Genomic DNA, 72,089 nt, shown 5'->3' with positions numbered 1-72,089 from the left:
ACTGCAGAAAATTTTATAAACTTCATGATCTACATCAGTCAGTCTCATAAGCTACATAATCTACAGCAGAAGGTCTCATAAGCTTTATGATCTACTGCAGAAGGTTTCAAAAACTTCATGATATACATCAGTCAGTCTCCTAAGCTACATAATCTACAGCAGAAGGTCTCATAAGCTTCATGATCTACAGCAGACTGTCTCAAAAGCTACATGATCTACAGCGGTTAATTTCATAAGCTGCATGATCTACAGCAGAAGGTCTCATAAGCTACATGATCTACAGCAGAGGGCTCATAATTTTCGTGATCTACTGCAGAATGTCACATACTAGTAAGCTGCATGATCTACAGGGGTAAGTTTCATAAGCTGCATGATTTACAGCAGAAGGTCTCATAAGCTTCATGATCTACTGCAGAAGGTTTCAAAAATTTCATGATAATTTATACAGCAGTCAGTCTCCTCAGCTACATAATCTACAGCAGAAGGTCTCATAAGCTTCATGATCTACAGCAGAATGTCTCATAAACTACATGATCTACAGCGGTTAATTTCATAAGCTGAATGATCTACAGCAAAAGGTCTCATAAGCTATATGATCTACAGCAGATGTCTCATAATTTTCGTGATCTACTGCAGAATGTCATATACTAGTAAGCTGCATAATCTATTGTGGTAAGTCTCATAAGCTGCATGATTTACAGCAGTAGGTGTCATAAGCTATAAGATCTACAGCAGTAAGTCTATTTCACCGCATGATCTACAGCAGAATGTCTCATTAGCTGCATGATCTACAGCTGTACGTCTGATAAGCTGCATGCTCTACAGCAGAAGGTCTCAAAAGCTACTTGTTGTACAGCAGTTAGTCTCATAGGCTGCATGATCTACAGCAGAAGGTCTCATAAGCTACTTGTTGTACAGCAGTTAGTCTCATAGGCTGCATGATATACAGCAGAAGGTGTCATAAGCTGTATGATCTTCAGCGTAGTGTCTCATAAGCTACATGATCTACAGCAGAAGGTCTCATTAGCTGCATGATCTAAAGCAGAAGGTCTCATAAGCTACATGATCTACAGCAGAAGGTCTCATAAGCTACTTGTTGTACAGCAGTTAGTCTCATAGGCTGCATGATATACAGCAGAAGGTGTCATAAGCTGTATGATCTTCAGCGTAGTGTCCCATAAGCTTCCTGATATACAGCGGTAAGTCTTATTAACTACATGTTATACAGCAGAAGGTCTCATAAGCTACATGATGAAAAGCAGAGGTCTCATAATTTTCGTGATCTACTGCCGAATGTCACATACTAGTAAGCTGCATGATCTACAGCAGAAGGTCTGATAAGCTACATAATCTACAGCAGTTAGTCTCATTAGCTACATGATCTACAGCAGAAAGTCTCATACTAGTAATCTGCATGATCTACAGCAGAATGCCTAATAAACTGCATGATCTACAGCAGAAGGTCTCATAAGCTGCATGATCTACAGCAGTAAGTCTCATAAGCTGCATGATCTACAGCAGAAAGTCTCATAAGCTGCATGATCTACAGCAGAAGGTCTGATAAGCTTCATACCGTGCAGCAGAAGGTCTCATAAGCTACATGATTTACAACAGTTAGTCTAATAAGCTACATGATCTACAGCAGAACGTCTCATACTAGTAATCTGCATGATCTACAGCAGATGGTCTCATAAGCTGCATAATCTACAGAAGAAGATCTCATAAGCTTCACGATCTACTGCAGAAGTTTTCATAAGTTGCATGATATACAGCAGAAGGTGTTATAAGCTTCATGATCTACAGCAGAAGGTCTCATAAGCTGCATGATCTACAACAGAAGGTCTCATAATCTGCATGATTTAACGTAGACTACAACTGATGGTCTCATAAGCTACATGATCTACAGCGGTTAATTTCATAAGCTGGATGATCTACAGCAGAAGGTGTCATAAGCTACATAATCTTCAACAGAATGTCTCATAATCTTCGTGATCTACTGCAGAATATCACATACTAGTAAGCTGCATGATCTACAGCGGTAAGTCTCATAAGCTGCATGCTTTACTGCAGAATGTGTCATAAGCTACATGATCTACAGCAGTAAGTCTATTTCGCTGCATGATCTAAAGCTGTACGTCTGTGAGCTGCATGCTCTACAGCAGAAGGTCTCATAAGCTGCATGATCTACAGCAGAAGGATCTGAGAAGCTTCATACCGTGCAGCAGAAGGTCACATAAGCTACATGATCTACAGCAGAAGGTCTCATACTAGTAAGCTGCATGCTCTACAGCAGAAGGTCTCATAAGCTGCATGCTCTACAGCAGAAGGTCTCATTAGCTGCATGCTCTACAGCAGAAGGTCTCATAAGCTGCATGCTCTACAGCAGAAGGTCTCATAAGCTGCATGATCTACAGCAGAAGGATCTGAGAAGCTTCATACCGTGCAGCAGAAGGTCACGTAAGCTACATGATCTACAGCAGAAGGTCTCATACTAGTAAGCTGCATGATCTACAGCAGAATGTCTCATAAACTGTATGATCTACAGCAGAAGGTATCATAAGCTTCATGATCTACAGCAGAAAGTCTCATACTAGTAAGCTGCATGATCTACAGCAGAAGGTCTCATAAGCTGCATGATTCTGCAGCAGAAGGACTCATAAGCTGCATGATCTGCGACAGAAGGTCTCATAAGCTGCATGATCTACAGCAGAAGGTCTCATAAGCTTCATGATCTACTGCAGAAGTTTTCATAAGCTGCAAGATCTACATCAGAAGGTGTTATAAGCTGCATACTCTACAGCAGTTAGTCTCATAAGCTGCATGATCTGCAGCAGAAGATCTCATAAGCTGCATGATCTGTAACAGAAGGTCTCATAAGCTGCATGATCTGCAACAGAAGGTCTCATAAGATGCATGATCTAAAGTAGACTACAACTGAATTATCTCATAAGCTGCATGATCTACAGCAGACTACAACAGAAGATCTCATAAGCTGTATGATCTACAACAGAAGGTCTCATAAGATTCATGATTTACAGCAGAAGGTCTCATAAGCTACATGATGTACAGAAGTATATCTCATTAGCTGCGACATCTACTGCGGTTTGTCCCATCAGCTACACGTTTTGTAACAGTAGGGCCAATGTGCTGACTGCATGATATGCTGTATGTCCCCAAAACAGCATTATATTCTGCAGTGAACATTTCACATTCCTATAAAATCAGAGCTGTCACTGCTGCTTTTATTAACATGATTTTTGATACATTTGTTTGAAATAATTTACATAATGTTAGATTATTTGCAATGTAATTCCTCTTGGTACGACATTGTTTATGAACATGGCAGAATGTTTTATTGTAGTATGGTTATGTATAATAATGTGTCTATGTAGATGTTACTTTTGCTGTTAGAAATTTATATTTAGCAAAATTACATGTAACCTTCTCCGGCTAGTTAGAACATTTGTCATTAAGCTTCGAATATTATTTGTTAATATCACTGTTCGTCATATTATTACCATGCAATGTTTTTCCTCATTGGCTTCTTAGCCTAATGGAATGAAATATAATAAAAACTCTTTAAACTCTTTATAATTTTGAGCTTTTTAACTATTTCTACACCACATTGTTACAGTGCATCTCAATTTTGAATAGTTCGAATTCTTCGTAAAAAAATCCTTTCTTCATAATTTCAGTCCGTAAATTGTAAAACCGCATAGCAGGTAGGCCTACCCATTAAATAAACCGCAATAAAATATAACTATTATGCAGGGGCATGTTTTTTCTATTAAAGCTGTAGCTGAAATTATATGTTTAGTGGTTCGAAATTGCACAAAATGCAAGATTTGAATGATGTAGTTTAAAATGAAAACATCTTAGAAATACAATAGTAGTTCCGTAGTGACAGAGCATAAATTTACTGAATGGCTTGCCGGTCAATAGTCAAAACTGTTGCCCGAGATCAAATAGTTTGGACAATTAACCGGCTAACCATTTAATAAGTGTTTTATTACATGGCGTAAGAAATAAATTTTCAAAGATTTCTTTTTTTTTTTTAATTTTTGACTCGTTATCGCATGTGTTGACTATAGACCTGTCACACAGCACAAAATATGGATCAGTGATTCATATATGGATTCATATTATAATAAATTTTGTTTTGCTCTCGGATTTCAATAATTATAGTTAAACACAATGGAAGCAGCAACTGCAGAACATAACCGGTATCTAGATCAATGTAGAGTGTTATAATAAAGTATATGTTCTGTTTTGTTATGGAAAATTAAATAAAAATATATAGTCTATTGCGATAGAATACATTTCAGTACAAAATGTATAGATTGTCATAATTATTAATTTCCGTAACACTACATCAGCTGGAGAAGTTATCCGATGACAGGGTTGGTAACGTTTTGCTTCGTTTCAGCAAATACTAGATTTACTCGGCCAGTATCAGATTTCCTTAACTTTTACCCTGCTAAACTACAATGGACTGGTCTGTAATTCAGTTTTAGCCGTATCATTTATTATTCGAAGGGGTGTTCACTGAAAACTTACTGACTGAATAGCGAACAGTGCAGGCCATGATCAGCCTGCAAGGTTGATCATGATCTACACTGGTCGCTAAAGCAGAATCAATCGTGTCCAGCATGGGGAGGGTTAATTTGATTTTCGGCTGATAGCGATACAAATCTTGACTGGTCTGTCAACTAAACTAATTGATTAATGAGTAACTATCTAATTTTAGATTTTGACAGCAATAAATATGACTTTGAGAGACGATATCCCTTTCTAAAGAAAATAGGTTTACTAAATTTTGGAATTTCCGCCGAGGTTTTGTGTCCCTTTAATTTTCCTTTGAGACGTTTAAGCTTTAGTCTTACACTGTAAACGAGTAGTTCAATGAAAACAAGATCTGTTCATTATTATCGCTCTGAATACAAACTAGATCAACTTTTCGTACAGAAATCGGTGGAGGGTGAAAATTACAATTAATTATTTTGCCATCAGAATACTAGTACATATCAAAGTGTTTTTAGTTCATAAACCATACATAATGAGAGGAGTATAACTTGATGCGTTTTATATTAAAGTGGGACATTTACGTGCATTGTGAAAGTACTTTAAGGTCTAAATTTAAATAACGACAATAAGATAAATGTGTTTCTTGCGACCACTGCCGTAAAAAAATTGTCTCTCAAAGACTTTTTGATGAAATGTAGTTTTACCAGCAACCAGTGGAATACACATACTCAATATTCAATGCAGGTAGGCAGTTTACGTTCCGTCATACAACTGGATGAATTCCTCAAATAAAAGGCTGCTACTCTATTCAAAGATTCGATGAAGAGTAAGTGGACCGCAGAAGTCGACTTCAACCTATAGGACAGGTGTTTTTAAAGCGTTGGGCTAATATCTCAGAAACCGCGCTGTTACAACCACATTTGTAATAAAAACCAGATTTGTAATAATTATAACATTTCTCGTTTTTATTACAAAAGTGGTTGCAAAGGTTCAACCACATTTGTAATAACCAGATTTGTAATAAAAATCGCAAACTTTTTTTTTTTTCGAGAGATGTGTTTTTCCACCTGATATTCAAGCTAATGCATGCGTGTTTAAGCACGTGCAGGACGAATTGAACTGTCCTGGGTCATTTAAGACTCCAAATGTTTTACCTGAAATCCTTGTTCATGGACATATTTTACTTAAGAAAATTATTACATTTCTCATTTTTATTACAAAAGTGGTTGCAAAGGTTCAACCACATTTTTAATAACCAGATTTGTAATAAAAATCGCAAACTTTTTTTTTCGGGAGGTGTGTTTTCCCACGTGATATTCAAGCTTATGCATGCGTTATTAAGCACGTGCTGGTCGAATTAAACTGTCATGGGTCATTTAAGACTCCACATGTTTTACCTGAAATCCTTGTTCATGGACATATTTTATTTCAGAAAATTATTACATTTCTCGTTTTTATTACAAAAGTAGTTGCAAAGGTTCAACCACATTTGTAATAACCAGATTTGTAATAAAAATCGCAAACTTTTCTTTTCCGGAGATGTGTTTTCCCACGGGATATTCAAGCTTATGCATGCGTTTTTAAGCACGAGCAGGTCGAATTAAACTGTCCTGAGTCATTTAAGACTCCAAATGTTTTACCTGAAATCCTTGTTCATGGACATATTTTACTTTAAAAAATTATTACATTTCTCGTTTTTATTACAAAAGTGGTTGCAAAGGTTCAACCACATTTGTAATAACCAGATTTGTAATAAAAATCGCAAACACTTTTTTTTCGAGAGATGTGTTTTCCCATGTGATATTCAAGCTTATGCATGCGTTATTAAGCACGTGCAGGTCGAATTAAACTGTCCTGGGTCATTTAAGACTCCAAATGTTTTACCTGAAATCCTTGTTCATGGACATAATTATGTTACTTTAAAAACTATTACATTTCTCGTTTTTTATTACAAAAGTGGTTGCAAAGGTTCAACCACATTTGTAATAACCAGATTTGTAATAAAAACATAAACTTTTCTTTTCGGGAGATGTGTTTTCCCACGTGATATTCAAGCTTATGCATGCGTTATTAAGCACGTCCGGTCGAATTAAACTGTCCTGGGTCATTTAAGACTCCAAATGTTTTACCTGAAATCCCTGTTAATGGACATATTTTACTTGAAAAAAAAATTATTACATTTCTCGTTTTTATTACGAAAGTGGTTGCAAAGGTTCAACCACATTTGTAATAACCAGATTTGTAATAAAAATCGCAAACACTTTTGTTTTCGAGAGATGTGTTTTCCCACGTGATATTCAAGCTTATGCATACGTTATTAAGCACGTACAGGTCGAATTAAACTGTCATGGGTCATTTAAGACTCCAAATGTTTTACCTGAAATCCTTGTTCATGGACATATTTTACTTTAAAAAATTATTACATTTCTCGTTTTTATTACAAAAGTGGTTGCAAAGGTTCAACCACATTTGTAATAACCAGATTTGTAATAAAAATCGGAAACACTTTTTTTCGAGAGCTGTGTTTTCCCATGTGATATTCAAGCTTATACATGCGTTATTAAGCACGTGCAGGTCGAATTAAACTGTCATGGGTCATTTTAGAACTCCAAATGTTTTACCTGAAATCCTTGTTCATGGACATAATTATGTTACTTTAAAAAATTATTACATTTCTCGTTTTTATTACAAAAGTGGTTGCAAAGGTTCAACCAGATTTGTAATAACCAGATTTGTAATAAAAACATAAACTTTTCTTTTCCGGAGATGTGTTTTCCCACGTGATATTCAAGCTTATGCATGCGTTATTAAGCACGTGCAGGTTGAATTGAACTCTCTTGGGTCATTTAAGAAACTCGAAATGTATTACTTGAAATCTCTGTATAAATATTTGTCCGAAGACACCGAACTGGCATTTTAAAGGTTCTAGCTTGATGGAAGATGTCGGAAAATGTTATGAATCTAATCCAGAAATTCTTACGTATATTATCTTTTCAAAAAAATTTTACTTGCCAAAAGGCCTGTAAACAAAAGCCATTTCATCTCAGCAGGTTTTAGTGGATTCTTTATGTAAGCTAATTCGTAGCTATACGAGGGGCACTTCAAAAGTAATGCAACTGATTATCGTGCGGCCTCGCCTTGCACGGGATTTTCTTGAAAATTGTACCGATATAGCGAGACATCCATTCTCTACACAGATATACTAAATTTACAGGTGTACACGCAGTATTATCGCTAATACAGTGATTAACGCAACATATAGTCATTGATACTATAGTAAAATGGCTGGCAAGAGAAGTGTAAAGGCAGCTGAAATTCGAGGTTATATAAAGACTCGATGCCAGCTTAGCGTATCAGCGAAGGAGTTTTTTGACGAATTGTGTGTTGTTCATAGACAGAATGAAGTGTCGTATGCCACCGTCACGAGGTGGATTAAGAAGTTTAAAAGCGGTTGTGACTCCATTAATGATGCACCAAAATCGGGACGTCCTTGTAGTGCTACTTCTAACGCTATGGTTAACAAAGTATGCGATGTGGTTAAGTCTGACGCCAGACTAACTGTTCATCAGATAGCTAGTAGAGTTGGTATTTCAGCCGCAAGCGTATTCCGCATTCTAAAACGTAATTTAAAAATGAGACGTATTACAGCTAGATGGATCCCTCATTTGTTGTCAGACAAGCAAAAGCATGTCCGACTTGAAACCGCCAGAAAACTGCTTAAAATGTTTCCAAAATATCAAAGAAAGCAGTTTTCTGACATTTTTACTGGAGATGAGACATGGGTTCACTTTTTCGAGCCTACCAGAAAAATAAACAACAAAATATGGGCTACCAAAAACTGTCGCCGCCCCTCAGTTGCCAAAAGATTGATTAGTGCTAAGAAAGCAATGTTTGTTATTTTCTTTGATATACGTGGCCCTATTATGCAACTGGTTGTACCAAATAGAAAATCTGTGACTGGTATACTTTATAAAGAAAAAGTGTTGAAGAAACTTAAAAACAATGTTTCAAACGTCGTCCAGACACTGGCTTTAAGCACCTATCCTTGTTGCATGACAACGCCCCTGCGCATGAGTCTGCTATTGTGACCTCGTTTTTTGAACAAGGAAAGGGTTCGAGTTCTTCCACATGCACCATATTCCCCAGACCTAGCCCTGTGTTACTATTTATTGTTCCCTAAATTGAAAAAACATTTAGCTGGTAGACGGTATAGGTCCCGACAGGCCTTGGGGTTCGCTGTTTATCAGTGCATGTTGGGTATACCTAAAAATGAGTATGAAGATGCCTTTAAGAACTGGATTAAACGTTTGAAACTTTGTGTACGTAACAAGGAGGATTACTTTGACGGTAAATAATTAAAAATTTATCAAACGTGCGCTTTTTATCACCCCAGTTGCATTACTTTTGAAATGCCCCTCGTATATCACACATGCGCAAATAATTTCTGTAGGGATTAATTCCTCAAAATTTCATAAATACCATCTACTTTTAATTCTAAATGACCATAATCCCGTTGTAAACAGTTGTCATCTTGGGGTATTCAAGATCATCTTTAGTGAAAGATCGTTTTTGCATTAAGCCTATACTCTTACAGCTTATCTGACACATGGACATAGACACGAACATCAACGACTTGACTGATACTAAAAGTTATGTTGTAACCCTGATTTTGTAGCATTGTCCCTTACTTCATGCCTGCTTACGATACTACGATACTTGTTATGTAATTTTGCGTTATTTGTGAGCATGTGTCTTTAAAGGGTCTATAGGATATAGACCTAATAAATTTAGCTAAATCTTAATAAGCTTGTTATTTGATTATTTCCTATATCAAATGATTCTGCTGAAGTCCAATATTTGCCATTGGTGTTCGTGTCTATGTCCATGTGTCAGGTAAGCTGTAAGAGTAGGCTTAATGCAAAAACGACCTTTCACTAAAGATGATCTTGAATACCCCAAGACGACAATTGTTTACAACGGGATTAGGGTCATTAAGAATTAAAAGTAGATGGTATTTGTGAAATTTTGAGGAATTAGTACCTACAGAAATTATTTTGCGCATGTGTGATATATAGGTACGAATTAGCTTACATAAAGAATCCCCTAAAACCTGCTGATATGAAATGGGTTTTGTTTACAGGCCTTTTGGCATGTAAAATTTGTTTGAAAAGATAAATATACATCAGAATTTCTGGACCAGATTCATCACTATTTTCCGACATCTTCTATCAAGCTAGAACCTTTAAAAATGCCAGTTCAGTGTCTTAGGACAAATATTTATACAGAGATTTCAGGTAATACATTTGGAGTACTTAAATGACCCAAGAGAGTTCAATTCAACCTGCACGTGCTTAATAACGCATGCATAAGCTTGAATATCACGTGGGAAAACACATCTCCGGAAAAGAAGAGTTTGCGATTTTTATTACAAATCTGGTTATTACAAATGTGGTTGAACCTTTGCAACCACTTTTGTAATAAAAACGAGAAATGTAATAATTTTCTGAAAAAAATATGTCCATGAACAAGGATTTCGGGTAAAACATTTGGAGTCTTAAATGACCCATGACAGTTTAGTTCGACCTGCACGTGCTTAATAACGTATGCATAAGCTTGAATATCACGTGGGAAAACACATCTCCCGAAAAAAAAAGTTTGCGATTTTTATTACAAATCTGGTTATTACAAATGTGGTTGAACCTTTGCAACCACTTTTGTAATAAAAACGAGAAATGTAATAATTTTGTAAAGTAAAATATGTCCATGAACAAGGATTTCAGGTAAAACATTTGAAGTCTTAAATGACCCATGACAGTTCAATTCGACCTGCACATGCTTAATAACGCATGCATAAGCTTGAATATCACATGGGAAAACACATCTCCCGAAAAAAAAAGTTTGCGATTTTTATTACAAATCTGGTTATTACAAATGTGGTTGAACCTTTGCAACCACTTTTGTAATAAAAACGAGAAATGTAATAATTTTCTGAAATAAAATATGTCCATGAACAAGGATTTCAGGTAAAACATTTGGAGTCTTAAATGACCCATGACAGTTTAGTTCGACCTGCACGTGCTAAATAAAGTATGAATAAGCTTGAATATCACGTGGGAAAACACATCTCCCGAAAAAAAAAGTTTATGTTTTTTATTACAAATCTGGTTATTACAAATGTGGTTGAACCTTTGCAACCAATTTTGTAATAAAAATGAGATATGTAATAATTTTCTGAAATAAAATATGTCCATGAACAAGGATTTCAGGTAAAACATTTGGAGTTTTAAATGACCCAGGACAGTTTAATTCGACCTGCACGTGCTTAATAACGTATGCATAAGCTTGAATATCACGTGGGAAATCACATCTCTCTCAAAAAAAAGTTTGCGTTTTTTATTATAAATCTGGTTATTACAAATGTGGTTGAACCTTTGCAACCCCTTTTGTAATAAGAACGAGAAATGTAATAATTTTTTAAAGTAAAATATGTCCCTGAACAAGGATTTCAGGTAAAACATTTGGAGTCTTAAATGACCCAGGACAGTTTAATTCGACCTGCACGTGCTTAATAACGCATGCATAAGCTTGAATGTCACGTGGGAAAACACATCTCCCGAAAAAAAAAGTTTGCGATTTTTATTACAAATCTGGTTATAACAAATGTGGTTGAACCTTTGCAACCAATTTTGTAATAAAAACAAGAAATGTAATAATTTTTAAAAGTAAAATATGTCCATGAAAAGGAATTTCAGGTAAAACATTTGGAGTCTTAAATGACTCAGGACAGTTTAATTCGACCTGCTCGTGCTTAATAACGCATGCATAAGCTTGAATATCCCGTGGGAAAACACATCTCCGGAAAAGAAAAGTTTGCGACTTTTATTACAAATCTGGTTATTACAAATGTGATTGAACCTTTGCAACCACTTTTGTAATAAAAACGAGAAATGTAATAATTTTCTAAAGTAAAATATGTCCATGAACAAGGATTTCAGGTAAAACATGTGGAGTCTTAAATGACCCATGACAGTTTAATTCGACCTTCACGTGCTTAATAACGCATGCATAAGCTTGAATATCACGTGGGAAAACACATCTCTCGAAAAAAGTGTTTGAGATTTTTATTACAAATCTGGTTATTACAAATGTGGTTGAACCTTTGCAACCACTTTTGTAATAAAAACAAGAAATGTTATAATTATTACAAATCTGGTTTTTATTACAAATGTGGTTGTAACACCGCGCATTTATAATCGTCATGTAAGATCTGAATTTCTACCATAGGAAAAGACAACGGATATCATTGTCAAAACCCTGTTGCTTTATTTGTCGGGTATATCAATTTTAATTTCAGCTGGAAGTGAACTTAAGGACTAACTGTATAAAATTATTTTTATTCGGTTACTATAGCATATAGGGGTCCGTTAAACAAAAGTTCGTATGTTCCATCCTAAATTTCCTCCTAAGTATGGACTTTTAAAACACATATTTCATATGATATAACGTTTATCTTTTTAAAAATATGCCGTTAATTAAATTTTAGCCCATATATATTTTTTCTTGTTTGGCTCATATTCTAGCAACAAAGCCATATATAGAAATGTTGTTAAAAATACCAAAATTTGACTCGTCCAAACGTGTAAATAAACGTTTCAAACATACAAAACCATACTGGAGTGATGAGTTGAATACCTTATGGAATAACATGCGCTCAAAAGAAAAATCGTTTTTGCGATGTAACAATAATAGACGAATAAGAAATATCATGCGTGCGGAATATGTAGCAGCGAGGAATTTGTTCGATAAACTTTTACACAAATCAGAACGCTTATATAGACAGTGCCAAGCTTTAGATATAGAAGAAATGACAACAAGCAACCCTACAGATTTCTGGAGAAAAATACAGAACTTAGGTCCGAGAAAGGATAAAACAATACCATGTGAGATAGTTGATGAAAACGGTGGATTAATCAGGGATGAAAGTCTTGTTTTTGAACGCTGGAAGACAGACTTTAGGAACCTCTATAATCGTGATGATGACAGTGACTTTGATGAAATGCACTATAACCGCTCGAAAATACACAAACAATTATTGGAACTTAACATTGAAGACCCGCTTTACACACCTAATTCACAGCTCAATAGAAACATATCTATTAAAGAAATATCTGACATAATTATGCACGCTAGATCCGGATCAGCCTGCGGCTATGACAAGATCCCATACGACGTCCTGAAATATCCCGCAGTTATAGCGGTATTACAACAGTTATTTCAGCTTGTATTCGACTCCAGTATAATACCGTCTGTATGGAGAAAGTCGATTATATACCCTATCCTTAAAGACCCTAGTTCAGACAAGAGAGTACCGTTACACTACAGAGGAATTAGTCTTCTCTCATGTATCAGCAAACTTTACAGTTCATTTATTAATAAAAGACTGTCATATTACTTGGAAAGTAACGGATTACTTGCCGACGAGCAAAACGGCTTTAGGAAAAACAGATCTTGTGAAGATCATATATTCACACTTGACAGCATTATAAGAAACAACAGAAATGTTTTTACAGCCTTTATAGATTTAAAAAAATGTTTTGACTTCATAGACAGAGATATGCTGTTATACAAGTTACTTCTTAATAAAGTTGACGGGAAAATATACAATTCCATTAAAAATGTTTACGCCAGCTCAAGCTCATGTATCCGAATAAACAACAAGTTGACTGACTGGTTTGACTGCCTCACAGGTGTTAAACAAGGATGTAACTTATCTCCGACACTCTTTTCTGTATTCTCCAATGACCTTGTCCAAGAGGTCAATGACCTTGAACTTGGAATAACTATTGATGAATTTAAAGTGTCAATATTGATGTATGCAGATGATATTGTGCTGATAACTGACTCGGAAATAAATTTGCAAACTATGCTTAACACTATACACGATTGGTGCAAGCGCTGGAGGGTCATCATTAACACTGAAAAATCCAAATGTATGCATTTTAGGAAAGGTAGAACTCAAAGAAGTGACGCTTGTTTTAAAATCGGGGATAATGTACTACAAACAGTCGGACAATACAAATATCTAGGAATACTTTTCCATGAAAAGAACAGCTTTACATTAAACAGTGAAGTATTGTCAAAAGGAGCTGGCCGGGCGTTGGGAAGTATCATCAGTAAAGTGCACCATCTGAAAGACTTCGGGTTTCGATCCTACGAAAAGCTGTACTACTCGTGTGTAGCCCCTATTTTAGACTATAGCGCTTCAGTGTGGGGATTTAAACAGTACCAGAGTGTAGACAATGTCCAACACCGTGCATTAAGGTTCTTCCTCGGAGTTCATCGATTCGCACCCACACTGGCCCTTAATGGTGATACGGGATGGATACCTAGCATGTATCGCAGATGGGGCATTATGTTGCGGTTTTGGAACAGACTTATCTTAATGAACGATAACAGATTGACCAAACGAGTGTTTAATTTTGACTTCAACAAGTGTACAAATAACTGGTGTAGTGAAATTAAGCAGATAATGGACTATATTGGATTATCCCGTCACTTCAACTTAAAAATTACTATTGACCTGCCGCAAGCAAAGAACTTGATTACTGCGTATTATGCAAACAAATGGTCCCAGGAAATTCAAACAGTTCCTAAACTGCGAACATATAAAACGTTTAAACATGATTTTAAATGTGAGGATTACGTTTTGATAAACCTTAAGAAATATGAACGATCGCTATTAAGTCAGTTACGATGTGGGATTTTACCCTTGAGACTAGAGACAGGTAGATATGTTGGTGAGCGACCCGAGGATAGACTATGCAGATTGTGTAATGCGCGAGCCGTGGAGGACGAAACACACTTTATTTTTAACTGTGAACTCTATAACAACATAAGAAGTAGAACATTTGGTGATCTATTAAGCAACAGCGATTTCACTAATATGACATTGACTGACAAAATGTCCTTTGTGCTTAATTCATATCCGAGAAAAACCGCTAAATACATTGTGAGAGCTTATCTTCATAGGAGAAACGTTATTTACTCATGAACCGTTATTAGAACATAATAAATGACTGTATTTATATTCTACAGTAATCCTTTGTCGCCCATGTATTGTACATATACATATTGTATATAATTATGTCTCTTTTGTGTATAACCAATGTATTGATGATCAGTTAAAAACTGTTTTGTACAATTACATATGAACCTTTCAAGTTTCGTTGAAAACAAATTTCATAAAGATTTTGAACTCTTGACTTCTTTCACTTGTAAAAACATTATTGTAAGCCATTAATTTCACACGTGTATTATACGAATTTCATTCTTTGGTGACTTATAGGCCCACTGGGCCGGGTGCCTTTTGATATGTCTGAAATATTGTTATATAATTATATATTATATATATATTATGTTATGCACATGTCACAATAATAAAATATTTACTTACTTACTTACTTATATAGTTAAAATGAATTTACTTAAAATAATGTTCATGAAAGTTCAAACTTTGTCTGAAACGGGCCCCTAATTCACCACGATATTGACGTCATTCGGGGTCTGTTTCAAAAATGGCTTAAATTTTATAAAGAAAGTGTACATTTTGCGCAAATGATCTGTTATTTTCGCACTTTAGTGTTGCTTGATATACACAGTGAAGTCGGGTGTTTTTTTCTGTGTTTGTTTTGAATTTAGCGAGATATGATTATATTTTAACGCTATTCTATAAATCTGACACCATGCAGATGTTTATATATTGACCATTCATTTTCCATGCACGCTGCCAAAATATTGTGTTACATTATACTTACTTATCTTAATACGCTGTAAGCTTATTATATTTCAGGATAATATGTCGTGTTTTAATTGCATAAATCGTGATAATTTCGTACATTTTGGTTACAACCCTGTAAATACATTAACATACACTTTTGCAATGTATTTTAATTTCTAAAAACAAATTTACGTTCTAAATCAGCAATTTCTAATACAGACTCTAGTGGTTTCTAACACTTTTTAGTGAACACTTTTCGGTGGCTGTCTGCTATGGCATTCGGACAAAATTCCCCGGCTTAATTTGACCAAGGCCGGCAAAATTCCCACTCAGATTTTTTTTTTCAATTTTATCATCCAAATTTTCATTTTATACTGTTTTAAAGTTTTATATTTGTCATATTTAAAATTGTCTTTTTAATCATTATAATAATTTTTAAGTTTTAGAGTTTTTATTCAAGAGTTAATCAAATGGATTACTTTCCCGCGTTGGTCAAATTAAGCAAGGGTTTTTTCTCTGGGACAGGGAGGGAGGGACGGGATGGGGGAGAGGCAGGGAGGGACGGGATGGGGAGGCAGGGACGGGATGGGCATGGGCTTTGCTCTACGTTCGTCTACTTTGCCTAATACAGTAATTTCCCATCCGCACCTAAAACCAGTGAACGATTCTTTCAAACGAAGAAAATTGGCAATGTTATAACATAATCACCTTTTCACTACTTTTCATACCTATTATATTATTGTTACATTATACAAAATACGACTATGACCGATGTTTATGGTTAACCTACTATTTCAAAAACTTGTTTTGACAAACTCTGCTCGCACTTTTTCTTTTGCAGATTATTTGTTGTTGTTGTTGTTGAGGAATACAAAGCACTTTAAGTCAATATATGTTTATAAATTTAAGTGGATGCGGAATAAGATCGAACACGTATGGGAAGAGGGAAAGTACAATGAAAACGAGCATGTATTCAAAATGGCATAGAACACAATATATATATATATATATATATATATATATATATATATATATATATATATATATATATATATATATATATATAAAAGAAAACGTGCATTTTGTAATTCATATTCAAGGTGTTTTACGTTGTTTATTTTTTCATTTAAGACTAAAGGTCCAGTTTTGTTTTGGCGGCTTTCTTTACTTTAATATCTATAATGAGTAGAGAATGACCCTCTGGACTTCTACAAAGTACTTCTTCACCAAGTTCCATAAGCCGTAAATTTCATGTTAAATTAGATGAAATAGTTGTCCAAAATAGGCATTTTGCATAATAACATAGGTAGTGGAACACTATTTATAAGTTAAAGTCATAAAGGGAGGTAATCAAAAGCAAATGTTTGGCAAATAGATCTATTGGAGATCATAGGATTTACGAACAGATTTATGAACAGGCTCAATCAAACCGAGCCTGCAACACTGTAGTTTTCGTTTTCGTTTATGTCGTGTTGGACGACCTGTGTTTTTCTACTTTTTTATTTTACCAATTAAGAAATTAATATATTTTATGTTCATAAAGGAAAATGTGGCAGACACACGAAGCTATCTAACACTGCCATAAAACCGTTATAAATTGTCGTTAAATAATTATTTTGTTGACGCAGTTTAAACAAAGAGACGATTTAAAGTAGTTAATAAAGAAGTCCATCAAGATTCTGATGTGAAAATATTTTGTATTCTCTTGATTTCAAAATAATTCATAAAAATGTCTCATTATGTCTTAGATTAAAAACATGTTTGATTTAAAGTCGAATGTAGTCGTAAAATATATTCAATTGTAACAAAAATGTGAGTGATCTTGCGTAATTTTGTACAGTCATTTGTGCTTAAACATTTTTTATAGATATTAAAACGCAAATCTCGCATTTTTTCTTTCGGATATTACAACTATTTTTAAGTTTATCGTATCAGCGGACCGTAATATTGAGCACAAATGACTGATTTCGTTCAGTTCAGAATAAAAAGAGGTTACACTCAGTTATCCGTGTATACCACAGTGTTTCAGTGTTAACAGATTGTCGGCCACTTATGGAATTGGAGGCGGAGCTTAGCGTGGAGGTTTAAATCTCAGTGGCTTCGGGATTTAAGCATTCTGCAATTTAAATCTCGGCGGCCCTCAAGATTGGAAAATGTAAACATGAGCCAGGATGAGGATTACTTTGGCAGTTAGTTTTCTGGGTAAGTTAATTTTTCAGCAATTTTCTTTCAGCTTGTATTAGTTCAATATAAGGATTTTCAGAACAATTATATTTTGCTTATCATTATTGATAGAATAATAATTCTTGCTATATATTGCTTTATAAGATCCCCTCATAATATAACATAATAATATTGTCATAATATAACAAGCTAGCTACACGGGGATTTACTGACATTTTTCATGTTAAATAATATAATTTCAATTTGGTGTTATATTCGCACTACTTACGCATAAAAACGAATTGTCGTTCACTTTCGAATAACTTCAGACTTTTTAGAAAGGTACAACAACAATAATAACAACAAAACAACAGCAGCAGCAGAAACAACAACAATAATAATAATAACATCATCATCATCATCATCATCATCAACAACAATACAACAATAAAAACAGCAGAAAGAACAATAATAATAATAATAACATCAACAACAATACAACAATAACAATAGCAGAAACAAAAACAATGTAATGACCTGTTTTAATTCAACAACTCAAAACTATACACTCCAGAAAAATCAAGACATTTTTTTCTAAATTTTAAAATTAAGTTTATAAAATGATCTTAAAAGTGATGTACTGATATAGTCTGCTAAAAATGACCTCGTCGAATTTTCTACAGAATAAATCGAAAATGAGTGATGCCGTTACGTCATAACTCTGTTGATACAAAAAATAAAAATTAAGCGTAGGTTTCTTAGAAGCATAGAGCACAGTCCAGATTGGAATATAAAATCAACTCATATTAGTAGGCTGGCCAATGTTGTTCTATACAGGTGTCCGTCTGTACATGACGATAACAGAAATAATACCCTGAGAGGTTCCACTACTATAACAAACACGCAGTTTTGACCAAATTGCGTGGCAGCGAAGCAAACCCTACTTCAAATTATGTTGCCCTCACCCCCCTACCCCCCAACGTACACACAAAGAACAAAGAAGAATGTGTCAACAGAGAGCTGATTTACCACGAGACGAACGTGCAGTAAAGCCTGTGTGCAGTTTTCACTGCAGTGTACAAAACGTACAACATTATATCTTTCAGCAGGGCATTAAACTATTTTGAACCCCCATCAAGTAGTGCACTCTAAGTACGCTGGTCTCTTACTTATTCATCTACTATTGTACAACAGTAACTAAAATAAATCGGGACAGGGCTATGACCGTTACACAGCATATTTTATTTTGAACTCAAATTTGAATATTAAAAAGGATAACCGCTGCAATTGAATGAGAAACTTTTTAGTACTTACAATAAAGACCTATATAGTTAATTCGGCTTAGTGTTAGTCAACGTATTTAAAAGCCTCAGCCCAAATTTAATAAATTTTCACATTCTCTTTTATTGAGTATACATTCAATTTTACTATGAGTGAAGTGAATTGGAAAGTTTTTATTATAAAGTTTAGGATTATAAACAGCATAGGCTAAATTAAGTCCTAACTTATTCACATTCCTACATAATAGTAATACAAACTATAATACAATACTTTGTTACACTTCAGAAGACAAAAAAGAAATATATATTTATTCTAGCGATTATTTCATACTTTTTGAAAATTCAAGAATATTTGTTACTTTGCGTTTATACTTTATATTGTCAATTGTTCAGTTTTAATAATAACATTTTGTTAATTTCATAACAAAAATGTTACATGATATAATCGAAAAAGTGCAAACCGATTTCTTTTTTTTTCTGTTTTTTTTTTCAGAATTATAGTAAGTTTACGAATTTCGCGAATTCTCATTACATAACATTTGATTTCTCAACTCAGTAATTTTTCTCAGGTTAAGTTAGTCCATATGGCTTGATTAACAAAAGACTGACCCCTTTACGTTGTGCTCCAACAGCTCAAGGCATTCCGAATAGTAAACGTATTGACATCATAAAAGTAAAAAAGTAATGTTTTCTTACGTAATACTGTTGTCATCAAAATTTCCTTAATTTAGATATTAAAATATATAGCTGAAGTTTGAGGCAGTCGTATTTTAGCGTTCGAATGTAGTTAAAGGCTAAATTTTGTAACTTTTAAAGCGACTCATTTACCTTTTTCGAGCGATTTATTCTTACAATAATCGATAAAATTTGAGTGTTATATATAATTTGAGTGTTATATATATATATTATAGATTTTCAACAAACAAATAAAGTGAACAACAATAACACGTAAAATGCCTGCCATTTAAAAGTGAAAACCTTTTTAACATATTTTTTATTGTGTAGGGCCTATATGAAACAAACATTATGTAAGTTTCAGAAAAGTATGCAACATATAATACAAGACTTAAGTATAAACATGAAAAGACAGAGAAGTACATATATCAGGTAACAATACACAACAATAACATACATTTAATATTATTTAACACTGGCTGGAAGTAATAGATAAAATAAATATAGGGATAATGGTAACATTTATACTTAATCCCCTTGTCAAGGTTAATGTAAGAGGTATCAAGGAATTGTTGTGATTTTATAGTAATATAATTATATATACAGTAGTATGCACAGGTTCAAATAATATTGTAACAAATAAGTTCCATGTACAAAAAGTTTTATGATACATATCTGAAATCACGCGTATCATCTATATATTGGTCAAAACCAGTTTACTTATACGAACAATTACATATATACATATCAATATATGTTAAGGCTTCAAGTAATGCAAGCATAATTTTGTCGTCATGTTAAATTTAATCACTTGAGTGATTCCTCAAAGTAGAATGCGCTGTATGTAATCAACCATTCCTTATTGTTGGAAATCTTGCCGAAACAAAAGACAAGATCACTTTAAGGAAGGGCCTGGAAATTGATTACAAGTACAGTTAAACTATTAAGAATTAGCAGATAACCTGTAAGTTAACTTATCTTGGGCATATAACTTTAAGGAATTTCAATTTTTTGAAGTATTTTTATTTTTAAAGTATTGCTATCACAAGCAAAATTGAAGTAAAGTTTTGTCTCTACACTGGATTTTGTGTTTTTGAATTATAACTCGAGACTGGTCATTCAAAAAATCCTCTTAAGAATGTTTCCCATGGTTTCCCATAAATCGAGGCACACATAAGAAGCGTTTCTCGCCAATTGCCCAAACAAATCAACACGATATAAGTATGCCCTTTCTCCGACCCTTGATCATACATTCATATCCATTATTGCAATTTTCGTTCTTAATTTACCATAATAAATTCGTTGTAATCAACCATGTTTAGGCAATGCATGGCGAATTTTAGAAATCCTAGTTAATACTTACATTTACAAGTTTCGTTTATATTTATTAACAGGTGTGCTACACCTCAATATCGGATTAAGTTGTGTTAAAAATCTTGAAAATATGAAATAGTATTACATCAACGATAGGTGTATTATTTTCTTAGGGTACAATGAACAAATTCAAAACGCAAACCAGAAATTTTAACACATTAGGCTACTTACCTCGCTAAGTTTTTTCGCGCTTGTTATTTATTTTGCCGACTAATAACACAAGACAGGACAAAAATTGCTCGCAGTTGGTCAAAATTAATACGGCCGAATGGACGAATATACTGGTTAAAAATAAGGTAATTATTCCGCTATGTTTAAATTCTTTACTTTAAGCGGCAAATGAAATACGCCGTGTTTAAATATGGTTAATTTACGGTTAGATAATCATCAGCGACACTAATTATCTTGTCCCTTCATCAACGTTATGTAATTTGATCAAGACGGTATTCACAATTATTATATAATAGATAACATAAGATCCAAATATAAAATCAGTGACTGTATTTTGAGGGTGAATACCTTTTACATCAGGATAGTGATTATTGACATTTGAGCCGCGCCATAAGATAACCAACATAGTACGGGATCCAGACCAGCCTGCGCATCCGCGCAGTCTGGTCAGGATCCATGCTGTTCGCTTTCAAAGCCTATTGCAATTAGAGACACCATTAGCGAACAGCATGGATCCTGATCAGACTGTGCGGATGCACAGGCTGGTCTGGATCCATGCTGGTCGCAAAGCCACTATGTTGGTTTTCTCATGGCGCGGCTCATTTAACTTAAAAGACGCATTTTGGCAGTTACACTAGATCTTAAGATGATTTGATTATCTAACTCTCTTTATCCGTTTGTTATGGCATATATAGAAAACGAAATCATTTCATGGGGAGGTAAAGGAGAACCCCCGCCACACGAATGTCAACGAATAGGCCTAATCATTTATCGAACCCCCACTCTCTTATATTCCGGAGTGGCAGTTGCATCACCCATTCAGCTATGTATCACATCACGTTTATAAACGATTCTAACATGGCTCGATTTGATTTCAAGTTAAACAAAGAAGAAAATTAAGCTCTGTATATCCTGCGATAAACAACGGTTGACGCGCGGACCGGTAAGAGAGCGTTATGACGTCAATTATGACGTCAATTTGTCACATGACGTAGTATACATTACTCCTCGCGTAAATGAAGTCCAGCATAATATTTATTAGAATATATCAATGAGCATGCCAGAATGAAAACAATCAAGGCCTTCTTATCATCTAATTTACCACGGTTCTTCAGTTGCTTCAGTATTTAACCACTCGGGCTAACGCCCTCTTGATTCAATCCCTACGCATCTGAACTCTGAACCGATGTAAATCAGACGATAAACCACTCGAAGGCCTTGATTATTTGTTAATTAAAGTTTTTTTAATGCAGAAAATGTGTTTTTTTTGTTCATTTCTTTTTGTATAGGCTGACATGACAAAAATACAAATTCTGACCAAAGAATTCTTTTTCCGAATTCTTCTGGTACCGTTGTGATAAATTATTAAATCGTTTAGAAGCATTTGCAGACACGGCAACCATGCAGCGTTGTTTGAAAATTCATTTTGTTTTAAAGGTATTTCAATCCCGTAAAGTAGCAGTAAATAACTGTTACAACACCGGCTTATTTGCTAAAAATTACTGCGAGAAAATAACTTTATACATAGGCTAGTCATTTTACATTCTATAACGACGGCATTTTATCTTTTCAAAGCAAAAAGGTTTTTTCTTTTTTTTTTTTTTGCTTTTACTTTGTTTGAATTTTAAGATTTATATGTATTTAACTAAAGTTATTGTAATTCTTTTAAAAAGGTGCGTTCTTGCAAAATACATTTATGAACTTTAAATTATGCTATTTACATACATTTGTAATAGCACATTCTTATGGGTGTAAACGTATCTTAATCTTTCTGTATCAGTCAGAGTCTTCTTATAGTTATCCATGGAATAAAACAGTACAATGTTCTGCTCTGGTACCCATTCCTATTGAAACTACCCGTTTTTAACATTCCAGATCACTGCTCTTTTTTCACTCTATTAACTTATAGTATCAAAGGAATACCTAAGAAGAGTCAAAATTTATTAATGATGTACAACAAAAATAACAACAGTATGAAAGACTGCGTATTTCTTTTAACCCTTAACCTGCTATATTTCTGTAATGGACTGGTCCATCTTTCAATTTGGACAGTACCACTTATTACTCAAAGGGGTTTTCACTGAAAATTTACTGACTGAATAGCGAACAGTGCAGACCATGATCAGACTGCACGGATGTGCAGGCTGATCTTGGTCTGCACTGGTCGCAAAGGCAGAATCATCTGCCGCCAGCAGGCTAAGGGTTAAATCTTATATACAATAATCTGCAATAAAATGAATGTTGTTAAAAACTGAAGATGTAAAAAGTACTAACACATGTTCGTTAAAAATGATTATATGCCGATCAGACAGGTGAAACTTGGTAAACAAAATGCATTCCAGTGCACAATAATGAGGAAGTACAAATTGTGATAAAATATCGTACTTTTTCACAAATTATGTTTTCAAAATTATTTACAAGTTAGAAAATGTCAACACTGTAAGATAAGAAGGAAGATATTTGAAAAAAGGAATGCAGTAAACTTTCCTTCGCTGGAGAATGTATGACACGTGTGCAAAATCGCACGGGTTTCTGGAAAGTCATTATACAATACTCGTAAAGTACGATACTTGAAAGTTTTTTTACGTAAACCATTGTTTTGTCGCCAGGAAAAAAAGTCTGAAAATTACGATTTGTAAATAAACATACTGTTTTCTGTTACAGTAACATGCATACGCTTTTCCCGCGAAATACCCGTGAAGGTTAAAGACCGACTGGACGTTAACTTCACAGAAGGCGTCAACATCATCTCGCCCGGTTATGAAAATGGGAGTTATCCTTATGATACGGAGAAGTTTTGGGAACTATACGCACCTCATGCAATGGTAAGCCGACAAAGAAATATTTGAACTGTCTTTAATTATACGCACACTGTGCAAGGCTTACAAAGAAATATTTGAAATGCCACTCATTCAGAAAATGCATTAAATTATGATGAAAAAAAGAAAGTTGTGTGTGTACTTCATACAAAGGTATCTAACAGACTGAACGCGGGGTAGGCAATATCAAGAGCGCGAGCAAAGCAAAACACTGTATTGCTGTCCCCCGCCGATGAAATCGGGAGGGGGGGGGGGGGGGGTATTGAAATGGCGTTGTCCGTCCGTCAGTGCGTCCGTACGCAGCCATTTCTCAGTAACTAGCAGGTAGAATTTCATGAAACTTGAAATAACAACATACTGCGATGATGCCCGTCAGGTTTTTTTGAATTGGTCAATTTCCCTTAGAGTTATTGCCCTTGATTTAATGAAAAATGTTCGTCCGCAGCCATTTCTCAGTAACTATCAGGTAGAATTTCATAAAACTTGAAATAAACATGCACCAACATACTGCGATGATGCCCGTCAATTTTTTTTTTGATTGGTCAATTTCCCTCAGAGTTATTTCCATTGATTAAATGAAAAATCCACGTCGTCAGCCATTTCTCAGTAACATGCTGGTAGAATTTCATGAAACTTGAAATAAATATGAACCAACATACTTCGATGATGCCTGTCATTGGTTTTTTAATTGGTCCATTTTCCTTAGAGTTATTGCCCTTTAATTGTTTAAAAATCTTCTGATTAGTACATAACAAACCAACCAATTATTTCATTCTTTTTCATGGACATTTATTATAAACATGTGAAGATGTGTACCCACACCTGGTCACCACCTTGCCTTGGTCACACCCCACCTCTCCCCCCGGCCCCCCCATAAAAAAATCAGTCCTTTTTATTAATTTTTTTTCAAACCTTCCATGAATATTTATCAACATGCAAAGTTGTACTGTTCCCCCACCTCACTCCTCCACCCCGTTGAGTCATGCCCACCACCCCGATCATGCATCCCCCATTTTTTTTTATATATTTCTTTTTTAATTTTTAATTTTCCATCAATATTTATAATCAACATGTGATGTTGTGTACCCTCACCGGGTCAACTCCGCTGCCCCCCCCCCCCCCCACCCCCCCCAACCGAAAAAAACATTCATTTTCTGTTAAATTGATTTTGACTATTGATATTATTTGCTTCTTAGTAACATCCTTAACTTTTTGCCGGATATATTTTTTTGCCATTCCTCACCAAAAATCATTTCGGCGGGGGATACCAATTCATTGAATTTGCTTGTTTGATGTAGCAATCTTAGGGGATCTAAAGTAGACAAATGTTTATACGTCCGTTAACAAAGTTTATGAAGTGATATACATGTACGATGTCTGAAGTTCTTTCAAGATCGTAAAATGTAGGACAAGCTCTTTACTTACAATGCATCACTTTTTAGCACAACTGTGGTCCTTTTCTGACATAAAATTTTGCAGCAAAATGTCTATGTCTGTTCGATATTTTATGAAAGTATGAATGACTTGAATTCATTTTTAGTATATAGGTATATATGATTATGAAATAAAGCCAAGTTCAATTTGGTTACACACCACCAGATATTGCCTCTTTTTTATCGATTTCATTATACCCCGTAAATCTTATAGTCATGTAATTAAAAAAATGGATTATTGAAACCTATTTCACAGCTATATCAAATAAATATCCATAGGGATTTTTAAAATAGTTTTTATTTCCGTGATTCAATATAACGTTACTTAGGCCTATATATATTTCTTGGCAAGAATGATTGCAAATTATGTAATCTAAGACTTATACATGTGACTTGATACAAGCCAGGGGCCTTAATGTTGCCGAAAAGAGTGCTTATAAAAACTATTTTACAGCTGTAAAATCGTACAGGAAGGCTGTGTTACGGAGATTTTATTGTAACCTCCGTTTAAATTCAAAATTATAAATCTAATGTTGAGTATTGAAATGATGACCTCTCTTATTTGACTAAAGCAGTGAGAGAAGGAAACCTAAAACTAGAACGAATTGACATTGAATTTCTGTAACGTTTTACTTGTTTCTTTTACTTGTTTCTTCTCATTGCCTTTATTAATTTATTTTACAGAAAACCTTCAACGCTGGCCTCGATAAAAATTTATAAAATATTTTTGATATTTATTTACATGTTTTCGTGATTTTGAGACGTGCCGACGTGCCAGTCTTTTATTCAATGCATGTTTGTGAGTGTTTATTATTTTCTGTTTTTTTTTTTTTTGTTCTGCAGAAGATAAAGGTTGTGTTCGAAGATTTCGACATAGAATATCATCCAAATTGTGCCTGGGACAACGTCAGCCTTGTTCGTTCCAAATGTGAACACTTGACAGCTTTTCAGACCTGGGATGTCGTCCTCTGCGGCCCCTTGCAAGCAAACACGTTCGATTTCGATAGTTCTCCTATATGCATGATGTTCACCTCTGATTGGTATATCAACAAACGCGGATTCAAAGCTCATGCTATCGCAATACCAGGTAACCACCTTTAATGATCAACAACAAATTTCATCTCGTCACTTTTTTTTTAATCCAGTCAATCATAATTAAAAATTTCATGCTTTTCATTAATGTACTTAAATCATATATAATCTCAATATTATAGACGACACATGGGTGAATGAAGAGACTATGCGGTTCACTGTTCTCTTAATAAATTAAGTTTACAAGGACGTTCTCTTTCTATAAGCAAAACACTGATTGAATATTTGCACAAAAAGAGGCATTCATTCGTTTTCTTATTGCGTCATTATCGTATTAGACAAACCGTATGAATTATTCTTCGGATGCATTGATCTGTAGATCTTAACATTGTTAAAGTTCAAATCTGGTTTACTTTAGATATTATCAAAATATTCTTTAGGACTTTGTCACGCTTCATATCATTCTGATCCATCAGAGGTTCGTCAAAGTCCCAGTGATAGACCTCTGGTATGCGAGAATGGGCATGAATGGAATAAATGTATCTTCCCAAACTACACAGCCCGAGAATCAAGCGTACATTAACAGTCAACAACAAAATGGTTATTTATCAAATATATTATTCAAGACTATGTATTTGCAGTGGTATGTGCATGGTATGCACATTTATAAAGACTGATAACAATGGCAACATTAGCAACCGGCCCCAGTGGGCCTGTATGTTACCGTACACTAGTACGAGATATAAACCGTAAGCTCGTTCATAATGGAATTTAGGCATAATTAACACTATAAGAATGATTTTTTTCAGGTCCCAAAAAGGGTAACCCCGTTTATTTTCAGAAAAAAAAAATATTAACGACATCGATTTTAGTTATCATATATCGCATATGCTCTATGAAGAATAACACATTAACTAGCAAATCTATTTATCTATATGAAATGACAGGTTAAATATATTATGTATAATTCACACTACATCGTATTAATATTAGAATTTTAACACTTAACCTAAAAATATTCGAACATACATACTATATAATTTATATACGAACAGAAACTTGAGCATGCACACACTTACGGGCACAAACACTCACGCACTGGCAGACATGCACATGCATATTATATACATGGACGACTAACTATGAAACATAGATGTACGACGTTTCAGGTATGTCCTGGGTAAATATTTTGCAAATTTTCGTGCATAATTACTTAAAAATGGCCCATCGTCTTTCTTCAAAATTTTAACATTAGCAGCGTTCAGAATGTCAGCAAAAATGGAACTACTAACATCATCGTAGCCTGAACACTCTAGAAACAAAGTGTATCTCATATTCTACAGTTTTCAGTATAAATTTACAAAGTCTAGCGTCAGGAGCTTCTCCCAAGTACATGGAAATTTTCTATACATATTGACTAAATACCATATCTAAATTGTGACAATATAAAGCGTTCGCTTCCTCTCCGTATTTAAGTGCACAAATTCTTCAGTCCTAAATTCTGTAAGTCATCAGTTTTGTGACAGTCTGTACTTTCATTGACCGTACCTGTTAATATTGAAATGGTATTAGAAATTTATTGAATACAAGTGTGGTAAGCTGTAGACAGTTTCTCGAAGCCTACTGAGGACTTAATTAGAACTCACATCAATTAAATCAGATTCATTTTAATTGAGAATTAGAGACGAAGAAAAATAAGATATGTCTGTCATAAAATTGATTAATGACCATTTTTAAAATAATACCAGTTATATTCTATGATATGAATGTGTTTAAAAAGTTCATATTTCAATAGGAGAGAACTGAAGGTAAAGCTCTTACAGGCTCATACTGTCTTAAATAATGTCAAATGACCCTAAGGACATTATAATTCGATACTGTTTTGTTGCACCACGTAGGTTTTCTAAATACGATTACTTTCAATCAAATGGATGAAAGATTAGCGCTTTCAACATAACAGTTGTTGCAACGGTCAGAAGGTTATTTACAAAGCCTTCCACATATTTACATTTCACACTTTCTTTTATATATTTTCATATGTAAACTTTCTATACTATTTTCTAACCATTGGGGGAAACGTAGAGGTGTTTAACTGAACTTAAGTCCTAGACTGACCTATAATACGAGTGTCTCTTGAACAGTTATAGGATTGAATTTAAACGAAATTAAATGCTATTATTTGTGACCAGTGAAAGTGATCTGAAATTATTTCAAAGTAAAATATATTTTGTACTATTGTAACTGTAATATCCATTAACTCAAAAAGATGTTAGAAGGCACAAAAATGGTTATATAACACAGATACAGAGAAAATTACATTTCACTTTTAAAACGAGTTGATTGTCATTTTATCAAATTTGACCGCAGATTCTTCAGACAACAAGACTCTCATTTCAACATCTACTGCCTCCACATCAAGTGTGTCTACATCCAGTGTCTCCACTTCCAGCGCCTCCACATCAAGTGTGTCTACATCCAGGGCCTCCACATCAAGCTCTTCCACATCCAGTGTGTCTACATCCAGTGCCTCCACATTCAGCGCCTCCGCATCCAGTGACTCCACATCCAGTGTGTCCACATCCAGTGCCTCCACATCCAGTGCCTCTCCATCAAGCGACGCTACATCCAGTGCCTCTACATCAAGTGGCTCCAAATCCGATGCCTCCAGATCCAGTGTTTCTACATCAAGTGCATCGACATCCAATGCTTTTACAAGTTTTTCAAAAACGATTGAAATCAGTTCATCATCAAGTACACCACAGCACAACATTTTCAGCTCAAGTGCAACATTAGATAATACGTCTCAAAAGTCATCATTGACAGCCTCACAACCACAAACACCACCATCACTATCGTTGTTTTCATCATCATCATCGTCGTCACCACAACCACTACCACCACAAACATCATCATCATCATCATCGTTATTGTCGCCATCACCACCACCACCACCAGAAACATCATCATCATCATCGTCATCGTCGTCGGCGTCATCATCAACATCACCACCACCACAAATATCATCATCCAGAACATCATCATCATTGCCAGGACAGTCGAAATCAACAGCAGCAACATCTATGCTATCTATGGATGTCGTAATGTGTGAATTTATTCCGTCAAGTATAGATATTGGACCTGTACACAAAGTAGTGGTATTGTCGCCGAAAGATGAAAATGGAGATTACTATCCTCGTAATAAGCACTGTGCCTTGACTCTAAACAATCCTCAATTACAGGTCAGTTCATTTCTTAAAAGTTAATCATTCTTAAGTTTTTGCCTTTGTAATCAGCCAAAATTTGTTCAAATTCATAACCATGTTTATTTTGTTTTAAGTAATGGCACCGAGATAAAAACTTGAACACTCATTGTGTGATTTTTATGAATTAAGTCTTCAATAATGTAACACTTTTAAGTTGTATCGAAGTATACATTTTGTCGTTTTTCGTTAGAATAAGTTCAAATGCTAGACAAGTATTGTAATACAGTATTAAAATACATAAGTTATGTGTAGACATTTATCTATCTCTTTTAAATGTAAAGGACACTCGAAAGATACCATTTTTAGAGCCAAATTTAGTTTTTTTTTCACTTACACAGTTATAATCTCAGACTGATTATTCAAACATTTAGAAATAAGAGTAAAATCCTTGAAATTATGGCGTAATCGACTGACTTAAAAATGTACTAATCTCAAAAAGAATTCAGCCATAATGTTAATAAAATAAAAGATTCCCTCCTTTTGTCTAGACAGCCAAAAAGATTGTACATGATAGTTGTTACACATAATTGAACAATCTAATTTAGAACATTTGTATGTATGTCTTTATGTCTTCCTCTCCTCAGGATATGGACATAGAGTTCAAACATTTTGAGATAGAAAATAGTCATGGATGTGGCTACGATTATCTGGAGATAAAAGAAGGAGAAGAAACACCATACCGTCTATGTGGCACAACTATACCAGACCCATGGAGTACGAAAGCAGAAACGATAAAACTTGTTTTCCATTCCGACCAATTCATTCGGTTTAAAGGATTTGAAATGGAATTTACAAAACTATCGTGTAAGAAACATTTTCTTCTGCAGGGTCTTATAAATGTGAACATCTCTGAGATAGAGTGGTTGTACACATTGATTGAGCAAGGAGTCTTTGTTATTGATAAAACAATATAAGATACATTATGATCATTTGTCAAGTCGTCCCTCACATAAATTTTACCAAATATTGTCAATCTTATGAAAAGAACTCTTATATATGTCACATGACACCGAATGCATTTAGTTTAAAATGTTATTGCATATTGCATATTGTGAAAACATAACTTTGATAGAATTCTTACTATTGCAGATGCTTTGACTACAAAATACAGTTCACTCAACGAAACTGCAGGACAAACAGAAGCAACTTCTTCTATTAATGAAAGGTCATCACAAGCCACCGCTCCTGGAAACGGAACAGATGGTGCAAAGGAAACTACTTTTGTTGTAAATGAAAGTTCATCGACGGACATTCCTTCCTCAAAAGGAACAGATGCATCATTTACAAAGACAACGTTACCGGCTTTCACTTCATCTACACAAAAGACAGAAGAAGCAACGTCATCCATAACAACGACACAGTCATTATCAACAAGTTCATCTTTAAGATCATCAACTAAAACGTTTACAAAATCAACTGTATTTACAACTTTAATCTCTAAATTACAGTCATCACAATCATGGAAAGCCACATCATCTGCAGTTAAAACTGAATCAAATGAAAAAGCATCAACATCTGTGTCAAAGGAATCTTGGCCCTCATCAACATCGACATTAAAAGACACTAAATATTCTTCTACAAGCCAATTACCGGAAAGTATTTTCAGTACAAAGCCCCTGGGCTCATCACTTTCGTCACAATCACTGTCATCAGTAATATCATCGTCAAAAGCAACAATGCTGCCGCCAGCGAAAACAGAAATATCAACAAAACCTCAAACCTCTGTATCATCAACGGCGTCTTCGACACCATCAACAATAGCATCAGTGACATCATTCTTATCTTTGTCTTCATCAACTTCGCTAGAAACAGCATCAGCAACAGTCAAACCTACATCATTATCACAAATATCATCGACAGCATCTACAGTGTTACTATCGACGACAGCAATATCTATGCTATCTATGGATGTCGTAATGTGTGAAGTTTTTCCGCCCAGTATAGACATTGGGCCTTTACACAAAATAGTTGTACTGTCGCCGAAAGAAGAAAATAAAGATTATTATCCACTTAATAAGCACTGTGCCTTGACTCTAAACAATCATCAACTACAGGTCAGTTTATTTCTTGAAAGTTAATGATTATTTACTTTTTTCTTTTGTAACTTATATCTCAAAGTTCATTCAAAATCACAACTGGGTACTTAAGGGAATCGAGCCTGTGCTAAATCTGAAATGCTGACATTTCATTACCTGCACAGTGTCCAAATATTTAGATATATTTTGAAACATCATTGTATGATTTTTTTGATCTTGTCTTTTATAACGTAACTCCTTTCAGATGCATTAAAACAGCATTTTACTTACATAATTGTAAGCCCAAACTTATTATCTGTACATTTGAAATTAATGCAAACTCTTGAAAATCAGACAATAACAACTGATTTTAAAATACTCAGAACTGATAAACGCTTAAGTTGTCATGTTTGCAAATATTGGATACAAAAAACGAACACACAGAATACTTATTATGCATAATTGAATGATCTAATACAGTACATAGTGTATGAACGTATTTTTGTCTTCCTCTTTTCAGGATATCGAAATAGAGTTCAAACTTTTTGAGATAGAAAATGGTCATGGATGTGGTTACGATTATCTGGAGATAAAAGAAGGAGAAGAAACACCATACCGTCTATGTGGCACAACTACACCAGACCCATGGAGTACGAAAGCAGAAACGATAAAACTTGTTTTCCACTCCGACCAAATCATTCGGTTGAAAGGATTTGAAATGGAATTTTCAAAAAGTTCGTGTAAGATATATTTTCTCTATAACATCTCATAAATGTTAGAGGGAAACTGGCCTTTTCTCTCGTATCCTCGTGGCGATGGATTCTATCAGGAATGAGGTGTCGAGAGTGATTAATATAAGTTCTAGAATTTAATGTTAGAGCACCGACCGTTTCTTGCATAGAGCGGTTGTGCACATTGATTGAGCTGCGAGTCTGCGATATTGTCAAAGTATTCTTAGTTATATTATGACTCAAATTTGCATCATTTGTAAAATTATCTCTCAAAGAATTTTACCAAATATTGTAATAAGTTTATAAGAAAAACTCTGATATCAGTAACATGTCGCCGATTACATTTACTTTAAAATGTTACTGCATATTGTATAAACAAAACTTAGATAACATTCTTGTTATTGCAGATGCTTTGACTACAGAATCCAGTTCACGCAACGAAACTAAAAGGCAAACAGGTTCAACAGAAGCAACTTCATCTATTAATGAAAGGTCATCACAAGCTACCACTCCTGGAAACGTCGTAACAGATGGTGTAATGGAAACTACTTTTGTTGTAAATAAAAGTTCATCGACGGACATCCCTTCTTCAAAAGGAACAGATACTACATTTATAAACACAATGTTAACGGACTTTGGTTCATCAACACAAAAGACAGAAGAAGAAACACCATTCAAAACAACGACACAATTACAATCAACAAGTTCATCTTTACGATTATCGACTAAGACGTTTACAACATCAACTGTTTTTACAATTTTAATCTCTAAATTACAGTCATCACAATCATGGAAAGCCACATCGTCTGCAACTAAAACTGAATCAACTGAAAAAGCATCAACACCTGTGTCAAGGGAATCTTGGCCCTCATCAACATCGACATTACAAGACACTAAATATTCTTCTACAAGCCAACAACCGAAAAGTATTTTCAGTACAAAGCCTCAGGGCTCATCACTTTCGTCACAGTCACTGTCATCAGTATTATCATCGTCAAAGGCAACAATGCTGCCGCCAGCGAAAACAGAAATATCTACAAAACCTCAAACAGCATCAGCAACAACGCACACACCTTTGTCTGATACGTCACCAACAATATCAACATCAACTAAGTCAACAACAGTCATTCAATCTTTAGATGTCATTATTTGCGAGTATGCGGAAAGCAGTTTAGATGCCTTATATATGCGTAAAATAGACATTCGGTCACCGAAAGATGACAACGACGGCGAACGATATCCTGTAGATAAATACTGCGAGTTATTTATAGATAATAAGCAGCATCTGGCGAGTACACTGTCTCTCTTATGTATAAACTTGGCAATATTATGGCATCATTAGTAAATATATATATCAAAAACTGTTTAGGTTGATTAATATTTAACCTTTTTTGTATCCATTTGTTCTATGTTTTTAGTCACTGTCGATTCTTATTTCATAAGCTGTTACTTTTTATCTTCGTAACAAGAGTACGCAAGTTTAACTTCAGGAGCTCATTTAAGCTTTCTGGGTATTTTCTATTGATTTATGTTGCAAATGCGAATTTCAAATTAGTTATTGTAACAGCGTCAGAATTCCTTATATATTACTTGTATTTTTTCTAAAGCATATACGGACTAAATAACCCTTCTGATTTCAGGATGTCGATATCGTATTTCCGAAGTTTGATATTGAATATCACCCTGAATGCGAATGGGACTATCTACAGTTGAAATTTGGGGACAAACTTCCAATTACCATGTGTGGTAGTCATTCTCCAGAAAATCTAACTACAAGTGAAAATGTAATAGAAATTGTATTCCATTCGGACCATATTGTGCCATTAAGTGGTTTCGAGATGCAATTGACTATTCATTCAAGTAAGTTTTGTAAATATATAACATATGATTGACTGAAGATATACGAAAACCCCTCTCGATGAAGTAATAGGTAGTACGACTAGTATTCAAGAACTACTGCAATAATTTTAGAGCAACACTTTATTTTGTTCATGCCGGAACTAAAGGGAATTTGGTGAAGAACCTTCATTCTGTCTTATTTTATTTGGAGCGCAAAAGAAAAATCATGTGTACATCGGAATCTTAGGCAAACAAAATTGAAATTAATCTTACTCAGCTCCCACAAGCACTTTGAAGTGCACTACAATTTTAAAGCCGAGAAAGGAAAAAATAATGATATCACTTTAATAGATGCTTAATAACTTTAGACTATGATATTCCAGTCTTCCATATGATGAACTGTTATCATTCAAAGCAGATTTGTATTCTAATCTAATTTTCCCGCCAAGTCTCCACATACTTTCAAATCAATTGAAATTTACATGATCTGTCATAATTTCAGTACGTTATTATTACCAGTAAACCTGACTTAATTTAAGTCACGTTTAGATGCTTACACTAATGCTTGCATTTTAGATTCTATGGAAGACGAGACTCAGCCAGTATTACATTCCACCACTTTGTCAAGTACAAGACAAAATAGCTCAGATTCAACTATTCACGTCACACCCTCAACATCTACTGCCACCGAGAATTTTTCAACAACATTGTCATCTTCATCGTCATCTATTGCTAAAGAACCAACCACAGTTTCTGGCGGATTTCTGATGAAAGAAGATGAAGTTTTAATGACACCAGACATTTCCGGTTCAACTGAGATGACGACAGCTGAACATAGTGTAATGTCTGCAGCGAGTGAAACAACAACCAAAACTCCAACTAAAACAAATACACCATCCTCAACTATTACATATACAAAAAAATCGACACTAAAATCTGCACCAGAAAATACGCATCCAGAATCTACTAATGCAGTGTTAAATTTCACAACTACCACACAAAAAAGTACAAGCAACGAAACAAATACATTCTCTTCGAGTGAAAAGTCATTAATATCAACGACAAAAGGAGCAAAAAGTAACTCACCCGTCGGATCAACAGCAACAAAACCATCTAGTGTTGCTTCCAAAGAAACAGCTTCAGAAATATCTCCATCCCTGAAACCAACAACCCAAAGTGACGCTTATTTATCAACTGCTGAAAATAAACAGACAACGTTGTCTTCAGCTCCAACAAATACGCCTTCGAACAAATATGAGCTCTCAACATCTACCGTTAACACTCCCGAGTCTGCTCCAACAGGCTCTTCTGTTACTAGTTCTACTGCCGCTCCTGAAGACGCATGCTCTCTCGAGATGATGCCAGCAGTTATGGATGAAGAGTTTGGTTATATCAGCTCACCCGGATTTGATGACAATGATGAGTATCCAGCAGGTAGTACCTGTCAATGGGTAATAAAAGGAGAAATAAATAAGGTATTCATTGACAGTTTTATTATCATTTTCTGCACTTAAAATGCCTATATAATAGTTTTTTTTCTGCAGTTTTATGGAGATGCAGTAAGGTTTTCTGTGATAGTAAGCAGATATAGAAGAATTTCCTGCAGTTTTAAGCAGATACAGGCAAATTTTCTGCAGTTGTTTGAAGATAACAGCAGTTGTGTAACGATGCAGGTTTTTCTGCACTTAAATGCACATGTAGAAGTGTCTTCTGCAGGTATATAATATACATATATAGGAGGATTGTCTCCACTTAAATGCATATATAGCAGGATTTTCTCCATTTAAATACATATACAGCATGATTTTCTGCACTTAAATGCAAAAATAGCAGAATTTTCTGCACTTAAATGTATACATAGCAGGGTTTTCTGCACTTAAATGCATACAGCAGGTTGGTTTTTGATTTTGTGTTCACCAGTTATAAAGACTCGGCAACTAAAATAAAATATTTTCATTTTGCAAGCTTTTGATAACTGACTGTAATAATATGAACATATGGCTCTAAGCTGATTATATCTGCAACCCACTTTTAAGACTTCTTTTTTAACACCTCTCACTTTTAAGCTGATTATATCTGCAATGCACTGAATAAGACTTCTTTGTGAGTTCTCACGATCCAACTCAATCTAACCGAGTTTGGTTATTTTTGCTTGGATGCATTTTATGCTCAAGTTACAGAATATTTTCCTGTAGATTATGTTTTATATATTTGCAGGTTACAATGGTTATATTCAAATATTTTGATATCGAGAGTAGTAATGGATGTATATTTGACAGTTTAGTATTTTATGAAACATCAAACAACGGAGAAGCACCAAAAATATTAGCAAATCTATGTGGGAGCAATATTCCTGGGACATTTTCAACTAATAATAGTCTTCTAGTCGAATTCAAATCAGACTCGATGCAACAACGTGCAGGATTCAGATTCCAGTTCATAAGAGTCCAGTCGGTTTCCGGTAAGACCTAGTTTCATAGGCGTCATATCTGTAACTTAAGTTGGAGCATACCGACTGATGAAAATGTAATTGCTAAAATGTGTTTGTCTTGTTTTAATATATTAAGAAAGTACATCAACATACCTTTTTTGAAAGGTGTTTTACACCTGAAACAAATAAAACGTAACATAACATAAACCAAGTGTACTATTTTTTATATTTTTAAATATAGTATTTGGGTCTAGTGTACCTTTAAAATTTGGGATGAACTTCTATACCCCCAAAAATGTAAGATTTTTTTTACAGTATTACCTGCTTGGCGGGAATGTTTCAAAGAATTTTGATATTTATTTTAATACTCTTTTATATGCAGCGATAGGGTGTTTAACTACATTGCCATACAAATGTTGTAAAATTAGAACAAATCAGTTTTACCAAAATATGTGGCGCTGTTCTCTTAAACAATGACTACTTTATATGATAGGTATACAGAGTTACCCCAAGCTTATTTCTTTAAGTCACCTAGGCATTAGTTTGTTGTATCTGTTTAAAGATTTAAAAGACCTTTCCAAAAATACCTTTGAAGAATTTTAGCGGATAACACATTATCCGATATTTTGCTTTAATCTTAAATTTTACCTAAACTATATAAAAATATATTCTATTGATATCTATTGAAGTAATATCAAGTTTCGAATGAAGGTCCTCAAATTTTTTTTTGAAGATTTATAATTAAGACCCAATACAAAATCAGATTTTAAGGAAAATAGTAGCATATGACTAATGTTAGAGCTTATCTCTGCGTGGATTCATTTTATTTAGACAGTCTTGTCTGAAGACTGTCTGACTAGTTGAAAGTAAATGCCTTTAGATGTATGGCATGTCAAACGTTGCTTAATTATATATGTATGGTATTATTATTGTATGTTTGTTATTGTTATTCAATGTCTTATCATTCATATTCTAAAAGTCATTATTGTTATTCTATATTTCGTTATTGTTATTGTATCTTTGATATTGTTATTCAATGTCTTGTCATTCATAGTCTTACCATTGTTACTGTATATGTCGTTATTCTTATTGTATGTTCGATATTCTTATGGTAAAAGTCATCATTGTTGTTCAATATCTGATGATTCTATTTACAAAACGTGTCATTCTTATTCTATGCTGTGCTATTTATATCGCGGGAATTCGCACATACAATAAGAATATCAAGCTTACAAAAACAATAATGAATATACAACAACAATAACGTCTTTTACAATAAGAATATCGAACATACAATAAGAATAACGACATATAGAATAACAATGGTAACACTTAGAATATGAATGACAAGACATTGAATAACAATATCAAAGATACAATAACAATAACGAAATAATAGAATAACAATAATGACTTTTACCATAAGAATATCGAACATACAATTAGAATAACGACATATACAATAACAATGGTAAGCCTTAGAATATGAATGACACGACATTGAATAACAATATCAAAGATAAAATAACAATAACGAAACATAGAATAACAATGATGACTTTTACCATAAGAATATCGAACATACCATAACAATAACGACATATACAATAACAATAGCAAAGTTTAGAATATGAATGACACGGCATTGAATAATAACAACAAACATACAATAATAATAATATACATATATAATTTAGCAACGTTTGACATGCCATATAGATGCCCCTGTTCCCAGTTTCCTTTATATAGATAAAGATTCAAGATTCACCGTTTCAAGACGGTGCTCCTATTTTGAACTTGATTTTTGTTCGTTTGTGTTTATTTGTTATGTTTATTGACTTGTATGCTGCTGGTGTTACATCACCTCATTCTTGTCCCTTTTTATGATCTCCACTTTTTATGTCCCCTTCTTATTTACCCCCTTTTATTTTGCTTTACACCCTCCCCTCTCCTTTACACAATGCTCCCTCTGCTATAGCTTTCCTCTACAGTTGCTATTTGTGGTTGACCTGCTTTGCGATGTAAGGCTTTTGCTGTGTTTGTTGTGCTTAATACTTCCAGGGAATCTACTTTTGTACCTAGCGCTTTGCTATATTTTAGGTATGACACACTCGTGTCCACCGGGGAAGATTCCATGTGCATCAAGCGGTGTATGTATACCGGTGGAGTGGTGGTGTGATGACAGTATAGATTGCAACGACAATACGGATGAAATGTACTGCCGTAAGTTTCATTTCGTTGCAAGTTAAAAACTTTTAAAATCATACAGTGTTTCTGCAGTTTCGTACATAGTTCATAGCGATTGAACATGATCAGATACTCAAAATGTTTAACTGCATTTTAAAAGTTAAACAACCTTTAAAATATTAATATAGACAGATTTATTACGTTTATTAAGTATGATTATAATATATGTACATGTTCAGGTCGCGTGTTCAAAAATTCATATTCAGAAGTAAACCAGTAAACTCATTTAACATTTATTACTCTAGATTTTATTGCCTTGAAGTAATGTTATATTTAGATTAATTTCTCAAGTGTGGAGAACATTTTGCTTTGTAAAATGAAGTATTTGTTTATGAATTGTTAAAAAAATGCAAATTGGTTAACAAAAAGACCGCCTGATTTATAGCTCTGCACGTAGACATTAAGCATAACATGATTCATATGAGTAAATTCACGTGAAGTTGCCCGAATTTAGACAAAAAAGTTCTTTTTTCAGTTTTGTTACCTTACAAACTAACATTGATACTGAACTGTTAAATTGCCTTTTTTTACCTTTTTCAAAAATAAGTAGGTGAAAGTCTAAAGATCATATTGGAAGGTGGATATTTGATTTTATCGGAATTTTTATTACTTATAGCTTTTTAATATCTAGGACTGTGTTAGAAATATACATATATATTCTTTTCAGGTTAAATTAGCCTTAATATTAGGTCACAAATGTTATTAGGTGTAACTCCTATGTCACCGGTACTTCAGACAAATCTGTACGTTTCGCTGAGTATTATGGCGTTTTTATTTTTAGCCATTAGCATTCTAGGTCAAAACAAAATATATACGAAAAGAAGTAGTACAGTTTTAAAATGGAAATTACGCGCCTGAAAATCGAATTCAAGACGTAAAAGTGTTATCTCTCGGTCCTCAAGGAATTTCTGTTTGCATCATAAAAGTTGTATATGGACGTGATCTTATACTATTTTTGTTAGTTTAATTCTGTGCGATACCTGTTAGCATTTAGTAGTGGTATGTCAATACTTAATTAGAAAAATGTTCTCTCCTATTTTATCAAGTTTGGAAGTCTCTTATTTCAACGGGTATTCATACACAATTCGCACAAACATTTATGTACCTCCATTGGATGAGAACGATATATAATGCAGTCTTTTTTCACTTAGTAGTATAAATGTGTACATATCTTCTATTGCAGCAAAGTGTCTAGATGACCAGCTACAATGTGGAGATGGTGTTTGTCTAAGTATGGCAAATCGCTGTGATGGAATCCAACAATGTTCATATGGCACAGATGAACAAGGCTGTGGTAATATTAGCTTACCATTTCAAAGCTAAGGGTCTAGAGATGTTAATTTTTGGTGTAAAATATAATAAAGAGTGCATGGAATCCAGAAATTTCGACGTATGCTTACGTTTTACATTTATAAGCGTACAGAATGTTTTTTAATTAAGCTTTAAAGCTTAGTTCGTTTTAAATGAGCTTTTAGGAAGTCATAAACAGTGAAGAAAAACGTCTTTATCTTTAGCTAAGAGTCGCCAACAAATAATTTTAAAGACTATGTATCCTCATGAATTCAATATATTTGAATTATTATTCACAGTTTATCTTCTGTTTAGTTATTTGTAATAACGCTAGACATTAACTGATATCAAAAAGAGATATGAAACAGAACAGAACAGAACAGAACATATGGTTTATTTAGACTTGAGCACAATACTCATCGTCATAACAACATGTTTTATACATGTACATAACAATGCATGCGTTGAGAGAGAGCGAATACATGATAATAATAATAGAAATAAAGGGACCATAGCATGTCAATAACACAATATAACAAAGTCATATAGTAATAAAGAAACATTAATCTAATTCATTGTCGCGTCTTTCAAAGGCTCTAATACAAAATAGTGCTAACTTTTGCAGTACTGATTTTTTATCTTCGTTTAACAATTGTATAAATTTATGAACACTAGGATTAGTAGTAAAGTACCTTGAAATAAACATATTTCTCAAATCATTATACAACGGACATATCAATATAAAATGAAATTCATCCTCTATGTCACCCATATTGCATAATGTGCATATTCTTTGGCTTCTACATATACCTCTGTGTCTTCCTGTTTCAATAAATAGCCTATGAGAACTCAACCTTATTTTGGCTAACATATTTCGATGTTTAACATTTTCTAATACACTAAAATATTTCGATTTTTCGTAACAACTTTTCAATTCTCTATAAATTTGTAGCGATGAAGATAGTTCCATACCAGCACGCCACTGTGTAATATAAATATCACGAAGTCGTAATCTAAACAATGGAATGAACTGATTTATGATAACTGATTCTGGAAACAACCATACATCTAGGAAACCTGCATTTTGTAACATATCCCGAACTTTGGAAGTCCAGTTTACAACAGCTTGGTTACTTATGATATCATTTCTTTGACTTTGTACAATCGATGACAAAATACAGTTTTGACTCTTTTTCCATGTAATTTTAACCAGTATTTAGCTATCCTTACATACCTTTCAATATACAGTGGAAATCTACCTAGTTCTGAGTACAATGACAATGTGTTCGTAGACAATTTAACATTCAGTAACCATTTACAAAATTTTTTATGCACACGTTCAATATTTTCTGCTTTAGCAAAGCCCCATACTTCACAGCTATAATTTAAAATTGATAAAACATAAGCATCAAAAAGATTTAACATTATTTCTACGTTGGCATCTAACTCTTTTGTAATGTTGAACAATGAATTCATTGCCCTTAGGCCTTTACCACTAAGTGTATTTGTTGCTGGTATAAACGAACCACCACTTGAAAAAACAATACCCAAATAATTAAAGTTCTGAACTATTTCAATATCTTTACCATCATATGTCCATTTGAATTCTCTATTAGTTTTCCACCTTTTCTGAAAACAACTATTTTTGTTTTGTCAATATTAACCGTGAGATTCCATTTTTTACAATATGTTTCTAGGTTGTCAAGAGCATTTTGTAACCCTTCTTTTGTTTCGGAAAACAAGACAGCATCATCAGCAAATAACAACAGATAAATAGATATTTGATCAAGCGTTATACCGCCATTCAAATCTTCTTGTAAATACAATTCAATATCATTCAAAAACAAGGAAAACATTATAGGCGAAGTTATTTCCCCTTGAAAGAGACAATTTCACAACTGAAAAAATCTGATAAGCTATTTATATGCCTTACACAAAGTTTCACATCATCGTACATAGAGCGTATAATCGACAACAATTTCCCCATCTATACCCGACTTTATCAATTTGTACCATAAACAATTTCTGTCTATAAAATCATAAGCTTTTTTATAATCCACAAAGCAACACATCAATTTGTTTTTATTTCTGATTTGCTTTTCAATTAAAGCATTCAATATAAAAATAGGATCGACAGTACCATAGTTCTGTTTAAACCCGAACTGTGCATCAGTCAAATTATCCGTTTTCTCGGCCAGCGTTTCAGTCGCTCATTTATAATGACAGTGAATAATTTAGCAAAACAACTTGTCAGGGAATTCCTCTATATTATTTGGGTCCGCAGAATCGCCTTTTTTGTACAAGGGAATAATTAATCCTGTCGACCAGCTACGTGGATATACCTTTGTATTCAAAATATGATTAAACAATAATTCAATAGAGTGTACAGTTATGTTGATGCTTTCTTTAAAATATTCATATAAAACATTATCAAGTGAACAAGACTTATTACAACCTAACCGCTTAGTTGCTGAGAATATTTCCTCCCTCGTGATTGGTTGATCAAGTTCAACAAACGAACTTCCATGGTCTTCACTATTAAACTGCGATAAAAACTCGTTACACTCCGCATTTTCATTCACAGTTGTATTACTGGACAAATTTTTGAAGTGTTCATAGAATTCATCGATGCTTATATTTTCACCATTTGGGCTACCTGGTTTCTTTTTAAATATTTTCCAAAATTCCCGCGGGCTCTTTCTTCTCATTTCATTCATTTTCCTACCAAGGTTTCTATGATAATTTCGTTTACATTTTTTGCACGTACTTTTATAATCTCGTTTTTTTCCATATAGGTCACTCCTAGTAATGTCAGTTTTATTTAAATTAAAATCATACAATGCCTTTAAATACACCTCACGCTTCATTCTACATTCATCACTAAACCATTTTTTAATATGCGTATCATTATGCAAAAAATAGCTCCCACGTGCGGCAGACCTTTTTTCGAAGTAAGGCCTACCTTTATCATTTAAGAAGTCTGTAAATGTCTTTGTTACATTGTCTGAGCTCTCACCATTATTTATTTGATCAATTAAAGTTGATTCAAGATTTTGTATACTAGAGGATATATCATTTACGAAAGCGTCTCTTTGTTCTGGCTTCCATCTATAGAATATTCTGGGCTCATTGCTCACAGTATCTCGTATTGAAAAAATCCTAAATGAAAACGATAATGGGGCATGATTCGAAAACTCATTAAAATCTTGCACACAGAAATCTGTCAAATCTTCAAAATTCGGTTGTGCCGTTAATAAATAGTCCACCACGCTTTCCGTTATATGTCGTGCATGTTATTTTACCTATGCCTTTGTCCTTATACGATCTACCGTTAACAACACGTATATTTGTAGACTTACAAAGATCAAGTAAACATTCACCGTAGCGGTTTGAACCAAAATCACATGACGCCCGGGGCAATCGTGCGTCAACGGTATAGATATCAGAATGTCCTAAATTTCTGTCATGATCAATAAAATCGGCTTAACGAGCAATTCGTGAATTTGTATCACCAGTAATGAAAATTTTCCCCTTATTACTAAAGAAATTTATATCATTTTCTAATTGGCTGTAAATATCTATATCGTACCTATCGTGGATTGGAGAGTTTTCGGGTGCAATATATACCGCCGCTAAATAAATGTCATTTTCCATACAAAAAAATGTTTTGTCCAGTTTTAGCCAGACGAGACAGTCTATTTCATTTTTCACTAATTTAACGCCTTTTCTAACAGAGTTTTTAATATATATAATTAACCCCCCGCTAGAGCGTTTGGCACGCCTGTGCTGAAACCGCCTATATGAATGAATAGGTTTATCATATCCACTCAGATCGATTTGAGAAGTTCTGTTTGTCCAAGTTTCACTCAGGCAAACAATGTCATTTTCACTAATAATATTAAGGAAGTCATCTGAAGATCGTTTTGCAATGGAAAGTCCCTCTACGTTCCACGATAAACATTTGAGGGCCCTCTCCTGTGAGTCCTATGTATTGACGCTGTATAACTGCTTATTAATGTAAAGCTTATCCATTTTAAGGTATGCTTCTTTACCCTCATCCCTAGCCTTTTTCATAATTGGCACGAGCTTCCGTCTGGTTTCAACCACCTCTTTCGGGAATTGCTCTCCGACGCCATACGGTGTTCCCGAGAGCGATTTCGACGCCGTTCTTACTTTCTCCCTGTCCGGAAAGTAAGCGAATTTTGCGACAATAGGACGAACTTTAGAACTTTTATATACACCCAATCTGTGAGCACGGTGGAGTTTTATATCCCGTTTCGCGTTTTCAACTTTCATCTGGTTTTCAATAAAATCCAAAACTTTATGCTCACAGTTCTCGTCCCTTTCTTCCGGTAGCTTAAAGAACAGGAGGTTGTCCCGCATACTTCGGCACTTTAAATCAGTGATTTCTTCCCTTAACTCTGTTTCTGTGTCGCGTTGCTCATTTTTGGCCTTTTTCATCGATCTTAATAAAGAGTCCAACTCGTTTTGTTTCTTGTTTATATCGTCCAATGTACCGCTATGAAAGCTACTTGGAGAAATCAATGCCTTGACCGAATAAGAAAAGAGAACAAAAAAAATCATAGTGTTTTGATATGCCTAATAACAAATAGACACATTTGAACTCAGTAATAAAAAAATCACACCAGTGAACACTATAGGAATCCATTCTTAATCAGTTTGACTGAATGAATCAAATTTTATAAAAAGCTATTCATTTTTATGAAGTTCGAATTAGTTCCCTTTGACCTAACAATTATTTTATTACTTTATATAGAGTTTTCTAAAACAGCACTAGTTTTACATATTTATCTCTGATAGGCAGCAATGCAAGAGCTGTGTGAGTAACATGTATAGAGCAGTTTTAAATTTACTTTCATGTTCATAAAGGTTCGATTGAGCGTTAGTTTCAGGTGCGTTTTGTATTGACTCAAAACTTCGAGATACTTGGTCGAAATGTCATATTGCTGTTTAAACCGCAAAATTTGAACATATGTGCATTTGTCAAAGGCAAGAAATGTTAATGGCCTGCTTTATTGACTCTCAGTAAAAAATGTAAAGTGGATACATCTACCTATACTTTCGAAGATTGTACCCAGCATGTAGGGACTGGAACATAATACTAATGTGCATCAGTATATGACCTACACCAGTTTGTAGGGCTACTCCAGATTTCAAAATGTATCCAGGATATAGACCTGCATTTACCAGTATAGTATGTTCTGGTGGTAAGGGCTCGAAGTAGGTCTAAAAAGCTTTCAGGTATGGTCAAACTAAATGAAATATTTTAACTTCGAAAACTATCAGGCCACCGTTTATCATTTATGATCTATCCACAAAATCTAGAGCTACCTAGGTACCCGGTATTGGACGGACTCGTAACTATACGTTTATGTAGGGTGTTTCTATATTTCCTTGTTATATTGGCTCAAACCGGACCGAAATCGTTCCACTCTTAGACTGTTAGATATTGATACCTTTGATAGCGAACGCTATTCGGTCATCATATGACCCTCTAGTGCTACCAAGGACTACACAAGGAACCTAATCTTGGCAGGATTATACATACATTTACGAATGCTATGATACTTAGTTTCGAGTTAATAAATAACATATACCCGACACTAATACTCCGCCTTATAAATTCGAGTGCAGAAAAGGCACTTTCGAAGTATAAGAGTATTTTTGATTTACTTTTTTATTGCTGATATAAGCAATCACGGTCTCTGCGCTTAACTACATTTAAATATACACAGACGGACCCGAAAATGTTTGCACATATAGTCACTTTTGGCCAAACGTCAAAAATCGTTGCGTTTTAAAGCGACTCAGTATAAATATATAACTATGCACAGTATACATTTGTACTGCAATTAAAATCCGGAAGTCTTTTTTATATTGGGAATGTAGTTCTAAAAGCACAGTTAGTTCATATTTATTTAGTAAAGTTTATTTCATTTGATAAGGAATGTCTACATTTAATGTTGATGTCTAAAAAGGTAAACTATTTTAGTGAAAGATACGCATTAGGGTATCATCAACTTTGAGAAGTGTAGAAAGTATCAGTTCTGTCCTATGCTTCGAATTTCAGCAAATTTGACGATAAAAAAAAGTGATAAAAAAAATCACACAAAATAAGATGTTGACTTATCCTAAAACTCTATTTTATGTTATACGCAGTCGAATTGTCTCGTATACATAAGCTAATCAACAAATATTTTGTTCAGTATGCATTTACATGCAATTCGCATGAATTATGCATTTAGAGACAGATACATTAAAATGACAAAATTATCAGTCTTTTGAAAGGTTATATTGACATTTAACTGGTCAAAGTTTTAAAAAGAAATCTAGAAAGAAAATAGTCTGTGTAATGTATTGAAAACTTTTCAGATGAAAAATTTAATAGTTGACTAGTATTAGGTTTTTATTATTTTTTTTATTTATTAAAATGCTTTGATAGATACAATGATAAGGTGGTGACAGTAGACAAGACTGTGAATCTTGATCAAATGAAATATATATAATGGCATTTATGTGTAAGTTTTCAAGCATGTGTTTTTCAATAGGACATTGGCACCTAATAGAGCACTAATACATAATAATTCGCTACAAAAACATTAAAAAAACTGCTTCATTTTTATTTTCTAAAGAAGGTAATTGACTTACATATATCTAACCCTGATCCAATTTAATAAATAAATCAACAGATAAAATCTTAACGCCATCAGTGCATAAAATACGTTTGAAATTATGACATTAGAGAAAATTTCTAATGTCATTAAACAAATAGAATCTACAAGAAAGCAACTAAGCAAAATAATAGCAGATTCGGTTTGATTGAGACTGTTCAGGAAAAGTAATGACAAATATTACACCTCTAACCACTCGCGCACCTAGCACAAACTTAATACAGAATCATGGACTTCACTCCATGATCCATTGATAATAACTCAGAGACCAAGTACATTTGTGCATAAATGTTAAAACGAAAAAAAGTACCTTTTTATTGGTATGCTCGGTATGAATACCTTACAGTGTATAAACGAACAAAATACATGTACAAACATTTAAACATGTCAATAATTTCGTCTAATTGTTGGTTTCCTTTTTATTATTTTCATCAGTCTCAGAATCACAAATAGAGGTCGAGAACTCCATGCAAGTAAATATAAATGGTGCCTGGCTCCCTCTTTGCTATGGCAACGCCACAATTGAAATGGGTGATGACATTTGCAAAGCTGCTGGATACAGGTAAATAACAAAGCTCCTTATTGAATTGTTGATTAAACAGACATCTTTCGAAAATGATTAAGTTTACAAATATTGCTAGGTCGATTTGATGCCATAATTGTATTCTACTTTTTTGAAACTGTTTGAAAAGCTACATGTTTGCCAAGTCATTTAAGAAACATATTAAGGGTCTTTTATTACCAAATAATTCAGTACGTTTTGCCATTACCTTGTAAATCATTTTCATCTTTATACTTCATATATTTTTTCAGGTCAGTGGAACAGCTGACGGGAGAAACGGTACAAGACCAACAGTTATTCTCTGTAGCTATATCGGAATCAGGCAATCTGACATTCAACAAGAGGTTACCCGATTTGATCTTTTTCAACTCAGAGTTAATAAAACAATATACATGTAGCTTCTGTTTGCGGTAAAATTTGAGAAAAGAAATCAAAAGAGATACAATATTACAAACCAGGCATGAATAAAAGTTTGTCATAAATACTTAAATTGTCTACATATGTTTAAAAATAGCTTATTATTGTTGTTATTATTATTACTACTACTACCATCATCATCATACCACATTTATATTGCACTCTTCATTCATGTTTATACATATATTCAAAAATTTACGCTGTATAAAAAATAAAAATCATGGGCATAGCATTTAAACCAACTATTACTTCAGCATCATTGAACTTAAAAAAGTACGCAGTGACCAGTTAGCATAACGCCATAAATCAATGATAATGACGCTGAATATAAAAGATACAAATTGTTATGGAGATTTATTAATATGATAAAATTGTGGTTATTTAAAACAGAATGTGGTTTTATTTTCTAGTTCAGCGTGTCAAGGCCAAAAAATTGTTCATCTTCAATGCTCTGATTCAGGTAGGTCTGTTCAGTTTGTTTGTCTCCTTGATTTACGTTTAAGTTTTAGTCGTAAGTTATCAGACTTGCTAAATGATACCAACTTTTTGATTTTGCCTTGTCATGCGGGACAAATAGCTCCAAAAGAAGGCGCGGAAAAGATAATTGATACATCTTATCTTTGTTGATCAGTATTCGTTTCAATTACATTATCTGACTGGTTGTTCTGATAGCATCACCAGAATTACTGACTGTCCACATTCATTTCGGTATGAAAGTTTTTAGATAATTAAAAATTGTGCCATGTTCGTTTCCACTGTCGCGTCTGTTCGAAAACCCTAATACTGCTTGCTAAATGCATTGGAACTGAAAACAATGACAATATTTGAAGATTGTGAGATTAGTTTTGCGATCGTATTGAAAATTACACCTGTAAAATTAGAAAATAACAATGTAAGTGATCAATCTACACTGCTTTTAGGAACGTACCTAAAACTCGTATGTAGTATTCCTTCCTTTATAGGTCTTCATTATTATTTCCTATATTCAGTTAGGTGAGATTTGTAAAATGTTATAACTTACATTCGCTTTCGCTTGAGATCTACCGTTTAAGTTTTTGCATTCGCTTCCGCAAGAGGTCTGCCAGTTATATTTTTACATTCACCTTCACCAGGGGTCTGCCGTTTATATTTTTGCATTCACTTCCACAATGGTTCTGCCGTTTATGTTTTTACATTTACTTTCACAAGAGGACCTTCGTATACATTTGTGCATTCTCTTCCACCAGAGATGTGCCGTTCACAGTTTTACGTTCACTTTCCCAAGTGGTCTCCCGTTTATATTTTTGCATCAACTTCCACCAGAGATCTGCAGTTTATATCTTTGCATTTACTTTCACCAGAGATCTGCCGTCAATATTTTCAGAATGTGGTAGGAAAGGGGAGCGCCATAGAAAGAAAAGAATCATAGGAGGTTCTCTATCTAGTAAAGGGGAATGGCCTTGGAGTGTGGCTATTCGGTCGGGAAACAGTGCAATATGTGGAGGGTCAGTCATAGACAGCATGTGGATACTTACAGCTGGACACTGCGTTAAGGAGTAAGTTCACATAAAAAGTAATGTTTCTAACTTAGAATTTTGACAATGGGATTTTATTGATGTTCCTGAGGAATTGCTTATGGTTTTACTTTATTAGAGAAAGATTCTGCTTCAGTTCATTTATGTTCGCAAGCGACACAATACATATATATCCATGTCTTAAAATGATATTGATGAAATAAAAAGAAAAGTCAAACTGGTGTTGAAAAAATCTTTTGGACACCTATTTCAGTTTGGTGGACAATCCGCAGATCTTGTCAATTGTAGCTGGAGTGAATGATATCAATGATGCTGACAGGCAAATTCGTTACGTATCCGAAGTTGTTCTTCATCCGAATTACCACTACATTTTCAATGCAGACATCGCTGTCCTTCGTTTACAACGGCCCCTTAACTTTGACAATCATACCAAGTCAATATGTCTTCCTTGGGACAAGAGGCAGTTTTCTCCATCAGACCTTTGTTATGTTACTGGTTATGGGGTGTCTGATATGAAAGGTAAATCTTTTGAATTATCTAAGCTTTACTATCTTACCGTCCTTTAAGTAGCGTAAATAAATTGACAGTTACCAAAAGGTGGAGTAGTGTTGACTTTGATCTTGATGAAATTGTCAAATGCATTCTAATCTGGTTGAGCAGAAGTCCAGTCTGATGTTGACCAGTAATGATGACTAACTTAAATAAAATGATAAAGTAAAAAACTGTCAGTTGATAAACAATAGATCACCATGTAATATGGATATGCCTGTATCTTTTCAAACGAATCGTGTAATGAAAAACTTGAACTGAACTAAAGACACATACATACACTTACAATATTTTACAGATTTTATTCATTTTGGGCCAGGGTAATTGCGAATTCACGCAGAACATTGTTCAAAGAAGAATTTTAACCCACTTACCTCAATGTTTGAATTGGCAACATAAAATGATGTAGATTGTTATAAGTATGTATTAATACAGAAAACGTTCATGACTTTAGTATTCACGATCGCTTAAGAAATATATTGATGCTATCATTTTATATAATATTAACGAGGTGATTTACCTACATTTAGCCCAATAAGGTGAGATTTTTTTTGCGCTTTATATCATGAAAGTATAACATTTTCGTAATGAGATGTAAAACATTGACATACTTTATTAGATAAACGGGTGGAATTTTTTATAATGAGCCGCACCATGAGAAAACCAACATAGTGCGTTTGCGACCAGCATGGATCCAGACCAGCCTGTGCATCCGCGCAGTCTGGTCAGGATCCATGCTGTTCGCTTTCAAACCCTATTGCAATTAGAGAAACCGGTTGCGCAGGCTGGTCTGGATCCATGCTGGTCGCAAACGCACCATGTTGGTTTCCTAATGGTGCGGCTCATTATTTATAATTATTGTGTTATCTATGAAAACATCTTTCAAAACGACATTGAGTTTGCTAAACTGAATGAGACAACAAACCTGCCTATTACTGCTATATTGATATCTTAAACTTGTCTGACAGTATTTTTTAAGTGAAGTAAACATACATTAAGATCAACATGCCTTTGATAACAAGTCACATTTTCAAAAATATCGAGTCAAGGAAAGACAAAATTTCATTCATCTATTAACAAACCCATCGTTTTAAGTATGCACATAAAACTTGTGTGTTTAGAAAACGAGTGAATACCATTTTAAAGTGAATGTATATGTAGTTTTAATTTTTTGCTTGAAGATGGCTAAATATCAGGCATGTATTAAATACAATTTTTCGGCAGGACACGACGTTATTTTGTTTTGTTGTCAGTTTCCTCCATCCTTCCTCATAATATTTTTTTTCACTAATTTATTTTGTGTCTTCAAAAACTGGGTTGAAATCGTAAAACGATTAAACGTATACGATGGTATTGTTTGATTTTGCTAATATTTCGAATTGTTATCAACAGTATATTCATGTGAATATACACTTAAGTTTAAAAAGTACTTCAAGTGATTTTTAGGTATCAGCAAAATGACTAATTCCTATCAGTTTGTTTAGAAATAATAGTATTTCTGCGGATATGATGCATAATGTTTTTCAGCGCCTACTGAACGAAAACAATCTATTCTTTAGATACCTACAATGATTCTCTTCTCTACGGAATCCTGTTGGGGCCATTTATTATGTCGCCGTCGCGTTTGCGGGGTCGACACACGACAACGCGAAGTGACATAGCGACATTACGAAGTGACACCCGACAATCGCAAACGACGGCGACAATCCCAAACGACAATGTCGCGGTATCCATTTTGAAATCTCGCCTTTCGAATGCGATACGACATTATGAAAATTTCGTTTCGTATTGTCGAGTGTCACTTCGCGTGTCGTGTATCGTTTGGAATTGTCGCGCGTCGACCCTCACCCAAACCCGCGACACGCGACATACGATACGACATTTGGAAAATGTCACTTCGCGTTGTCGAGCGTCGTTTGTGATTATCGCATGTCGTTTGAAAATGTCGCCGTCGCGTTTGCAGGATCGACACACGACAACGCGAAGTGACATCGCGACAATACGAAGTGACATAGCGACAATGCGATACGACGCTCGACAACGCGAAGTGACATCGCGATATATCGTGCTTTTGAAAGGCGACATTTCAAAGTGGATACCGCGACATTGTCGTTTGGGATTGTCGCCGTCGTTTGCGATTGTCGGGTGTCACTTCGTAATGTCGCTATGTCACTTCGCGTTGTCGTGTGTCGACCCCGCAAACGCGACGGCGACATTATAAATGGCCCGAACAGGATTCCGTACTTCTCTCTTGAAAAGGAATCTTTTTGAACGTGTTATGCAAAGGTTGAATATTTTCCAGTCATGTTGTATCATAAAATCTGCTAGTTATTTAATTGATAAAATATTTAGAGCTGTAAGAAAAAGTGTACAACAACACAATATTGATACAATTTGAAAGTACGAACTCTGAATTGATAACATCAGGACGTATACGTTATGATGATGATTACGTAAGTACATATACGGTATGATGATAGCATCAGTGCATATCCGTTATGATCGTAACGTCAGTGCCTTATGGTGATAACGTCAATACGTTCTAATTAAAAACAACGTTAGTACTTATACGTTTTAATGATAACGTAAGCATGTTATGATGATACATTCAAAACGTTATTATAAAAAAAGATCAGTAGATATACGCTTTGATGAAAACTTCATTAAGTTATGAAGATAACTTCAGTAAGTTATGATGATACTTTCAAAACGTTATTATCAAAAGATCAGTACGTATCTAATAACGTCAGTAGGTTTGGAAGATGATATCAGTGCGATATGTTTGTGTTTTGCAGATTACTATACGACAGTCACGCCAAAGTTTCTAAGACACGTTAAAACAAAAATTATCGACTTAGATAAATGTAAAGACATATACTCCACCAGATATTCCAATAGTGACAGGATAAAAGACAACATGTTGTGTGCGGGTTATACTAGTAGCGGAATGGACGCTTGCAAAGTAAGTGTGACATAGTCATTCAAAGGGATTTCTTCGTTGAATTGTCCAGTTACTAGACTTAATTGGTCCCTTCAAAATTACTAACGTCATTATCATTTTAATTGTATAAGTTGTGTCTCTGTCTCGTCTCTCACACTCTCTCTGCGCCTTCCTCTCTTTCAGCTCATTTAATTTTGACATAAGGCGGATAACCTTTGGTGATTTATTTCTCAGTCACTGATAGTGACATTAGGGAAAAAATTATACACTTTTTTTTATAGAAAATACATACAAAACGTGCGACTGCGATTATAGAAAACAGTAAGCGTCATGCTGGTGATTTCTTTGTAAGTTCGTGTCCATGGTGTCTGTGGGTAAAAAATGTATTCAAAGATTCACATTTTTCTTTGTTAGTACCAGGGTTCTAGCCAGGATTTTCTGAAGGCATGTTGCAGAAGGATATTTTTTGACGAGCAAAGGGGTGGGTGCGGGAGGGGTGTCCCCTCCTGCATGGGGGGTATGGGGGTCACCCCAGAAAATTTTGTGTAACTACAACTCATTTTGGTGCATTCTGGTTCATTTCAGAGTGAAAAACATAGTGGTATTTTCAGTGATTAACTAGCATCATTTACATGTACAACAAGAAAAGATATTAGGTCATAAAAATCCTATGGAGTTATTTGCTGAATGACAATTAAAGTTCATCAATTTTAAGTTGCTAAAATGTTCAATTACTATTATTGTACATAAAACAACACAATTTTAGCACTGCACACAGATCTATTTGTATTTTAAAGTTTATGTCTTCTATTTCTGCGGAGTTATTGCTGAAAACTTATCCATTTTAAGTTTTTGAAAATGTCAATGTTTGTTGTACATACATGTAAAAAACACAATTGAGACTGTCATCCAGGGAAACGCTGGTTTCATTTTGGATCAATGCCCGATTTCCTTTGGTCATTTGGCGTGGCTGGGAGGGATTCTGAAATTGTGACCGGGGCCTCCGTGGCCGAGTGGTTCAAATCACTTGCCCCTAATCGATGTGGGTTCGAGCCTCACTCGGGGCGTTGAATTCTTCATGTGAGGTTCTTCATGTGAGGAAACCATCCAGCTGGCTTACGGAAGGTCGGTGGTTCTACCAAAGTGTCCGTTCGTGATGAAATAATGCACGGAGGGTATTTCAAACTTTTCTCTACAAGTTCTATTTTGATAGTGACGACAGAAAACATTAATTCTTGCATTTTCTTTTCGATATTCCGCCCGAGAAAACACATTTCATACATGTGAAACATTAATATTACGGCGATAATTGTTCAAAAGCATTTTACCGTGTTGCACAATTTTTGACTTATTCCTTACATTGTCTTCCTTGATTGCGAAAACATTCGGACGATAATTGTTAAATCATCTGTCATTATATCTAATGACATGTATAATCTTAAAACTTGCGAAAACAGTCACTTTCATGTACACATCACAAGATACCGCCTGTCAAAGGATTTAAAGGCGGAGCTACGATGAAATTTACGTCACACTGTACATATTAATTAACTTTATTTTAGCTCGTGTGTGATGACACCTTTAAATCTTAGTTGAAGTACTTCTTGGAAAAGCCGGTGCCGGTGTCATATGAGAAGTTGTGTTCGTGATCCCGGCGTGTCTCGAACTCACGACTCACAAGTTGAGCGGCCAGCACTTGAATAATATCTCCCTTTTCGTTTGCTATTTCCGCAGCTAAGTCTTCTGAAGAAGCTGTATAATGTACTTTTACAGAACACTATTATCAAATTCAGTAAACAGGATGTATAAAGAATACAAAATCCCTTCAAAATGATATTTATCACCCACATATAATTATATTTCGCATCAAAATAAACATTAAAATGATGCACTATTTTAATAAATAGATAAAATCAACTTGACATATGTCTTCTAATGTTTTCTACGAAAATGGATGTTGTCTGCAAAGTGTCAAGTGTTAAGCATATAAATGCATTATTGCCTTTTTAATAGCAAACACGAAACGCTTGGTGCATTTTTAGCAATTTGCAAGCACATAAATAAGTTACATTAAACGACTGAAAAGAAACCGAAAAGACGGTAATTTCTTTTTTTCACATATTTTACTGTTATATTATTTTGTCAAAATAAATCAACATTATTCATAGACAGTTTGCATTCAGAATTAATAGACATGATCGTGGCGTATTTTAATGCTTCAATTTAAAGCGAAACGACAAATCATCCTGTTTATGCCTTAAAAATTATCAAAAGATTATCTCTCTTTCATTGTAATTAAAATCTGTAAGAAGATCCTTTGGAAGCATAGAATGCATCCAAGCAAAATAATAGCCCGGTTTGATTGAGTCTGTTTATGAGAGGTAATTGAAAGTGCAACATCCCTCACGCCCCCTAGCACCGGCATAAACGGAACTCAATTTCACATGTATTGAATGTACTCCATGAAGCCAAAGGACCAGAAAATATAGCAACACTGAGGACAAATAAATTCTGTCCTTTGTTCATACGCCCAATCAGTTACTAAATCGAGTTGTTTAATTTCAGGATTTTTTATTCATTAACTATTTTTTCGTTTTGTCTATGGTAGATTCATGGTTGCTGGGATACTCAAGACATGAATGTACATCTCCAGCCATATATAACTGTTTCAGACGTGCTTAACAGAAATGGCATGTTGCCACAAAAGTAATTACATAAAAATGTGTGGGAGAAGCATAAGCTTGCTGATTATGTGGATGATCAAGCCCTGTCCACAGCTGTGACTAAAACAAGTACCTTCTGTCAGTAAAACCTGTGTGGTGAACACAGAACTGCGAAGGACAACATGTGCAAAGCTTTTATCAAACACAAGGCAACTCTCTTTCCGGTGACTTACCGCAAAAAAACTAAAACACTTTTAATATTCATTTGCCATTATTTAATAAAATATTGAAATCAAATTATATTAAATCGCATAGTACTGTATTCTCATGGTTTCATGTGCTTGTGGCGAACATATTGTTAAGAATTGATACTTACGCCAAAAACAGTATGGAGTAATTACTTAAGAGATATCATTGAAAAAATACATAATCTTACTTGATATTTCGTCTTTTAGGGCGACTCTGGCGGGGGTCTCATGTGTAGAACTACAGACGATCGTTGGCTGTTGGCTGGTGTGGTAAGCTGGGGTGACCTGTGCGGTAGCACAAACCGACCAGGTGTCTACACTAATGTCGTTTCCTTCATGGACTGGATTGCCGAGACAACCACTCCAAACGGTTGGTGGCTTTGATTTATTGCCAGGAAAACCAGTCCAAACGGTTGGTTGTTTGATTTGTTGCCAAGACAACTACTTCAAACGGTTGGTGGCTTTGATTTATTGCCAAGACAACCATTCCAACCTGTTGGTTGTTTGGTTTATTGCCGAGACAACCACTTCAAACGGTTGGTGGCTTTGACTTATTGCCAAGACAACCACTCCAAATAATTGATTGTTTTTGATTTATTGCCAACAAAACCAGTCCATTCAGTTGGATGTTTTTATTTATTGCCAAGACAACCACTCCAAACTTTTGGTTGCTTTGTTGATATCTTCTTAATAAAGATATTAAATCAAATAACGAGCTATTACCTTGCTAGATATATATTGCGTTTTTTAGCCTTTCTTAGGCTTAGGATATGTCTTAATTTAATAAGTAAAGAATGTAAACATTAAGATTTTCAAATAATTTAATTTCAGGTCATACAATATAAATAGACCTTTCTAACGTAAACGTAATTACGAAACGGAATACTGAATTCGTAAAATTTTAGGCTAATTTGTGGTCTAGGGGAGACAATTTCATCCAATAGTAATGCAATAGTATCTCCCTTAGACCATTATTTGCAAATAACATTTACGAATTCAGTATTCCGTTTCCGATTTACGTTTACGTTAGAAAGGTCTAATAGCAATAAGCATGCCTTCATTAAGTCTTAATGTTACTAGAATGTAAATTATATTCTCCTACCTTCGTAAAATGTCAGACCATCTTGTCCACCTCTTGACATACATGACTTTCAGCAAAACAAAATAGGTAAGACTTTTTGTTATATTCTCATAAATGTTATCTCAGGGAAAAAACAAACAAACAAACAGGAAAAAGCCACATTCAAAGCACACGCCTACCCGTAGAGCACTCATTATTGAAATATGGATACGTGTAAATGTATACGCGTTCGCAGTAGCAGAACACCTGTATACATTAACACAAGCGAATGCATAGTTATTATTATTACCGGTATCATTATTATTATTACTATTATTGATATGGAAGTAAGAAACAAATATTAAGATCGAGCACAGCAGGGCACCGCCATGGAACGCACCACTGAGGAGTTTAGACTCGTTTACTTTCCACGAAAATACTATTATTTTGCTTGTCTGCGTTCCATGTTTTTGTTCCATGATTCCAAAGGCTCTTCATATATAGTTTATTTTTCAGGGGTTAAAAATGTAACGTGTGATTTTGAGACCGATGGTTGGTGTGGTTACACAGATATCTCCACAGGAAGTTACGTCTGGACAAGAAAACCTGGCGACAAATACATCAAAGGTAGGGTTTATCACATTAGATTTTGTAAAACTTGTGCAAGTGTGTGATCATGTTCCGCTTTCTTTTCACATTACCCTCTCAACGGGAAGCGACGTATTTAAGTATGCATTTTTCGATACTAGCTAAAGTTCTTTTTTTTTCAAAGGCTTGCCGGATTTTAATGAAAAAAAAGTTTTTAGTATCTATTTATATTACAATTTAATACACTTATCAGTATGATAAATCTGCCTAAAATCCAAGGCTGATTTTTTTCTGACGATAAACGTCTAAACCGTGTTCAGTTATATCTTCGTCGCTGCTTATGTTAAGCATTAACTCCTATCCTGGACTGGTTCACAATTAAATTTGGGCAGTACCATTTATTATCTGAAGGGATGTTCACTGAAAATTTACTAACTGAATAGCGAACAGTGCAGACCATGATGTGCAGGCTGATCTTGGTTTGCACTGGTTGCAAAGGCAGAATCACACGCCGCCAGCAGACTAAAGGTTAAGGAAGCCTTGATGGTAATTTGAGAATAATTCATTAAAGTGGAATTTCTTTTCCGTATGCAGGCACTATACTGCATGCAACAAGAACATATTCGACAGGAAACAATGGACCAGTAAACGCATCGCTTTTGACACCAACTTTCAATACCCAGGGAGAGGCATGTTTGTCATTTTCGTTTATGTTTAGTGGCAACTCGAACATTACCCTATCAGTATTTGGAATAGAGGAGAAAGACTTTGAGGAGCATGAATCAGAGCTTCTTTGGAGAATAACAAGTCATTATCCAGCAAAAGATTCTTGGAAATCGACGGAAGTCACTGTGCCTATTACATACAACCGTTTAATGTTTGTATCATTAAGTGAACATGGCGGTATAATTGGTCTTGGTCTCGACAACATTTCACTGTCAACAGGACAGTGTGTTGGTAGGTTTCAACTGAATGTGTTACACTGAACTTTCAATGTAAATAACAAACATTGACGTAGTGAAATATATATAAACAAAGCTGATGTGACGGGACCTCCATGGTCGATTGGTTAAGGCTGCTGGCTTCGATTCACTTGGCCCTCGCCGCGTTTTAAACCCAATATCAAAAGCTGAAAAGTGTCGGTGTGACATTAACCCATCAAAAACTAAACAAAAGCTCATGACATGAGGCATTTGATAGTAAGAATAAAATTGTAATACCTTCACATAACAACACTGTTGACGATTTTCTAATCGGAATACTAGTATGTAATATTTCATACCATTATATCAACTGTAAAAGTGTCGCGATATTTTGTTGTTATTTTACGAATATATATTAACATAACTGATAAACTTTTATTAATATGTTTCAGGATTAGAATTTCTGTCTTGCAAATTTAATGATGGAAATACTTGTAGCTACGAACAACACGGTGGTCTTAATTCCAATACCTGGACTATCACACCGGAAGTTACAGTAGCAGCAATGCAGGGCAAACAAGGTTAGGGACTATATGCCGCTTTTCACGAAATTACAATCTGTGTATCATTAAAAGTTCCGTACAGATCTGTGGGTGTTTCTAAATTTTAGTTTATTACTTGTAACATGTGTAAATGTTGATTTCTGTTCAACTCGGGCTAGAGGACGCTAGCTTGCATTTCTACTACCGTCCTTGAACAGGGCCAATGAAACAGGACCTGCAGCATGTAATTAATACCGTGTTAGACGACCTGTGATTCACTTTCTATTCTATACAACTCTTATTCTACAAATATTTAAATAATTAGTGTTTGTGTATAGTACACAAAGTAGGGAATCAGTTAAACTTCTTGTTTTTTATTTTTCAGATTTTTATATAAAAGCAGGCGGAGATTTCAATACGTTTGGATACCTTGCCATGTCGCAGCTAGTCTCGCCTGAGTTAGGTTATGAATTTACTTCCATACCACACTGTGTGGCTTTCTCATTTAATAAAAAGACACAAACAAAAAATGATCTTGTTCTAGCAACATATGTAACTATAGGCAGTCAGATGACCAATCAGAAAATATTTTGGAGCTCAGAAGACGCAGAGGTAGAACAATGGAGATCAGTCCGTACTACGATACACAATGGTATATATGATCATATTGTCTTTGAAGTTCAAAGGAAAGAGTTTACATTTGAAAATATAGAAATTTTACTGGACGATATCCATGTCACAGATGGAGTATGTGTTACATAGGAGACAATAGCAAAAGGCTTGTTCAAAATTCACTGAACACTTTTCTTGCTTAAAAGCACGAGTGAAAATTTCGGTAGGTGGACGCAAAGTTAGGCAGTGGACATCAGAAAATAGCTCTGATTGGTTTCATGTGTTAGTTGTGAGCTACTACAAAGATAATATTCGTGTAGATTAGAAAGCATAAGTTACCAAAGAAATATTTCTGTGGATCGTCAAATCTAAAAACGAGGTATAGTTATATAGAAGTTGGTAATAATCCTGATCCACGAGATATAGTAACCTAACGATTGGTGATAACCTTGATGTATGAGATATAGTAACATCAAGCTTATCCTGATCCACGAGATTTAGCAATATTAATTTTGAAGATAGTCTTGATAACGTAAAGGTTGTTGAAATCTTGATCTACGAGATATAGCAATATCTTGATTTGGCGAGATCTGCAAAAGCTAGGTTGTCATAACGGGCGTTTATTGCATCTTTTATGTAATGATAGGAGGCAAATCGGTAGTATTACAACTGAAAAACAACTGATCAAAATAAAGCATTTTAAATTTCAGTTACAGTAAACATGCCCGAAGTAATATAGAAAGCATTGATCTCTACTGCACTAATGTTTAAACAGCTTTTGCTTCCTCGAAGACAGAAAATGAATGTAGTTGTGTAATAGGTTACTTTTATACTAACGATAGAATGTGATGATACACAACGCTCATGTAGATTGAAGAATAAATATAATTGTAATAGTAGTAACTCTTTCTGCTGGTCTAACACGTGTTTTACCAGCTATTCATTCAAATTAATTGTTACCTCGTCGGAATGTCTTCAGTCTGTAGTAACTAAACTGAAGAAAGACTGGACTAAAGGCCACGGTGTTAGATACATAATTTGTATACTGTATTTTCCAAGCAGTATGACACGGCCATCAGCTGGTTTTTGATGTTACTATATCGAATATAATGTAATAAAGGTTGAACATAACGCTTGGAGTGACGAAAGTTGACTAAAGGGTCAAGAAATTGTGTTGTCAAATTGGTTGTGCATTACATTGTTAAATGTGTTGTATTGATATATACAATATGTCCTCTCTGGTCATTGTATCTATTTATTATCCTGTCCTATATCAAGCACATTTTTGTATCTGTTAAAAGTGTATCTGTTAATCTGTTAAGTATTTTGGTTTCATTTTCAACACAATTTATGATATTTTCTGTAGAATTGTTATCTTGTTAATGCATATGCAAATTCATTTATTCAAACTGTATCATCGTAATTGTGAGCGAAACATATGCACCCTCTTTCAAACTGTGATGGCAGATAGTGCAATACCAATGGAAGCTTTAATGTAGCTTGTTAAAGAATGTCGCATGACCAAATCAAAGTATAGGAACCTCTGAGGCATCAACATTAAATACAAATTTATTGTGACACGTTAAACAACGTTATTTTATAATAGAATAAAGGTCATGTTATCATTTACACTCGGGTTAATTTATGTTTGTCTTGTTTATTGTTATTGTTTTGTTTGTTTAGAGATTTTAAGTTTTATTTAGCCATTTTCTTTCAGAAGTATGTTGTTAAACTGTATACTTATATTTTAATATTTTCTAATTTGCACGTTCTTCAAGAACATATGTAAATATATACATGAAATATGCGGATTGTGTTCTGTTCAAGTTTTTAAATATTATATATTAAAAACTGGTTACTGCTGCTTTTTTTCTTAATTCAATATCGAATGTATTTTATGCTTTGATAATTAATTTATATCTAAAGAAAGAAGAAATGAATGTGAATCAAAGCATAAAGACAAAGATGGCGAATATTTGTGTAGTTTTATCCCCTTCCATTAGGAATATATTAGAAAATCATTTGAGAAAGTGCTCATAGAAACACTTAAACTTGTCTTATTAGTTGGCTATTTGCAAAACAAATAATAAAAAGATTACACTGGGTAATAAGGCAGAGAGAGGTATCAGTTCCAGCAGAACTACATCTAGGACACAGCTTCACAAAACTTAGTGTTGCTCCAGTTTTACTGTTGAGTAGATATGTTTAAACTGTAGGTAAGTCATATCGTTTGCAGCATGTAATGGCTATGTTCTAGGACCTCAGGCAGGACAAATAGATGATATAAGAAACTGCCGAAAGAGATTCTAAATACATTCATGATTAAGATAGATTTCAGAACTTACCACCTTTAAGTGAAGCAAGTCTTTCTCTCAGTTTCATAGACTTAAAATCAGAACGTGGTATTGGATGTAAAAAACTGAATATATATTTCATACCTGAAAAGAAAAAGATAATCAAATATGTAAAATGCGACTCTGATTTCGCGTTCGAAAGCGTTCGATGTGTCTTCCATAACCTCGAATCCCCTTTCTAAATTCTAGTTTTTTAGTTCTGCCCATTGTTTTCTCGTTTAGGGCAAACACATTATTTCAACTGGGGACCATACGCCGCTTATCATGGAATTACACGCTAGTGCATCATTGAAAAAACAAGGACATATATCAGACATTAAAGGTACCATGTGCACCGCTCAACCCGGGGCTAGAGGGCGTGGGCGGTAGCATTCATTTCAACTACAGTGCATGAACAGGCTCAATCAAACCGAGCCTGCAACATTTTCTTTTTTGTCGTGTTGAGCGAGCTGTGGAATTTCTACTTTTTCTATTTTGAAATATATCAGACTGGAATTATACTTACGTTATCACTTTAAGTTATACCTACTCCAGGATACCGGTATGTACGAAGTGACAAATTATTTTAACACTTTGAAAGGGTTAAAGGTGGCAAGTCGCCATGTAACTCACAATTGCAAACGGGAACACAAAGTCTGTCGGTATCAAGAGACTTATATCGATACATCTAGTTGTGAAAAGAATGTTTCCTCCAGTTCATCTAGAGTAATGGCTTCAATTACACTATCAAAGGGAACATTGATATATATTTTTATATCTCCGCTGGTAATGCTTGCTATATGCGCCGGTACATAGTTTATCCTTTGTTTGATATATCGTTTGATTACCCTAGACGTTATTGCCACGGACGATTTCTCTTTTCAGCACCGATCATTAAAGCAAACGTTTCACGTCAAGTTTATTAAATTATAGGGACAATTAGCCAAAGATCAATTTCTCAAACACTTGTCTGGTACTTTCTTAATATAGAATTAGGTTCTGGATCACCCGTAAAATTATGTATAACATGACAGAAATTGCACTTAGCATATTGAGAAACATTGGCGATCATCATGTTAGTTTCTAAGGCTATCTAAACAACGGTAGAATTTAAAACAAAACAAAACAGGTACTGCCATATTGTTAGATATATGTTAAAGGTATAATGTTGAAAAATAAAAGAGAAAAGGGGCTATATAGTTTCTTGCCGCACTAGAGAGTATTATGTAATATCAATCTAGTTAATATATCACTTCATCACGACTTGTTTCATATTTCAAAAATCGTACACAGTTCTTCTCTAACTGTAGTTTGCTGAAATTGTGATATCTGTAACATAATGATCTGTGATATATAATATAATATCTTCACACACTTTCTAGGAATTCACGTTCCCAACAAAATCACTCATTCTTTACATCTTCTTTGGGAATAATCAGTAGCATATTTTAGTTCTTGGTACCATCTGGCTTCCAATGAGTTATGGTGATTTCGCGCACCAGGAGGAAAGGGAACAGATTTGCCGTCAGAAATTAATCAGTTTTATGCGTCGAAAAAGTTATATGGATGTACAATACAGTTTATTCAACTCTTGGTTAAATGTAGTGTGTACACCACTTTATGAAGTTTTACCACTTAGCCCTTTAAAAGGGGTGATATCTTTTTTATTTTATTTAAAAAGTATTTAAACTTACACATTTTCGGACATGTCTCTTACATATTTAAACAAAACACATAGATATATAAATATAACTGATCAAAGAGCTGATAAAAAAATCTTGCCATTTATAAATTTTTTTTCGCAAAGTATACAGGTAAGGATAACTCCTGTACACAGGGTATCAAATATACATATACCGTATAACAGCTCGTGAAAAGCAGATATGTCAATTTGGGCAAATAAGTGCTTCATTTTTTGTTTTGGTTTTAGCGACACTTTTCAACAATTAACTCGACAGAGCTTCGTTACCGCTGAACAGTTACCCTCGAGCCAGAAATTTCCAGCCGCTCCTTCAACTAGAGAAAGGTTCTTATATGTTTGTGATATCGGTATTTTCTGTCTATTATGTAAACACTGAAAACGTATGTTGAAACCTTATATCTTGTTTAAAGTTGAAATTAAACCAACCTACACCAGTCTGATGAATTCGATATTTTCTCCAGGCAGAAATTTTGCAAATTGTCAAACTGTCGTAATAACTTCTGCACAAGGAAGGTCTCCTAAACGATTTTTAGAATAGTTTGATTTCAGTTCACATTGAGCAAATTTAAAAGAAAAGTAAATATATCATGTTTGTTTAACAGATATCTTAATATTTACATAACAAACCCAACAATTGTGTTTATGCGTTTCTCTGAATTTTTATTATATGAAGAATAGCAGGCTTTTAGCACATACGGAAGTGGTACCAATAAGAACAGGTCAACAACATATTTGCTCCCGACAAATTTTTATAAGGTTGAAACAGTCAGGGCTTAACTTATTTAAGTGCTCACATATTAGATTGCATGCATTTACTCCTCAATACAGACCAGAAACCGTGAGAATTCTGTATTTTATCATTTCTTTAAGAAAAACGATTTTATGAAATACATTTAAATGGATAAAGATTTTTATATTATTGCATGGCTCACAGAATAAGCATTGAATTATTCAGTATAGTTATTCATTGTTTTCCTTTCATTTTGTCAGAATAATTTGTATATCTGATATATGGATAACGTAACACATAAGCACAGATGGTGCTTAACTCCCTTTTTATGCTATAATTGCTATAATTATTGTTGAATTGCTGTTAATAATAGGACTTTGGTCATTTATGGACGATTTGGGTTAATTATAGTGTTAGCTGAAGCCCAGCATCACACATTATGTTACTAGTATAAAATAGTTGAAGGGAACCAATTATTTGTTAATACAAGTACCCGTTGTGAAAAACTGTACAGATTTGGACAAATCAGAAACAAGTTCTATAAATAGCACCAAACAAAGCTCACTCTGATAGGGTATAAATACTAAAATAGGTAAGCGGATGACAGAAAGATCATTCTGTATCCAGCGATGGAAGAAGACACACCGAGGATTCAACTAATGATTTATCCCAGTACCTTGATAAGGAAGTTATTGCAACTACACTGTCAAAGCGGATAAATTATTAAAAAGAAGACGTTTGAAGTTCATAGGCTAAAGAAGAGTTGCAGAATTTCAACAAAGTTTCGAGCTATAGGGCCAGCGCATAGGAGTTTTACCATAAGGGTAGTTGGATTTTATAGACGATAGCAAATATAGGCTGAGCATAGGAAAATTGAGACAGAGACAGTGTTTGGTCGACTACTGAGATAGTAGGAGAGTTCCAGCTTATAGACGGTTCAGCGTTATTGGCGAAGTACATCTAAGGCATCGGAGTTATACCTATATGGTAGTTGAAAGCTATATGTGATAGTATACAGGCGCTGAGCATCTAGGAGTCAGGGCAAACATTTTGAATTGCAGGTTCAATTAAAAGGACATAGGCTGAGCATCTATGCGATAGGACTCGTACGTTGCTGTTCAAAGATATTGCCTAACGGCAACTTCGACAAAAGGACCAGTCAAGTATAATATCTCCAGCCTATAAGAGTTTGAGCTGATTTTGAGCTGAAGGTTGATAGTTGAAACATTAAGTGATTTTACTGATACCTGAAATTAACTAGCTCTTAATTGCAATCATTTACAAATCATTGATACACGAATCATTTAGGCAAGGTAGCCAGAGGAAAATTTTATATACAAGATATTTGGTCTCACCAGCTATACGTTTTAACAAAGGACATTCTACAATGTTTGTCAGCTAGTCTAAGACATAGTCACCTTAGCGATTGGACCCATTTCATTGTTCAAGATACTAAAGGCGTAGGCACTTCCCTGGGTCATATAACTCGTATCCTGACACATTTACAAGGGTATAACTATATTTTTCCCCGTTTCAATTTTAAACATGGTGCAAATTTGATAAATCATTTATTACCATCAAAGTAAAGGTAAGTTACTATTGACTGCTAATCTTTTATAAGACGTAACGTTCTAAAAAAATATGAGTGACCTTTGGTGACCTCTTTGTAACTGTCATTCCGTTGGTTTCTAAGGTTATCTAACAGAAACGGCTTTTCAAAAACAGTAATATACATGCTATTTATTTATTGCATATGTCAGTGAAAAGTTACTGGAAAATAAAAACAGTAGTGGTTTGTATAGAATTTGTTCACACCTGCTTCGTGCAGTGTTTGTATTGCATACGAATTTTATCTCACCTTACATCTTTCAAAAAAGAAGAAGATAAAATTTATAATTATGTACAACATAAAATTGTGACTGTTCAATATACAGTATATAACTAGATATAGTGTTGTTGGCCGAGTCTCTAGTTTGGTATCAGAAAAATAGGGCCTGTACATGCATGAAATACTGATTTGCTTCAGAACAACGAAAATCGCAAAAACATAATATTTTAACCCTAGAAGCTCATTTTCCCATAAATAGTGCTTCACATTTCTAGAATCACACACTGTTAAAATATATACATTTTATTACTTCCTTTTTGTTTCCAGAACGTTTGCTGAAAGACATTTACAATTGTGTGATATAACCCGTAATCTACACCCACTTAGCAACAATAAATCGCACATTCTTTACATCGTCTTGGGAATAATAAAATTTCTTAGTACCAGCTGCCTTTCGATGAGGTATGTCTGATTCGCCCGCCAAAAGGAAGGTGAATGCCAATTTTTAACTTGTAAATGTATACAAGGAGCAGGTGCTCTCAGATATTAATATCATTCAGATAGAAAAGGAGACATCAGTAAGCCATACATTTTGTTCATGCAAAGGATCAAGCACCATCCGTTTTTACATTTCTGATTCACTTTTATGACATCTTATACTTAAAAGAATTCTTATATATATTATGATGTGATGTGACGAAAGTAAAACGAATTCCTTTCCGTGTGAAAGAAGATAAGGATCACACCATTTCATAGTATATGATTTTTAAGCCTTAATCAACAGAGGTTTAGCTGCGATAGAAGTGTTTCCATAAGATACTTAGTCTATCTTTGTCTTCAGCTGACATTTCCAGGCGATGCCCTCATTATATAATCGTATCGTTTAGACATAATGCATGTATACTTTCTCTAGGTATTTTTGTGTATATCCATTAACATTATGAATTTATGTACGGTTGGAAGGGTTGTACTTTTGCTAATCCCCTAAACCTGACACATAACAGTTGGGTAGTTGATTGTTGTCTTCCCTATTAATGGACATAAAAGCTATATTCTTGGTTCTCTGACTTCTGTAGGAGCATTGAGCATTGTGTATATGATTCTTTAGTCTTGCTTTTATATAACTTCTTTATATTACTAGCGCATTTGCTTTATAATTCACACATCATACATTTTCGGGGGACATCTAATGGACAATGAGAACTGTTATGTTACTTTGGTTCATAGTGAGGATTTATATCGAGCTGATCGCTTCATTTGGTGGAAGGGGATAGCTTCTACTTATGCTGCCCTGTTACTCTGGAACATAGTGTGGAGTAATACATAGGTTTGCCACTGGCCGTCCAAACAACTTCTTTTATTTTTCCCTTCAGTCCTCTTGTCAATATATTTTACTTTGTATTTTTGTGAATAATAATGTTTATCATGTACACATCTGTACACATACTGGCGTGGGATTGCGGTTTGAAGAGGCTGCTTTTTCAATGTTGTTTTTCTTTATATTAGATAGTTTTCTTTGTTTATTCTTTTGTGGTTTAGTTTGTTCTATTAATCGTTTCTAACGTTTTGTTGGGAAATCCCCCAGTAGACCCAGGAACATTAATTGATCTCAGCATACCTTTAATCAATACAAGAAACGTAATTGTCTTAATTTATTGCCTGTTTCATCTTTCAAACACCACGTCAGTGTTATCTATCGCTTTTATGGTGATAAAGAAGTTATAATAAAACAACTACGGCGTGTTTTAATGTCTGCAATCAAGATTACTCACGTTTTACATTGGTGTACATACAGCGAAAGTCAGTTTTGTATAGAAAAAGAAATCAAATGACGAATTAAGACGCTTACTAATAATTCAATCAGCGTTAAGTATTTCCAATTATTCTTGATAAGTACATTTTAAAATATGCGAAAATCTCACAACTAGTATTTGCACTTATAACAATAAATTCATAAAACTGTAGAATGTGTAAATTTGGCGCAGGTCTTTTTTAGTAATTTCATTGGTAACAGCCTTAATCGCGATTTTATGCTTCCAAAGGATCTTTTTACAGATTTTATTAACTATCACAACAACAATCTTTAAGTGCCGTGTGGCGGCTGTAAAAAGTCTCCCCGTATTTGGATTCAGTGTTGTTATATTTTCTGGTCCTTTGGGATCATGGAGTCCATTCAACAAATGTGTAATAATGTTCCGCTTAAGCCGGTGCTAGAGGGCGTGAGAGGTGTTGCACATTTCATTACCTCTCTTGAAAAGACTCAATAAAACCGAGTCTACTATTAGTCTTCTTGGTTGCATTCTTTGCTTCCAAAGGATCTTTTTACAGATTTTTTTTTAAAGAATTTGCTGAACGTTTTTGTGTTTATGGCCTGCTTTGTGATGCATGGCTCTCTGTTTATGTTTGGAGTGCTCAATATGTTTGGGGTGCTCTGTACTTCCAGGAAATCTATCCTTACCCATTTTAGGATATGATGCAATAAACTTTGAATTCGCGTGTGGCATCATTCGCGAATATTAACGAAAATAAAAGTGTCGGGAACATTACCTATACTACAGTAGGTCACAGGGGGTAAATTTAATAATAATCCTGGCGTAGGTTCACCGTATTTATTATCCGTATATTAAAAGCCTAAAACATATAACAATGAAATTAGCAGTCATGATAAAAACTGGTACAATCACTGCATAAAAAAATAAGTTACTCATTTGTTAGGAAAGATATAAAATGCAATTGCAATATCAAATTATCAGAAGGCGTTTGGTTTTATTTTAAAAAAACAAATAAATCATCTGTCCAAATTGAGAGTATGCATAATAACACGAATAGAAAATAAATGACTTCTTTCAATATTGTTCTTCATTATGTACGTTTAGCGCCACAAAGGGAGGTAATAAAAACAATCGATTCAAGTACTTTCTTCTAGGTCAACCACTTATTTAAATTTTTGACCAATATATGAGAAAATAACTATCAAAAATTAGGATTTTACAAGAAATTTATGTTTCTAACTTTAATTCCATTTTCATAATAAGAATGCAACAGCCACATTGTAGCCTTGATGCCCCTTTGACTATATCTTATAAATAATCGTTGCCATGCGGACAGCCTCTAGTAAACAAAGATATAATTCAAAAGTTTTGAATTACTTCTAGTTTAGAAAAGAGAAAGATATATATTTACATTATGTATTTCTTTTTTTCCCATTATGTCTGTCAATCATAGTGGAGTGGTGGTCAAGTGGTTAAGGAAATTTAAGTCACTTTTTGACAATGTGTTTAATGTAATGATGTTCAGTGCTACCTTTCAAAAGGTTTAGTGGTGGAAATGTGGAAAGTACATGTCTCAAGATAAAATGTCATACATTTTATTTGTATTTTGACCAATAATAAATGCCCAGGAAAGCCGCTTGCAGAAATAGAAATAATCAATTTTTCGACAATAAGTTTAATGTTATGCTGTTCATCTGTTCTATGTCATCCTTTATAAGGCTTAATGTCTTTGGAAAGTGCATGTTCTGAAATACATTTCATTTGTGATAGCGAGGGGCCTCGAACTAACTGCTCATTTTCCTTTTCCTGTGACAGTCAAATGCCGGCAATGACCAAAGCGTTTTTGATGCCATTAAGTAGATATTTAAACTAATTCAAAAGTCTGTCTTTTAGAAGATTTTTGTTTTGTGTAGTAATTATCTATTCTGTTCGTTCATGAATACTTAATGACTTCTGCAAAGAATATATTTCCTCACTTTCTAGTTAACACATTGTGTCCGCTCCAACTGATTATTTTACAACCAACCTTTGTTCAATCTTTATAAACTATCAAATTATATTCTCATACACTAACATTTTGCAATCAAACTCTTATACATTCTTCAAACGCTAGGATCAACTGCACTGTTATGAGAAATTTCATGAGGAGACACCCAGTAATATAATTAACAGTTTCCATCTTTAAAAACATGTTATGTATAAAAGTTATATATAAAGTTACATATAGTACCCAATATGTAAACTATTCAATAATACATAATGTATGTCGCGGATAGTAATTTCCGAGTTTTTTTCATTAATAGTCCTGAAGAGGAGCGGTGTCGGCCGCTCAATCCGGGGGTCATAGGTTCGAGCCCCACTAGGTTCGAGCCCCACTGACCTCATATGACACCAGTTCTGGGCATTCCAGGAAGCGGACTCGGAAGTGGTTCCAATAAGGTCGATGCTTTTATCACAATCGGGCTAAAATAATTAGTATAAACTAATAATAGTAACGTGCACCATGCATTGATTCTTTTCCAGACAATGAAATTTATACATAACCGTCGTGCATGCGCAAGACTTCTTAAGCGTCCGTCAGGTTTTATTTATTTATCTTTGTGTTGTCCCTTTGTTGTAACTGAATCGGAGACGCTCGATAATGTACGTCTGATGACGGAAATTAAATAAGGATTCCGAGGCAATGAACCCGGTTGCTTGTCCCTACATTGTAGCGTACACTTGTCATGAATCTTGTCTTACGTGTATGACTTGTTTAGTTTAAACTAATTCATTTAAGCTGGATTATGATGAAAATTTCAAGCTTATTTGAACCAGTCTCGAGTCTGCTCCTTAGAAATACTAGTGTCTAATGTGAAGGCGTGATCGTGATTCAGTTGGGCAGGAACCCATGATCCCCGGGTTGAGCGGCCGACATCCTTATATATAATTATATATGTACATACGTAGAAAATACAGTTTGTTTTTACCACATTTCGGGCTTGCAATTATTGCTCCGATGGTCCCAGGTGAGTAAGCATTTACATATAACAAATCTGCAGACCGTCACGTCCCATCTCTTACAGTTGTGTGTTGTTTTATCCGTGTTTATATATTTCTATACACGCACGCGGCTCTCTTGCGCCTTGTCGTTGATCAACGCTCAAATGAAAGGTACCATGCTGTATCTTGAAACATGCACAAGCCATCTGAAGGGTGACATTTAACTGATGAACAGCAGTACATGAAAAAATAGTGTCATAAACGTTTATTTCCTGTTCATAATTATATATAAACACAATTTAGGACTTCCTTTCATTTTGCAGGATTCATAACTGTGGATTTATGTATTCTTCTTCTTTGTCATTGCTTCTGATTTCTTTTCTATACTTACATTATCCTTTTCATATAAAGTGTTGAATGTAATGAAACTTGAGTAATATAATATACCATTTAGACATAAACTAAATGTTACTGCACTTGAATGGAATACGTATGCCCTTAAGATTTACGAGTCAGAAATGAAAACAACAATATTAAATTAAATAAATTCCCTGTACAGACTTCTAGTATTCGAATGAGTAAATCCTAAAGGACATCACAAGGTTTCTGTGACTATCATTACCAGGCATTGTGAAGCTTATGTCTACACTAATGGAGTGCTAATTTCTTCGTTTATAGATATAAAACACCCCCTAGTAAGAGATCAAAGATGCTGTCGCAGTACCTAATGTAGAAGCCTAGCGCGAAGACAACATCTAATTATACCTCCTCAAACCGCTGAATTGTTAATTTAATGCCTCCTGCAAAGGAGTAGCGCTTGTCATTTCCTTTTTTGAAGTTTTGAATAAGTTCTGTCAAAATGAAAGAAAAGTTTACTAGCATACAAAGGTTTTATTACAATATTCTTACTTTGTTTTAATTTTCAGAATTATAAACGTTATTTGAATACCTCAGGCAAAGTATAATTAGTTTTTGCAGTCCTCTAAGATAATGCAATACTAATTACATTTTAAATTTCTGTAAGTAATTGATGCTGAATGACAACTGTTGCCAGCAAATTGTTTCGAAGCAATAAGTAGAAAGAATGAGAAATTCCAATGTAGTTACATTTCGCTACAGTTAAGGAATGTAATTTTCTGATCGGTTATCAAATATCATTGTTACTAGGAGAACACAGACGTTTTTTCTAATCAATCCACTGATATTATTTACAGTGTTTCAATTTCGTGGTCACTTTTGTTATTCGTCTCATTTTTAGCATGAATCGATCTCAGTGGAGACCGAGGGTAGCAAAACATGTAAATCTGGTATAATCATCAAGGAAATTATCGATAAAGAAAGTAAAGTTCTCACATGGAACAATGAAA

At 34.4% G+C, this 72,089-nt stretch overlaps 1 protein-coding gene across 3 annotated transcripts; it reads left to right on the top strand.

The window, feature by feature from the left end:
- The first annotated feature begins 17,168 nt into the window (after nucleotides 1-17,168).
- Nucleotides 17,169-61,238, top strand: LOC128555677 (serine-rich adhesin for platelets-like). 3 transcript variants are annotated; one of them, XM_053538758.1, is made up of 24 exons: nucleotides 17,185-17,503; nucleotides 23,629-23,789; nucleotides 26,060-26,303; nucleotides 28,616-29,487; nucleotides 30,096-30,315; nucleotides 30,601-31,565; nucleotides 32,047-32,260; nucleotides 32,665-33,545; nucleotides 33,898-34,117; nucleotides 34,673-35,571; nucleotides 36,314-36,557; nucleotides 38,628-38,750; nucleotides 39,958-40,068; nucleotides 47,192-47,318; nucleotides 47,570-47,662; nucleotides 48,146-48,195; nucleotides 49,099-49,270; nucleotides 49,503-49,768; nucleotides 52,594-52,760; nucleotides 55,858-56,020; nucleotides 57,227-57,337; nucleotides 57,893-58,255; nucleotides 58,674-58,802; nucleotides 59,149-61,238. In XM_053538758.1, the coding sequence occupies exons 1-24, from the start codon at nucleotides 17,473-17,475 to the stop codon at nucleotides 59,523-59,525; spliced, it is 7,203 nt and encodes a 2,400-aa protein (XP_053394733.1). In that variant the 5' UTR covers nucleotides 17,185-17,472; the 3' UTR covers nucleotides 59,526-61,238. The 3 variants fall into 3 exon arrangements, with proteins under 3 accessions (XP_053394734.1, XP_053394733.1, XP_053394732.1); XM_053538757.1 differs by having other exon boundaries at nucleotides 17,187-17,503; nucleotides 32,047-32,266; XM_053538759.1 differs by lacking the exons at nucleotides 55,858-56,020; nucleotides 57,227-57,337; nucleotides 57,893-58,255; nucleotides 58,674-58,802; nucleotides 59,149-61,238 and adding an exon at nucleotides 55,348-55,846 and having other exon boundaries at nucleotides 17,169-17,503; nucleotides 32,047-32,266.
- Nucleotides 61,239-72,089: the final 10,851 nt, after the last annotated feature.

This window comes from Mercenaria mercenaria, chromosome 3, assembly GCF_021730395.1.
Source record: "Mercenaria mercenaria strain notata chromosome 3, MADL_Memer_1, whole genome shotgun sequence".
In the NCBI taxonomy this organism is placed as follows: Eukaryota; Metazoa; Mollusca; class Bivalvia; order Venerida; family Veneridae; genus Mercenaria; species Mercenaria mercenaria.
The sequence above is the reverse complement of the archived record's forward strand: the minus strand, read 5'-3'. Positions and strand labels throughout refer to the sequence as shown.

Bases quoted from the DNA above. Each gene is read 5' to 3' on its own strand.
- LOC128555677 (XM_053538757.1), top strand. From the start codon at position 17,473: ATGAGGATTACTTTGGCAGTTAGTTTTCTGG. The intron at 49,769-52,593 runs GTAAATCTTTTG...TGTGTTTTGCAG, and splicing joins TGGGGTGTCTGATATGAAAG to ATTACTATACGACAGTCACG. The intron at 52,761-55,857 runs GTAAGTGTGACA...TTCGTCTTTTAG, and splicing joins GCGGAATGGACGCTTGCAAA to GGCGACTCTGGCGGGGGTCT.